The sequence below is a fragment of the Hakea prostrata genome, chromosome 10, assembly GCF_041222555.1.
Source record: "Hakea prostrata isolate BN-2017 chromosome 10, UWA_Hpros_2, whole genome shotgun sequence".
Lineage (NCBI taxonomy): Eukaryota > Viridiplantae > Streptophyta > Magnoliopsida > Proteales > Proteaceae > Hakea > Hakea prostrata.
Window position 1 is genome coordinate 11,448,061 of NC_142609.1, and position 72,089 is coordinate 11,520,149.

General features: G+C 36.3%; 3 protein-coding genes, 1 non-coding gene and 1 pseudogene across 4 annotated transcripts; 4 read left to right on the forward strand and 1 right to left on the reverse strand.

Annotated features, from left to right (window-relative positions):
- Positions 1-10,249: 10,249 nt before the first annotated feature.
- Positions 10,250-10,321, reverse strand: TRNAT-CGU (transfer RNA threonine (anticodon CGU)). The gene has a single exon. It is a non-coding gene; the product is annotated as a tRNA-Thr (tRNA).
- A 7,439-nt stretch (positions 10,322-17,760) lies between these two features.
- LOC149001903 (polyol transporter 5-like) lies at positions 17,761-19,743 on the forward strand. The gene is made up of 2 exons (XM_089136975.1): positions 17,761-17,985; positions 18,062-19,743. Exons 1-2 carry the CDS (start codon positions 17,853-17,855, stop codon positions 19,483-19,485), a joined length of 1,557 nt encoding a protein of 518 aa, XP_088993101.1. The 5' UTR covers positions 17,761-17,852; the 3' UTR covers positions 19,486-19,743.
- A 5,866-nt stretch (positions 19,744-25,609) lies between these two features.
- Positions 25,610-27,527, forward strand: LOC149001904 (protein STRICTOSIDINE SYNTHASE-LIKE 10-like; annotated as a pseudogene).
- A 23,581-nt stretch (positions 27,528-51,108) lies between these two features.
- LOC149001905 (protein STRICTOSIDINE SYNTHASE-LIKE 10-like) lies at positions 51,109-52,680 on the forward strand. The gene is made up of 3 exons (XM_089138293.1): positions 51,109-51,451; positions 51,627-51,890; positions 51,979-52,680. The coding sequence occupies exons 1-3, from the start codon at positions 51,171-51,173 to the stop codon at positions 52,547-52,549; spliced, it is 1,116 nt and encodes a 371-aa protein (XP_088994419.1). The 5' UTR covers positions 51,109-51,170; the 3' UTR covers positions 52,550-52,680.
- A 7,478-nt stretch (positions 52,681-60,158) lies between these two features.
- On the forward strand, positions 60,159-61,756 carry LOC149001906 (protein STRICTOSIDINE SYNTHASE-LIKE 10-like). The gene is made up of 3 exons (XM_089138292.1): positions 60,159-60,561; positions 60,737-61,000; positions 61,089-61,756. The coding sequence occupies exons 1-3, from the start codon at positions 60,281-60,283 to the stop codon at positions 61,657-61,659; spliced, it is 1,116 nt and encodes a 371-aa protein (XP_088994418.1). The 5' UTR covers positions 60,159-60,280; the 3' UTR covers positions 61,660-61,756.
- Positions 61,757-72,089: the final 10,333 nt, after the last annotated feature.

Consider the following 72,089-nt stretch of genomic DNA (forward strand, 5'->3'; position numbering starts at 1 on the left):
ATATAGCAGGCATAAGAGATGCTAGAAACCAAAACAAATTTCATTTGCCCGTGTAACTTTGAGATATATAAATCTCTAGTATGAAGCTGATCAGCTATACAGTCCATTCCTACACGAGATGCTCGCCATCTAGCTTGCTTCTTAACTTGCCTTCTAGCAAGCCTTGTAGCTTTCTTTCTACTTTGCCTTGACAATTACCAAAAGTTCCAAACCAATTAAGGAACTCAAAATACAAAACTGCCATAACAAAACAAGACTGGTTTTGCAAAAATCCGAGATGAAAATAGGTAAGTTTTTACTATAGATAAAACAATTTTGCAAAACCACATTGCCGATAAAACTTATAAATAGAGGCAGTCTGTAGGTATGCACATACACTTTCATAATTTTCAAGTTACTACTAATGGAGCATCAACATATTCTGTCCATGGATGGACTCCACAAATTTTAAGTGCACTAACCATCAAGAAACTATGCCTCACATCTCTCATGGTATAAACAACTTTAACTTGCACCTCTCAAACCCATCATAGTCAATAATGTATTATTAAGCAACTAATACATACGGATGGGTGTGGTCAAGTTGAGAATATCGTAGTGGTTTAAACCGGATGATCATCCATAAAATAAGTCCATAACAATTCAATGAACCAAATATTAACCACTAGAATGCCTTAAAAATAACCTCATATATACCCAACTCGGGAATATCTTCTTAGAAGTTCCATTGCCATTTGGCCTCTTTGCCACACATTTATCCAAGGCTACAAACTCAAATTCTATCATGAATTTGGTTACCACCTTCTAATTTGAAGGATTTTTACGAGATCCATTACTTTCAGTCATAAACTGATAAAGAAGTCATCTATCACATGACTGCCATGATCTCAAATCTTTTCATTTTTCCATGAAAATTCACATAAACCCCCCACAATTCGGGTTTAATATATATAAAGTTTTATAACCTTATATATTTGGTATGTGCTCCATATGTAAGTCATAAGCACCATGCACACAACACTAATGAATTAGATTGCATGAATTATGCTACATCATTCATCTCTTACGACCCTTTTCATGGCCAACTATGGATTTCCTTAATCCACATAGTCTAAATACACTTGATGAATTTGCAACATGCAACCTCATATGATTACAACAAAATGTAATCAACAAGAAAATTTTTCCAACACAACCCAAGGTTGTCATATATGCATAGTGCAACATACAAGTAAATACACTTGCACATATATCAATAGAGAATAAAATCATCTTTTTATTTTTGTGCTTCTAATATTTCTTGAAGTCTTTCTACAAAGATTGTAGCTTCTTAATTATTGCAACTACTTGGAAAGACTCACTCATGGTCATTCCCTCAGCATGAATTTCATGAATGATCGTTTGGAGTTCTTGAACTTGACTCATCACAGTCTTTGAGTCTATCATCTTGAAATTCAAGAACTGACCCACAAGAAACTTTTTAGCACCAGCATCCTCAGATCTATACTTATGGTCTAAGGAATCTCAAAGTTCCTTGGCAGAACCCTTAGGACTATACACACTATACAGTGCATCAGTCAAGCTGTTCAGAACATAGTTCAGGCAAAGGAAATCAGATTGTTTCCATGATTCAATCGTTTGAGCATTTGAACCATCCATCCCATCAATAGGAGGATCGTCTTTTAAGAATCTCGCAAGATTCAAAGTTGTTAAATAAAACAACATCTTTTGTTGCCAAGTTTTGAAGTTTAGTCCTCCAAACTTTTCAGGCTTCTCATGGTGATTTACTGGAATTGAGACCGATTGAGTCGTGGCCACAGGAGCCTTCACACTCGTGTTATCTCCCATATTTCAACCTAAACAAAATCTGAACCGCTAATGCAGTTGACTCAACCTCTCCAACTGTAGGAAGATTAGCTTTTAAGAATCATACTAAATATAGTTTTGTTAAACAAAACAACATCTTTTCTATCCAAGTTTAAGGTTCAACCCTTCAAACTTTTCCATCTATTTTCAATTACATGAAAGAGTACATAAATTAGATTCCAATAGATAGCAATTCTGATTTTTGTCAATATCCAATTTCAAGACCATACTCTTTTTGCTATTTTAAGCCAAGATACTCTGTGAGTATAGGAAATTACAATATGCATATGATTCTATAATCCCATACCAAAATATTGGAGTTACACATATTGATCACACTAGAATATTATCTAGCCCATATGTCTATGCAATTCATCCGTTCCATAATGCAATTATGGAGCCATAAACTCCAAAACATTCTCTTTGGAAATACCAATATAGTTTGATATAACAATCACGTGAACCAAGTAAACACATTTACTCATGAAAATTGTAAATCCAATGAACTACTGTAGTTCCAAAAGAATCATGCCTTTCACTTTGTTATGAAACAATAAACTCAAGGCTAACAACTTTGATCATTTAGAGTTTTTTGCATCCAACCCAACAAAAGCAAATCATATTAAATAAAACATGATAAAGTTGGGTAAATACCTTGAACAAAATATCTCACAGAAGAATAATATTCACAAGATGAATTTAAAATCTACTTTTCTTCCCAACTTCTTAACGGATTTTTAGCCGTCACAATTCAATACGTACTAGATGAACTAATTGAAATCATAATTTCAAAACACCTAGTATTTGAAACTAATAAGAACCAATGTAATGGTGTCTTGAGCTTGAGTAAGCAATACTTTGGAAAAACCTTTTACTTATCCATATTTAGCACAGGAATATGAAAAACCATATAAGCAGTACACATCATTATTTTCTCTTCCTTTCAACTTTATTTCTCCTTACATTAAATATATTGAGAAAGTAAAGTAAATAACATTTCAACCTATACTGATAGGTTAACATTCTAAACAACCAAATAAATAGATGAAAACACATGGTAGTAATCCTTGTAAATTCATTCTCAGAATTTAAGGAAGGTTTTCATACTAAAGCAACAACCATTATGTAATATCTCAATAACGATTTTCATTAGGATTATATATAACAAGCAAACATATAATAGTCTTGTATTGATGTTTCAAACATCAAAATTGGTGGAAATATCATATGGTCCCGTTTCATTAGGTCTTTAGGAAATGAGCATCAAGCAATTTAGATAGTAGTTCATGGAGTTTCTTAACAGCTAAAGAGTCTAAGAAACTCTCTGCCCTTACCATGATATCTAATAAATCAATTGAAGAGGATAACCTCTCAGCAATAAAATCAAGATGACTTTCACCATGCTTGCACCAATCACTAAGTATTTCAACCACAGCTACTGTCCACTCATTTACACCACCATCTACAGTAAGTAATTTATCTTTCCAGAAACTCAAAAGATTATCAAGAACTAGCCCATCAAAGGTTTCCATCTTCTCATCCAGAGATTTGACTTCTTCTATTCTTTGACGCTTGGAACAAGAACCCATGTCTTATACCTTAAATAATCTATTTTAAGATTGTTAGCCAAAATTGAAAATATAATAAGGGGAACAAAGAATTAAGAGAAGATCCGGAAAGACAAAACTTGAACCGAAAAAGAAGAGTAAAGGAAAACCGTCGAGGCGCGTTAGATGCTTTCCTTAAAACAGATTCGTCCCCTCCACAGTGTGCTTGAGGATTCAACGGACGTCTGTCTCCCAGGATACAACGACGAACAGCGATGTACTTTGCACAAAGTATATCGCAACTACGAACTTGACATGTGCCTTCCTTCTATCACCACACTATTCAAACACGAAACCAAACTCGAAGCCAAAATCAAAACAAAACTCACAAACGTTTTAAGAAGACTCTTAAATCACACTTAACATTCTTCTTTGAAAACACACCACAACTACCTATCTTCACCAAGGAGGGATCCCTATTTATAGAGGAATTCTATGTCTCTTTAACTAGCTTGAAAGATGAAAAGTCATAGTCATTATTCCCCAAACTTAATGAATTAAGTTATGGAAATGAGAAGCTTTATTAATAACCAAGCTAGAAACGAGAAGTTTCTTGGAAATCAAGAGTCCCCAAAACCCTCCATAATTATCTTAGGGAAATGAGAAGTTTGTTGTTAGGAAATAGAAGGTCCCATAACCTCCATTCATGAATTCTCCTTGGGAGATGAAACACCCAATAGTTCATAGGTATTCCCATAACCCTTCATTCATGACCTCTCTTAGTGCAATGAATCACCAAATAGTCTATTGGTATTCCATGCACATATTTCCACAAATTCATTTATTTCCACAAACTCTCCATATGAATGATTTTCATTCACATTCACTCATGCTCAAAGAGCATATTCCAACAAAAAGACCTATACAAACGAGAGGAATCCACAATAAACAACGGTGGTATACCCCACCAAGATCTATCTAAGGATAACCTGCAAGCACCCCTAGCAAGAAAATCGGCAAAGCCATTACCAATCCTAGGAATATAACTAAAAGAAACTCGTTTCAAAATATCTGCAACTAAACTGAGACACATCCAATCTAAAGATGACCAAAGACCTTGGAGAACACTAATAATAGATAAACAGTCCGAGTGAATATGCAAATCAACTGCTCCTAGAGATGAGCCCAAAATAATGCCATCTCTAATTGCTTCAAATTCAACTAAGGTTGCTGACGCACTATGTCCATATTTGCTTTGAGCCGCTACAAAGCCACCATTATAATCTCACATGATGCACCCTCTACCTCCTTGTGTGAAATATTATCCCATGATCCATCAACAAAAATTTGAAAAAGAGCAAGTTCCTCGGAAGAAAAATGACTAGGCCTTTGATAAGGCTCCCCATTAGCCCTTTGACATTCAGTAATATAAGATTGTATATCTGCACATAGATAAGAGAAAGTAGTCATTGTATGAATTATGGAGGCATCAATCCCTCTAAAGAGTGATGCATTCCTAGTATTCCATATACACCAAGCTAAGGCACTCCACATCTGATTCACTAGGGTTAAATTGTCATAACCATTGAACTTTATTTTGATAAATTCCATCCAATCAAATAATTGTCCCTAGAAAATCAGGTGTATTATTGCGGAGGGGAGATAGTCTCCAACACTCTTTTGCATGATGACAAAAACACAAAGCATGACATACATTCTCCGAACCATGACCACAAATTAGACAAAGTGGGGTAAGTGAAACATTCTTCAAAAAGAGGGAGCTCCCAATTGCCATGGCCTCATATGAGGATCTCCACAAAAATTGTTTAATCTTTGGGAGAGTAGGAATCTGCCAAATACTTTTCCAATACTTTGAAGAAGATGAAGAAGAAGCAATATTACCTTGGTCATCAGCCATAGGTAAACATTGATAATAAGTAGATTTCACAGAGAACTTACCATCCTTTGTTTTGTCCCCATATCCAAGAGTCTAGAGTATCAGGAGACAAAATAGGGATTGTTAAAATAGCTTGAACCTCACTTGGAGAAAATAGAGATTGAAGCAAAGATAATTTCCAATGGCAAGTGTCCCAATCAATAAGCTCCTACACCCAAGTTGACCTATGTCCCAAAGGGACACTACTAATGCCATGGAAAGGCAAAGAGGGAAGCCATAGGTCCTTAAAAATTTGTACATTCGCACCATTTCCCACTTGCCTAATAATGCCTTGTTTGAGAATATCTCTCCTAGACAGAATACTTCTCCAGCCCCATGAACAATTGTTTGGAACACGACATTCAAAAAATGGAATGTCTTTAATGTAGTTTGCATGCATCACCTGGGCCCATAATGAATTTGGGTTGGTTAAAAGTTTCTAACTTTGTTTGGCAAGGAGAGATTTGTTGAAACAATGTACATCCCTAAACCCCAAACCTCCATCTCTTTTGCCCTTGCATAGGGTTTTCCATTTTACCCAATGAATACCTCTTCCCTGATCATTTTTCCACCAAAATTGTCAGATCCTTTGGTTCATATTTCTGCATATTTCATTGGGTATGAAAAAAACACGACATAGCATAGACAGGAAGAGCAAAAGCTACTGCTTTGATTAATACCTCTTTCCCTGCAGGAGAAAGCAATTTCCCCTTCCACCCAAATAATTTAGAATCTAGACGCCTCAAAATAAAAGAGAAAGTCTGCACTTTATATTTTCCAATAGAGGAAGGGAGACCCAGATAAGTTCCATGAGAATTGACCTCTTTAATATCAATAGTAGATGCTATATCAGTCCGAAGGTCATGAGGGGTTTTGGTACTAAATAGAACAGCAGACTTTTTAGGATTGATGTGAAGGCCTGAGACTTGTTCATAATCTTGCAATAAAACATTTATCTGTGATGCATTAGATATAGATGCAGGGGAAAAGATCATGCTATCATCAGCAAAAAAGAGATGGTTAATTTCTGGAGCAAAACGAGAGAGCCTAAAACCCAGTAGTCGAGGGACACCTAAATTGGAACTAAGCCTTTGTGAAAAGGTCTCTTGGCAGAGGATAAAAATGTAAGGGCTTAATGGGCAGCTTTGTCTGATCCATCTTTGTGGAAAAATAGGTTTGGACAGAGCTCCATTAATTTTGATTTGATATTCAACAGTGGTGATGCACTGCATAACCCATTGAACCCATTTAGAATCAAACCCTAGATGTCTTAAAGTATGTTCAATGTATGACCACTCTAATTTGTCATAGGCCTTGCAAAGATCCAGCTTAAGAGCCATATACCCAGATTTGGACTTGGATTTGCACATAAAGTGTAAGTACTCATGAGCAAGATATATATTATCAGAAATGGCTCGACCTGAAACAAAGGCACCTTGAGTCTGGCTAATAATGAACCTCAAGATGGGTTTTAATCGATTAGCCAAACATTTAGCTATGACTTTATATGGAGTAGTGCATAGACTGATGGGTCTAAAATGAGAAACATCCTGAGGATGGGTTCTTTTGGGAATTAGGGAAATAATGGTTTTATTAAGACTGCGTAGCATATATTCCCCAATAAAAAAGTGTTGCACAGCAAGGATAAGATCATTGCCGATAATATCCCAGTGCCTTTGAAAGAATCTTGCAGGGAACCCATCATATCTAGGAGCCTTTGTGCCCTTTATTTGAAACAAAGTTCTTTTAATCTCATCAGGAGAAAAATGTGAGCAAAGAAGAGAGTTATCTGAAGCTGTAATGCATGCAGGAGTGCTACTGAGAAACTCCTGGGGAGGAATAGGGTGAGAAGTGGTGAAAAGGGAATTGAAATTGGACCATATTGCAGAATTGATTTGAGAGTCTTCAAACAACCAATTACCTAGATGGTCTTTAGTTTTTGTGATAGAATTTTCCTGTCTCCTTTGTGCACTGGAAGCATGGAAGATCTTTGTGTTTCTATCACCTTCTTGTAACCATTGGACTCTAGATCTTTGGCACCAAAATTTTTCTTCTGCTAATAGGTGTTTCTCAATATTTATTTTCAACTCAATTTCTTCTTTAGCAGAGTCCTCAGAAACAGGTTTGGTCTGACATGGTCTGACACTCTTCCAACAGTTGAGATAACCTACCAATTTCCTTTGAGGCATTATGAAAAGTATCCTTACTCCATGACCTTAAGGATCTTGTGCAGTTTTTTATCTTTTGATGCAATTTGTAAGCAGGGGAGCCAAAGTTGGGTGAGTTCCAACCAATGAAAATTTGAGAGGTAAAGTCAATGCGATCTTCCCATTTGGTCTCATAATGAAATCTCATAGGGCATTTGTTTGCAGGGTGAAGGGAAATTTCCAAGGGTGTATGGTCAGAATCCACCATGGCTAGTCTATGACCTTGAATACTCCCATAAAGATCAAGAAACTCAATATTAACAAAAGCCTTATCGAGGCATTCCTTTATCAAATCCCTCCCCTGACGCTTATTTGACCAAGAAAACTTAGGCCCAATGCACTTAACCTCAAAGAGGTGGCAACTATCAATGGTCATTCTAAATGCATCTAATTGTGATTGAGGTCGAGGGATCCCTCCCAATTTATCATCATTTGACAATAATTCATTAAAATCACCAAGAACAAGCTAAGGGGAACTTACAGAGGAACCCAACTGTGACAATTCATACCAGATCCGCTGTCGATGCTCCACCTGAGGGTGGCCATATACCAAATTGATTCGAAACACAGACCAGGAGGATGAAATGGTAATTTGCAGATCCACAATATTTGAAGAAGATGAAAGAATAGTGATTATAACATTATCATTCCATAAGACACCAATACCACCTGACAAACCAATGGGATTAATAGAGAAAAAATCATTAAACCTTAAGGTCCTTGCCACACTATGGATCACAGTATTGTCTTGTTTTGTCTCCATAAGAAAGACAATGCTGGGCCTTCCTTTCTTACAAACTTTCCGTAGGTACTGCTGAGTCAAGGGTGGGCCAAGCCCTTGGCAATTCCAGGATATAAACTTCATGACCCCCTTGGGGGCTGATTAAGGGCAGCCTGCCTCACCCAAAGCAAATATGTGATTCCATCAAACCATGGAATCCCCTCCCTGTCTAAATGTAAAGTGTTTTCATAGTTTCTGCATTTATGCCTAAACATTCCACAAAGATAGCATATAGCAGAGAGTTTTGGAGAATTGCAAATCAACCCAGGTCACACCGTGCTGCCGGAAAATCTAATGACCAAAGGTCAACCCAAAATGACCAAAGTTAAACCAAAAGGAAAAATTAACCAACCTGAAACAATGATGATGGTTAATATAGAGAAAATAGTGGAGGGATAGTACCGATTAAAGAGGACAATCTATAAAAAAAGCTGTAAGACTTAAAAAACGATTCAAAAGCAATAGTGATTACCATACAGAGCCATAATCAGTGAAAGTGAACAGGAGGAAAAAGAGCCAAATAATTTAAAAAAAAAAAAAAAAAAAAAAAAAAAAAAAAAAACTACGATTATAGTAACCTGTAATTTGAAACGTTTTTAAAAAAACTGAAACCAGAAAAAGCAGTTCAAACTTCAAAGGATTTCTAATAAAAAAGAAAATAATGGGTAAGGGAGAAATAGAAGTGAAGATGAAACATTCCTGCAGAATTTTATATCAGCAACCAAGAAAATAATAAGATGAAAAGCATAAGTAGCCATCAGATATGCCGTCTGTTGACAAGAGAAACCATTCGACCAACCTGAAAAGAGCGTAGAGATTGTAGAAGATTAACCTAAGATGGGAATATGGGGATGGGGGGCAAAAGATAGAAAAATCCCTTACAAGAGGGAGAAACCCGATGCCTCCGATAACTTCAAACGGAGGAGATGACTATCCAGCGCCACCGGAAAAACCCCAAAGCTGGAAGGAAAAAAACCCTATTGAAAGCAAAGTAGGCCCAATTTCTTGTGCTTGCTCAGTGTGCCCCTTCGCACGACGAGTGCCCCCACCCAGTTCAATGGGCTGTTGGCCTACCAAGCACTTGCCGTAGCTCTTGTTGCCCGCCAAGTGGACTCCGCAGTACTCGTTATTCTTACTAGTCTCTCTACTAGGGGCCCCTCCCATTACTCTAGCCATAAGCTACGGCAGCTTCAGCTCTTAACCATAGTGAAAATGTTTAATGATAACAATCCAAATCTCAAACAGTAGCAGAACACCTCTTAAAAAAATCACAATGCAACTAAACTTGAGTACATGAGTATATTCATATTTACATTGCATATTTACATTTCTTTACATTTCATAAACATCCATGAGTTAAATGCATGGTATGTGATATTTTTGACTTTACTAGGTTTATTAGAACTCATTCCATGTGAAATATTCTTTTCAGACTGTTACACATGTATTACGTGGTTATGGTTTGGCCGCTATCTTAGATCCTGTAGTTATGGATCACCTTCATGGATATTCGCTAAGTCTGATACCAATTGGGTGAGGTGTGACATCAAGAGTCTATAAAATGAGCTCCTTTAAACTGCATTGGTCAATGAGGATTGTGAAATTGCTGCTGAGAAGGCACTAGCAACGGCGGTTGATACCCTGCATAACGACGTACATCTCCCGAACATACGTAGAGGCGAGCTGCATTTTGGGAGAAAGTTTCCTACTGAAATAAGCTATATGATGTCAGTTCTGTTTAAAGGGCCCTTAACAAAAGCATGTTGCAGCTCTAGGAATGCGAAGGGGTGAGCAGCGACTCAGCGAGGCGAAGGGGTGAGCAGCGACTCAGCGAGGCGATGTGAGCATTCTGCCGTACAAAATACCCTTTAAACACCAAGGGAACCCTTAAAAATGAAAAACAAAAACAAGTAGCTCCCGGCGAGGATCGAACTCGCGACCTTTCGCTTACGAAGCGAACGCACTACCACTATGCTACGGAAGCCTTGGTATGTACATTGACGATAAATCATAAATTTTGAAGAGACCTCTAAAAGCAAAGCAAAGAGACATAAGAATTTATATTTCAATTCGAATTTGGACTAAATTGTTGGTAATATTAAGAAAAAATGGAAAAATTAAATATCTGTAGGTGCTACTGTCAATTGAGTGTGTTAATACATCCTATACTTAAGAAAACTTTTTCACAATGAAGTACTAATTCATTCTTTAGTTCACCAAGAAACAAGTGTACTAGGGCTAGTATTGTGAGAATGCTTGAACACTTTGTGAGGGAAGTATTGCTTGGAACTAGAGATCTTCGGTTACGATTTTCTATATATGGTCAAACCAAGTCTAGATCCAATATGTCTAAGATGGTTTAGAAATTTTATTTTCATAATAGATAAAATTTTATATTTATGTTTTTTATTATATATTTTATTTTCACAATTCATGTTTATGCAAGGGAGCTTTTTCATTTACGCCCATTATGGAATAGAGAATTGCACATTGTTTTAAGTGCAATAAATTCCATATTGCAATCTTTACCAAAAAGAAAAAAATATCAATATTGCAATTATCGACAACATAGGGAGTTTTGTAAAATTTGCTTGATAGATAATTATCCTAAAATATAAAATTTTTTTTTATCGAAGAAAAAAACTTAATATTAAAGGTTAAGTTTGAAAACACTTACAAGGACTACATATAGTGTTATTACAGTAATCCTCTTGGTTAGCTGCTAAATTAGTATAATATTCAAAACGTATCTGGAGCGCACTGTTTGGGAATATCTCAAATTTAACCATTTTTGTGGCATTAGCCAACTCAAAAAGATTGGTTAATTCTGCAAGAGGCCACGTGAATTTTGTGGGCGAAGGTAATAGATGAGCAATTTTTGGATTGTTTGTCCATATTTCATCTATCCTTAGCCCACATTGTGAAGCTGTTGACATTCCTATCTGAAGTCCACCAATCATTGTCTCCACAACACCTTTCGCCTTAATCTTTCCAAAATTGACATATTGTACATGTTTGTCTTTGTATATTCCCACACTCCATCCTACGAGCCCTAGTTGTTGATTAGGAACCCCTGCACACATCAAATTACATTTATTAGATATTAGTATATTGTTGCACAGATCATCTTCCAAATTATTATTTTTCCCATTTGAGCATAAATATCATAACTCCTACACCCCTCTTTTTTATTGGGGTGGGAAATAATTAACTTTTATTAAGAAGGAAGGCTATACATTTAGGACTTCATTGATAATCGAGAAAGTGTTTTTGCTTCGAGAAACACCAAAAACAATTTTGAGTATTTGTAGAAGTTGAAACACTTTTATAGGTTTTGATAAAATTTATAATTTTAAAAACAAAAATGGTATCAGCATGTACTTCATCACATTAAAAGGAGATAGAGAAGATGAGGAATATAAACTCCTTTAACAAAAATAAGGCTAAAGTTTGAATACAGGTAAAGAAGATGAAGAGAGACTTTGGTCAATGAAAATAAAAAAGATGAATAATTGAATTAACCCCATCATTAAGGTTGAAGAAATAATGAATAAAAGAACTTTATGGAGTCATAAAATTAACTATTTTGTTAGCCTGAATCTTTGGAATGAAGTCTATAGATTCATCTTAAAAAAACATTTATGGAGTCATGGTTCAAATGTTTAATATTTTTATAGTAAAGATGAAATCTTTGGATTTCACCTTATACTCATAAATCAACAAATTCACGATTTTAGCGTAAAAAAATGAATCTCTAGATTTCATGAATCCAAAGACTCACACAACAAAACAAGTATAAATCTCCCATTTGTGAATCTAAAGATTTGAAATCTCTAAATTCATGTAACCAATTTTTCTTAAATTTTCATTTTACGTTGTAAAAATATCCAAACGAAAGCCTCTTTTGAATCAAGAAACACTAGAAACTATTTTACCAGAATGATCAAACTGGTCCCTAAGCCCTGGTTATCTCACGTCAGAAAGGTCATAAACTAATGTGACAATTTGGTGCCTTCTGACCAAAGGCATATCTATGATAGAATCCTGTGGAAACTTCAAACTGAAACATATTCTAGTTGGACTCATAGCATGATTTCCCAATGGGAAGCTTCCAAGTAGAGATTTTTCACGTTTGCAGTTCTTATCCCTCAAATTCCTTCCCATATTTCCTCTAAAGAGTCGACACTTGTTCTACTGAAATCAAATGGTCTCAGCTAAATTCCATAAGAAATTTTGTCATCACTAACTCCTCTCTTTGACTCGTTAACTTGGATTTTGAAACTTCAACATTTGAATTATCCAGAAGACTATGAAATCACGTACCATCAAATAGTCAAAGATCTCAGTCTCTATGCATGAAACAAATGTCCCATTTGTTATTGGTAGGTTGACGAATAACACTTTTAAGTAAGAACACTGTTTGATTAATGACAATAATTGAAAGATGACAAGGAAAGCAACTATAAAAAAAAAAAAATCAGTAAACGACATAATAATACTTTTAATTAGAAAAAAATGATTATTAATTTGGAATAATTCAAGATCAAGCAGCCCACCTGCTTTGACCCAAGAAGTCACCTTTGAACTTAGGAGCATTAAAATAACTGCAACTCAAAGGAAAAAATGGGAAAATGAGTGCATTTCCACCATTGAAGCTTTTATAATATATGCTTTTCGAATAAATAAGACTTTATTAAAATAAAAAATGAAACAACGAGTTGGCTTTATAGATAATTAACTTAGATACTTATTCTGTTTTTCTAACCATTAGTTAGCTACAATGTTATCATTCCAAAGTAATGGAGGACAAGAAGTTGTGTTTGATTAGACTATTAGGTTATCTTCTAATATCAAAAACTTTTGGATTGATCCGTTTTAAATAAGTATTAGTGTTCTCATATCAAAGATGGAGAGTCAAGAGTTAAGATTCCATGAGTTTTTTAATTTACTTATTTGAATTTTAAATGTTAAAATTTATTCGAGCTGTGAAGAATAATATCTTTACAACAAAACACCAAAATCATTTTTCATATTTTCATTTTAGACGTAAAACTTTATTCTACCCGAGAAGAATAACATTCTTAACAACAAAATATCTCTATCATTTTCAATTTTACTTTGCATCAAAACATTTGCATTTATTCCTTGTAACCAAAGAAACTTTGAGAATAAAAATCTGCGTAGGAGAACTCCACGTACTCTCACCGATCAAGTTTATCTTCATCGAACTATGCTCGAGGAAGAGTATACCATCACTCACTATTACCATTATTACATGGATTAGAAAAGTCGGACATGAAAGTCACTTAATTATCAAAAGAGATGGTACTCCACAGAAAGAAGATTTCTTGAAATGGATTAGGAATTCTAATAAGGAGGATATATATGTGGACTTGTAAACTTTCAAGTTCAGATAAATTCTCAACAAAATTATTAGGCTCTAGTTTATGTTCTAGCATGTCAAGAGGATCTATCAACTCTAAAAATTTTTTATGCATTGTTAATAATATTCTTCTTCAAATGAAAATTTTTTAAATTAATTATACTTTTATAAAAATATTTAATATTTAATAATAATACATTTATGTAAAGATGGACAGAAATCATATGTTATATTGCAAAACAAATAAAGAAAAGAAAAAGGGAAATCCAAAGACAATCATATAGAATCTTTACTTCACTTGATTGTGTAACAAGACATTTGATATGGGTTATTAAATTTCATTCTTTTTCATTTCTTATTGGTAAAAATTTTATTTTATTATTATTTTTTTCACAAACGGCTAGATCATTATGATTTGAAATATAATTTTTAAGTATAAAATCAATAGTATCTTTTAAATACCAATTATGAGATATATAGGATAAGAATTATTTTGGACAACTAGATATGATAAGATTTTTAGAAAGATTACAAATGTGTTAGTTGGTAAAAGACCAACATCTCATCGTATAACGTCAAATGTTCAAATTTTCTTCAAGCTGAGGTTGAAGTCCGGTTATATTTAAATTATACATTATATATAAATAATTATCCTAAAAATATCATTGAAGTGTGCATAAGCTAGTCCTTATGAACCTTAGGAAAAATATTTTCTTATTCAATCCTGTCATGAGTGACTTCACATTTCTTATCTTTACTTTCAATTAGGATAGAAACATGGAGTCTCTAAGTAGTCTTTTTTATGTAATAATGTCGAGTCCCTTACAGGAGTAAGGATGATAATGTTGTAAGTGACCATCCCATGGACAAAGATTGCTTGTTCAATTTAAACAACATAGCTAGTCTAATACTTTATGAGCTTTTCTTGACCTCAATATATAATTTTCTATACATTTTTTTTCTTCTAATGATTTAATAGTAAGATGTCAACATAAGTAAATAGAATATAGATTCCAATCATGCAATTGAAAATTAATAAAATCATCTTAACGATGTAGTCAAGATGTTGTAAACTGATCCGAATAAACTTCAAATTCAAAAAAATTATAATATTAACAATAATGTTATGTTAAATTTTTTTTATGGATTACCCAATTTGAATAATATTTTCATGCTAATTATTAATTTTACGTAGACATGACGTTCCTTGTCAATAGAAGTTTCTTGTCGTGGCTTGATTTCACATATATATATTTATGGAAGGTAGAAATAGAAATAGAATCAGCTTTGTTCTACACTTCTAAAACGTTTATTGTCAAATATGCAATCGCTAATACGGCAGTGGATAAGGATGACACGACTGGATGAAGTGACATATTATACTTTCCCTCCTACCTTCACCTAAAAAGGAAAAAGATACTTTACATTTGGGGTGAAACAGGATAGAGGTTGGATCCTGCTTTTTGGGGTTCAAACCTAATTCTAAGATCCTTTTCAGTCAAGGCTTACCTTAATCTCAAGTGGAGTGTAAAAACAGATCGGATTCAGATTGAATAGTAGTAATATCATATCCACATCTTGTTATATTCGGAAGGATTCGGATAATATTCTATCGGTTTTCGAACGGATTCAATCGGATTCGGATTATAATCGTATAATTATTTTCTTGAGTAAATTCTTCTAAATGGACATCAATACAAATTGAATACAAGTTTTCAATTATCAATTTATATCTTTTACATTTCATTTGTGAGGATTATGTGTGAAATTTAAGAATTTAGCGACTTTGGTAGCTTTTTAGTAGAAAATCTAAAAAAAAAATCAAATATCACAAGTAAAAGTTTATAAAAATAAGAAAAATAAATCTAAATAAGTAACTTAATCAGACGGATAATAATTGGTAAGAAAAGGGTATTACACATATACGCATCCTATTAGTAATTGGACGGATTCAAATACCCATAAACGGATGCAGATACAATTTCAGAAGCGGAATACGATTATCCATTTACACCCCTAAGTATATATTGTTCTTTTGATACTTTTTTACCACAAAAATAAGTGAAATCTACATCGAATCTACTAGAAATTTACTTTTAAAATACTTTATTATTATTTAAATATGAGTCTCACACCAATTTTGTGGTATAAAAGCTTAGGGACAAGGAGAGGTGATTCGGATTCTCTTAACTTAGGTTGGAAAGTCACAACCTAAAACCTCCCCTAGTACATTCAGTCCAACTTAAGCCAGTCATAATTGACTTTGATCCCATTGGGCCAAGTTGGATTGACCCTCATTAACTCTATTGGTCTGATTGATTCAAATCCTCTCCATCCAAGTGCACGGTGACGGGTCAACCCACCCCTTACATCTATACACATTAAATTCAGTAATCAATTAGTCAAAGAAGTAAAGAAATATGCACAAGTATTCATAGTTGATGGGTAAAAGGAGAATACATTCAATCTCAATGAGTTACATGTAAATTAAAGCCTTAAAAAGTCTCCAAATGCCAATCCAACTTAGATCTAACCACGTGTCTCTCCTCTTTATGTTCTTTCACGTCTCTCTCTGTGGAACAACTTTTTGACTCTATGATTTCCCCCAAAATGTTCTCATTAAAGATGCTGGAGAAGCCTTGAGATTTGCTTGTTTTGTTTTGTTTTGTTTTATAGAAAGAATCTTACTATTTCAATCATATCATTTTCATTGATTGCTGTTGTCAATGTAGAGTTATACTCTCTTGTCATAAGTTTGTATATATTGTATTGGTGTTAGGTGGTTGATTTTAGAAACAATTATATTAGATACAATTGAATAGATTTATAATTAGGGGAAAAGAATCAATGGTAGCCATTTTAATGAAAATTTTGGCACATAGAGAAGATTGAGGAATCAATGGCTGCCATTCTATTTGAAACTTTGGTATAGAAAGAAGATCAATGGCCGCTATTCTATTTGCCATTGGTAGGATAGTTAAGCGGTTAAAATTCAACCTCCCCATTTGGGTTCACACCCATCCGGCGGCACATATATTTGTAATATTCCCCCCCCCCCCCTCTTATAATATCAACTTGCTAGCTTCAAAATAAAAGAAGATCAAGGAGGTGGCTCAGTTGATAAAAAATCACTATCTTCAAGTAGAAGGTCAAAAGTTTAGATTTCTTCGAAGACAAAAACTCATATCATGTAATATCCACATCCCTAATATATAAAAATTGCTTCTTACAAGAAAAAAAAAAGAAGATTGAGGAGAAATTTCATGAGAGATAGACTGGAAAAAATGCAGAGAAACATAGGTTTAGGTGAAGACCTTTTATGGTGCAATTGGTTATGTGATTCTAAAGATTTCAATTCTATTCAATCATAAATTTAAGATTTCACGATATTAAGGCTTTAGTTGATTTTTTGGAGAGTTATTAGGATCCAAAGGCTGGATTTCACCAAAGAGAGCCAGAGAATCGTGGAAGGTGAGAAAATAAGAAGATATACATGTCTTCAGGTGGAGATTTTTAGGTTTTCAATCTTGGATATTGACTAGGAAGATGTCACATTTATAGTGTGGAATTTGTAGTGAATTTGAAAATTTAAACTTTTGAAAGGATAAGATTTCGAGATTCTACAAAGTTCTTTCAAATGGTAAGTCCAGATCTTCTGCCATGACTATAAAATTTCCATAAGATTTTAAGATTTTGCAAAGTTTTTTTATTTGTAGTCCACCTTATTATTAGGAAGAAGTAGATTTGTTAAATATGTGGTGGACGAGTCTAAAGAGAACACAATCCTCTATCCGGACAAATGGATAATGTTATCTTATGCATTTAATTGAATTAAAGACCTCTTTCTACCAAAGAAGATTTTAGGATCTCTTATCAAAAATAAATAAATAAATAAAGAGCCAATTAATTAATTAAATGACAATCTCATACAAGTGTGAACGGGGTTATAGATTGAAGTATCGAATGATGTAAGCATCAGTCCCTCCATTACTCTATTTAAAGACTCTAGTTCTCCCAAGATTTTGAAAAAAAATTCAGATCAGATCAGATCAGACAGTTCACCTTTACGCCCCCTCTGCTACTTGGAGTTCATCCTTCTGAATCTGCTGCTTTTCTCTGAGAAGAAAAAAAAATGGCAGAACCCCAAGGCTTTTCTACTACTGGACCACCAGAGGTGTTTCAGCCACCCAAAAAACCCCCAAGAAACAAATATGCTCTTGGCTGTGCGACGTTAGCTTCCATGACATCAGTTCTTCTGGGTTATGGTGAGATTTATTTCTTTTCTTTACTGGGTTCTCTTTCTGGTGAATTTTTTCTTATTTTTCTTTCTGGGTTTCTCAGATATTGGAGTGATGAGTGGAGCATCGATTTTCATCAAAGAAGATCTACACGTAAACGATACAGAAATTGAAATTTTACTTGGAATCATTAACATCTACTCTCTTGTTGGATCTTTACTGGCTGGAAGAACTTCAGATTGGATCGGACGTCGTTACACTATCGTCTTCGCCGCTGTTCTCTTCTTCGTTGGTGCTATACTTATGGGTTTCGCCACCAACTATGCTTTCCTCATGGTCGGAAGATTCGTGGCCGGCGTTGGCATTGGCTACGCCATCATGATCGCCCCTTGTTATACAACCGAAGTTGCACCAGCTTCGGCTAGAGGTTTCTTAACTTCTTTCCCTGAAGTCTTCATTAACATTGGAATTTTGCTGGGTTATGTTGCAAATCTAGCGTTTGCTGGGCTTTCACTCAACCTGGGTTGGCGATTCATGCTTGGAGTTGGAGCTCTTCCATCGATATTCTTAGGGTTTGGTGTTCTCACCATGCCGGAGTCACCACGTTGGCTCGTCATGCAAGGTCGACTTGGAGATGCCAGACGAGTTCTTGAGAAAACATCCGATTGCAGTGAAGAAGTTCTATTGAGACTCGCAGACATCAAGGAAGCAGCAAAGATTCCACCAGAGTGTAACGACGATATCGTGGTAGTTACGAAACAAAAGCATGGTGAAGGTGTATGGAAAGAGATAGTCCTCCCTACGCCAGCAGTGCGGCGTATCTTACTCGTAGCCATCGGGATTCATTTTTTCCAGCAAGCTTCGGGGATTGATGCAGTGGTGTTATATAGTCCACGCATCTTCGAGAAAGCTGGGATCCACGACAAGAACAAGAAGCTTGGAGCAACTATAGCCGTTGGATTCGTGAAGACGGTTTTCATCTTGGTAGGTACCTTTATGGTCGACAGGGTCGGACGACGGGTACTGGTGTTGTGCAGCTTGGGAGGGATGGTCATATCAGTAGTGTTTCTCGGGTTTGGGTTGACGATGGTGGATACCCACCCAAATGAGAAGCTGATGTGGGCCATAGTGATATGTATAGTGATGGTGTTGGCTTACGTGGCATTTTTCTCGATAGGGATGGGCCCCGTTACTTGGGTCTATTGCGCTGAGATACTGCCGTTGAGGCTTAGAGCAACAGGTAGTAGCTTGGCTGCTGTAGTTAACCGTGTCACGAGTGGCGTGATATCTATGACCTTCTTGTCTCTGTCCAAAGCCATAACCATTGGTGGTAGTTTTTTTCTATTTGGAGGAATAGGGTTTGTGGCTTGGGTCTTCTTCTTCACATTCATGCCGGAGACACAAGGGAGGAATTTAGAAGACATGAATGCAGTGTTTCACAACTTTCGATGGAGAGAATCCTTTCACAAGAATGGTAACGATAGAAGCGAAAGAACCACCTCTAAAGGAGAAGTCCAGTTGGGTTGATATCCTTTTCTTTTTTTCTTGTCTTTTTTCTTCTTTCTCCTTGTTCTTGGGGGTGGGGGGTGGGGGTGGGGGGAGTTGAGAAAGCAGGTGTTGTGTCAAAGAGTCAGATTTAGAGAGTCGAGGATACACTCAGGACGGTTCTATCTTGTTGTTTTTCAAAGGTGGACCGTTCATCCTGAATGTAACAATTTGCTGTTGCTTAGCTTACTTTTGTATCATATCAATAATTATTATAAATAGAACCGAGTGATGAAACCATGGCCTAATCTTCTAACTCTGGCTATACTGTTACTGATCACCTAACTAGGATGGCCAAATTGATTTCTGGTTTGACGGACCAATTTCTACTCTTTGACTTATTGTGTTATTTTCTTGGAAGAAGTAGCTGATAATATTAATAAAAGAAGAGACTATACATGAGATTACAGACGATAATAAGTTCTACCAGAGGCATCACTAAAAATAATATTCTCGTGTGACTCAAATCTTTAAACTTGCTCTTTCATTTTTTTCTTTCCAACATTTCCCTTCATGTGAAGAATCTGATTACTTTGGCAAGATTGGCAATGAATCATTGGAGATCTTTTTTGTTTTATCTTAAATTCGACTTTAGTCATAATGGATTTTTAATTTTTTTTATTTTAAAAATATTTTTAAGTGTGAATATATTTAGTAATTTATTAATTTTTTTATTTGTAGAGTTTTTAAATAATAAAAACTTTGGTGGATCATCCAACCAAGTAAATGATTCTTATAGATATGGATAAAATTATATAAACAAATGGAATAGCGTCGAGAGAGCCTCTTCTCTTAAAATATTCAAGAAGAGTTTCTAACAAACACATTAGGTCTAAGTGAGTTTCTTTTGACATGATAATCAACCAAATGAAGAAATCAAACTCATTGATTAGTCTTCTTCATATGATGTTGAAGTAAATAAACTCAAAAGCAAACTCGTAAGTCTCAAAATAAGAATGAAATGCTGGTCTTTGCCAACTATACTACCCCAAAGGGTATAAAATAATAAACCATTAAGAAAAATGCATAAGCTATAAGTTTTTAAAATAAAAATAATTTGCTTATTGCCATTAAGAATCAATCCGTAGTTGTGATGTCCACTTCCCATGTAATGATTATTTGATGGAACTGATTTCTTGACTTTAAAATGATTTTGATTGGAAATGAATGGAATTAATAATTAAAGTCGATATCATTGATGCATACTCCATGATAATTGAATAATGACTCGTATTGGAAGAGCCACTTCTCTTAACATACCCAAACCGACAAGCACATTAGGTCTAAGTGAATCTCTTATGGCATTAGAACCAACCAAACAAAGAAATCTACACATTGATTAGTCTTCTTCATATGATGTTGAAGTAAATAGATTCAGAAGCCAACTCGTAAATCTCAGTGATACAGATGAGTTCTACTGAACCAGATAAATGAGGACCTACCAAGTTCAACATGGTATGACCAAGTCTTGGTCGGATCATTGACGAACCAAGACTTGTAAAACTTGCGTGTTAAGCAAAGAATCTAAGAGGAGCTCAACTAACTCCTCAAGTCTTCGGGATAGATTGATAGTTGAATACGTAATGTCTAGACCCAACGATCAGGTAACTAAGGGCTCCAACAAATTAGAGAACCCATATCAAGGAGTCCTGCTTGAACTCAACAACCTCAACACAAGTATCGGATGTAGCAGGATAAGACTCCTTTGGGAGATAAAGAACAATGATGGAGTTCAAGTGGAACTCCATCACCATACAACCAAGGTAACTTATCTCGAATACTATATAAACTCACGTTCGTGTTATTATTAGATACAAATTCTTGAGTCACTCCCTCTGGCATTGAGATCTACAACTTGGTCTCTTATTCTAAAGTTGTGTGCTTCACTAACTTGATCGTTGGAGGAGTCACTCGGCCAACCAGATCAAGCACATTTTTGCAGGTTAGTTCACTTGCACTGTCGAACAGGATTTTTGAGCAATAATTTGGCGTCGGAATCTGATAAAAAAAGCCATCATGTGCACTAGATCAGAATTGCTAGTTGGGGATGACTCGAATGAGAAGGATGGACAGGAGGTCAATAAAGAAGATTCACCACAAGGAAGGGAAAAAACCCTAGTTGACGCCCTGACAGGTTCATCCAACTAGTTTGCAACCATCAATTAGTTTAATGAATTACAAAGACAATTGCTGGAGATGAACGAGTTAATTCGGGCTAGCATCCGTCGGCAAGTAATTCCACCAGGAGCCGACTAACAAGGAAATCCTATAAATCTCGATGGAAAGCAGGCTAATAGAGCATCAAAACAACAAGATGAATGAGCACATCTATCCAATTGATCTCTATGACCCTCTCAGGGAGATCGTGAAAAAGGGAAAGGGAAGGTCGGTGAGAAATCCCGACCATCACTTGGGGCAGTGTTTGAGGACCCTCCTCCAGGAGATGAAGATTTCAAAGATCAATAAAGTAGTTCTTCCCCGGTTGACCACCGCGAACAAGGGAATAACAATGAAGTTCCAGCCAAAAAGGCAAATTATGTTGATAGGTAGTTCGAGGAACTTGATGAAAAGTTAAAAAAGCTGAAAGATTTAGGTAAGGATCCCTTATATTTCATACTAAAAGGATATCCTTTTGTTCGAACTATTTTGGAAGCAGATATGCCAAAAAACTTCAACTGTCTGACTTTCGCTATATTCAATGGGACCAAGTGCCCAAGACACCATATTATGCACTATAAGTCAATAATGTCCTTATATAGGCACAACCAATCATCCATGTGCCGAATCTTCCTAGCTTCACTAACTGGAGTAGCATCCGGATGGTTTCTCAGACTGAAGGGTCATTTTCAAATTTCGACCATTTTGGTTGAGTTTTCTTGTCTTGCTTCCTAAGCGGTGTAATAACAAAGAAGAGAGAAGACATGTTGTTCTCAATCAAACAAGGTCATTTGGAATCAATTAGAGACTTCTTTTAGAGATTTAACAATCTAACCATTCAAATTGAAAAATTTAGATGGAAAGTTAGCCTTTCATGCTCTTTATTATATTGTAAGAACTATTTTCACTAAATGCATTTTCTTTTTTATTATATAAAAAAAAAAAGAGAGAGAGAAAAAAAAAAGAAACAACACATCAAACAAAAACAAAAAACAATAAAAAATCATTGTCCAAAGTCAAATTAATTTTGGCAAAAATAATTTGAATTTTGAATTAATGAGTAAATTATTAAGAAAACTCAGAACTACTGTTAAAATTCCAAATTCAAATGATTTTTACCAAAATTAATTTGAATTTTGATGATTTAAATATATAATGAATAACAAAATTATCAAACTCAAATTAATCTTGGCAAAAACCTTTTTTAAACAACATTATAATATGAATCTTTTTAACTAGAATATATCAAGAAAATTTCCCAAAGTATAGTAAGGGGTTGAGGGCAACATTGTAAAGTCACAAGACATTGAGAGCAACTTAGGAATTATGAAATTATCTAACCATAACTTAACGAAATGTGTACCACTGAGAAATTTTAAGAGACACTTTGGGTATCTTTGCAAATTTAATCTATTCATAGGATGTTTATGCTTTTCGATATTCATTTTGTGGTGTCTCTAAAATTTCCCTAATTCACAAGGTTTTATGATTTCAAGTTAGTGTCATTTAGGTAATTGGTTAAACCATTGGGCTGGTTTTTTGGTGGTTAGACCCTTGAATTGTTACAAATTAGCAAACATCAATCTAGATTTAGCCATGGTTCTACAGTAGGTTGTTCTACACTTCTACTATATAGTTTGGATTAGGGAAAGGGTACTTTAGGTATGCATCAAAAAATTTAAAACGATGAGAATGATTTGTTTGGAGAAAAACAAAACCAAACGGTTAGTCAACCCGCACCCAAATTGCACAAAACGAAAATCAGATCGAAACTGTAATTTTGCTAATGGTTCATGTTTGGGCTTGGACCTTTCAGTTCAAAACTGCCCTAGACTGAACGGTTGACACCCCTACTCTCCTGCTTCGCTCCATTGCTCGAAAAGACGAAAACTAAAACTTTCAAACTATAAGTCCCATAAGAAATATTTCTATAAAAATTCATCAAATGCCCATTCTTAAACAAATAAGTGAATAACAATAATCTCCTAATACAGAAATATCAAACAATTGGGTTCTAGACAAGAACTAATCTTTGTGAAGGTGGGTTAGTCCACTTTAAGCTATGAATTTAGTTTGTAGGTGTAAAGTTTGATTCTTTTTTCTTTTTATGTTTTTCTGGTTAGGAGTTTTATTCACCACTATTTTTAATTAGAAAATGACTATTACCTTCTTTCTTACCTAAAAATCATTGTGATTGTATTGGATATGCTAAAATTTGCTATTATACCATCTTAAAAGACAAATATTCCCCTTTATTAACCCCCTAGAAAGACAATAATGCCCTCACTTCGGTCTTCATATATAGAAGTGGATGAAAGAATATCCCCTTTGCCTATGTAATTTTTTCCAAACAAAAACCTCCCATCACCCCTCCCTCTAATCTCTACCTTAATATATAAGTTTCCATTAAAAATCGAATCATATCAGAATTTTATAAATATCCATCCACCAGTCCACCAGAATTTTATACGTATCTATTCATCAATCTAGATCTTATACTTGTACAATAAAGTACAAGACACTCTAAGAGCCAATGAGTTGGGATTCTCTATTTTTCAAGTTAGAGGTTTGTGCTTTTCTCATACTTTTATACTACATATTAGGAGGGATATCTGTCTCTGAATTCTGATAAAATGAATTAGAGATGAGATCTCTTGTGAACACCTTTTAATATGTTATAAAAATATGTAAAGTGATCATAAATCTCTACCTTAACGGGTAGTCAAAATAAAATATTTGGACTCAAAAGTCAACCTGTAGAATTCAATATTTCGGGAATAAAATCGTAGATTTCATGATTGATTTTATGTGGCTGACTCTTAGAATATTTTATCCTTTATTGTTCAAATGCAGGATCACCTTCAAAGAATAGCCAAGATGTGCATTAATCTTTAAAAAAAAACAGAAGCTATCTATTCTATTCGAAAAATGACTATTACCTTCCTTCTTACCTAAAAATCATCGTGATTGTACTGGATGTGCTAAACTTTTCTATGATACCTTCTTAAAAAACAAAAATACCCCTCTATTAACCCCCTAAAAAAACAATAATGTCCTCATCTATAAACTCATCCTTTATCCATCTTCTTTTTCCCACAAAAACACCTTCCATCACCACTCCCTCTGATCTCTACCTTACTACGTTAAGTTTCCTGTGGGTGGAGTCATACCATAATCTTACACATACCCTTCCATCAGTCCAGATCCTGTGCTTGTGCAACAACATATAAAACACTCAAAGCCAAGTCGTGATTTTCTATCCGACAATCTAGAGCTTTGTGCTCTTCTCACACCTCTCTACCATGTATTAAGAGAGGATCCATTACTAAATTCTAATAAAATGAATCAGAGATGCAATCCTGTGAACCCCCTTCTAATGTGCGACAAAAAAGTATAAAATAAGTCAAAACTTCTACGCTGACGAGTGAAGAATTTGGGTTCACATCAACATGTAGAAATGAATATTTTGGGAATGAAATCGTCGATCCCATTATTGATTCTAATTGTCTAGAATCTCTTGTCCCTCATTGTACAAACGCGGGATCACCTTCAAAGACTATGTGCACTAATATTTAAAAAAAGGTTTTTTTTTTTTCTTCTTTTCCCATTCAATTCATAGTAACTATCGATTGTAGTATTCCAAAGCTATCTATTCTAGAATTCTTATCGTCTCTATACTGCTCCAACGAGTTTCACGCCTTCCAGAGTCGTTGGTCGCTGGTGGGTATCATCGCTGGTCTTTGTGGTATCTACTGTTACTCCACTCGATGAGCTTCTCTTCCTATCCAATATACTAGTCTCCTCCATTACCTTCCCACATTTAATTATCATGTCTCATCCGCATGATGATGATTTCTATAAATTTGATCTCTGAGGCTTATAACTAACCCCATTGTTCTGTCTTGCCGTTTGGCACTGCTATTAGATTCTTTCACTTCACCTTGAAGACATGAAACCCATCTTCCTCTTAACTGCATCAACCATTGTAGTCCTCTCTATCTATTTCTATATGAAACCAATCCGGTTTTCCCCTCCGCTTCTTCCAGGAGCCCATGACAAGCTTAAAGATGCAGAAGTGATTCCATTTGGTAATGTAGGAGGTTTTGGTGGGGAGAGTATCACTTTTGATCCTAATGGTGAAGGTCCTTATACTGGGGTTGCTGATGGTCGGATTCTCAAATGGGAAGGTGAAAATAAAGGTTGGAGCGTATTTGCTTTCACTTCTCCAAATAGGTAACAGATTAATTTACTTTTGTCGTGTTATGCTTTTTTATACTTTTTATTGTGTTTTTAAGGTTGGTTTCCTAATGTTAGCATAGCCCACTATGGCACAAAATGACATCTACAGAAACTAGGCTCTGATAGTAGGTCAGATTAAAAAAATGTAAAATTGTGTAGATTGAAGTTTTCCAGTAGCGAGATGTGTGCTATGTTGATCCCAAATCAGTTAACCTCCACTTTTGATGTGGTACATAAGGTACATGTAACATATTTATAGAATGTAAAAGGGTAGAGAGGTTGGGTTGTACTGGTCAATTCAAGTCTTCTACTTTCGTCATAGTCTCATATACACTATTGTAAAGTAGCTCGGTTCATAAGACCAACACTTCTTAGTGAAGAGGTTGTGAGTTTGAATATGTCTGATTGTATATTATGTAATACTCTGGTCCCATCCATAATATATAAAAATCACCTCTCTTCCAAGAAAATGTTTACTTTGGTAAGAATTTTTCATTATTAGATAAAGTTTTAGCATTTGATTACTGAAGGAACCCATGATTTTTCATTGGAGCAGAGATGAGTGTTTCAAACCATTTGCACCCGAGCTTGAGCATGTGTGTGGAAGGCCACTAGGACTGAAATTTCATAATAAGACTGGAGATCTCTATATTACTGATTGTTACCTTGGGTTACATAAGATAGGACCCAATGGAGGTTTATCAAGTCTCCACTGATCACTAAAGCAGAAGGCAAGTCCTTCAAATTTGCCAACAATTTGGACATCGATGAAGAGGAAGGAGTTATCTATTTTACTGATTCAAGCACAAATTTCCATAGAAGGTAATACTGTTGATTTTGCAGAATCGGGGTTTTAGATAACACTATTCTCATGCTCCTCCATCATACATTAAAGAAGGGATCCACTTATGAACACTGATAAGGTGGATTCCCTAAATTGATGGTGATTGAGTGTTAGGTAGTGTTATCCTTTAACCTTGAATTGGACTCAATTTTGCATTAAAGCTCAAGTTATTAAATTTTTTTTTTTTTAATATCATTGTACCTGTTTTTGCAGGGACTTCTGGAAAATTGTTTTGCAGAGAGATATGACTGGAAGGTTGATGAAGTACAATATAACGAGCAAAGAAGTGACAGTATTGATGAAAGGTCTCTTATTACCTAATGGAGTTGCACTGAGCAAAGATTGCTCTTTTGTGCTAGTTGCTGAAACTATTAATGGCAGGATTCTCAGGCTTTGGCTTAAAGGTCCCAAAGCAGGAACCCATGATGTGTTCTCAGAGTTACCTGCGTTTCCAGAAAATATTAGGAGGAACCCGAAGGGAGAGTTCTGGGTTGGATTTTTTGCAAAGAGAAGCAAGTTGGACATCTTCTGTCTTTCCAAACCTTCAATTACGTTTATGATATCAAAGATCTATAACGTTTTTGTGAAGATACATTCATGGGTAGCTGCTTTGAAGGCTCATGCAGTTTGTTTGAAGCTTGACGAAGAAGGACAAATTCTGGAGGTGTTAGAAGATAAGGAAGGAAAAACTTTGAGAACAATTACTGAAGTTGTGGAATACAATGGAGACTTGTGGATTGCAGCACCATTTTTGCCCTTCATGGGTCGTTATAAGTTGCATTAATTAGGACAATGGGATTAAATAACCACCTTTTTGGATTCCTTATTATTGCAAGTTTCAGTCTCTCACATGTCAAAAGATACCCATCTTGCCACTTATTGGATGTTGAAAAGATGCTCTTGGTGTTAAAGGAATCTTTGGTGTTCTCTCTAGATCCAAAATATAATATGGAATATAGTATATTTTGTCTATATTTCTACTAATACTATCTTCATTCATAAAAACTATAATGAATACCAGTTTTACCTTTACCAAAAAAAAATATACCAGTTTTACCCAAGGAACGATTTTTCATTCGTTTCGCCCGGTTCGCCGGGCGGTGAACTGGGCAAAATGACAAAATATTGCCGAATCGTTTATTTACTAAAAACACTCTTTCTTTTCTTTTTAGTTTATTTAGGTTTTCTCTTGTTTTCCCTGATTACTTTTGTGAGATTTTAATTTCTAGATTGAATGTTTAGGTTTAATTTTTCTGTGTAATGTAATTTCAAGTTCAAGTTCAATTTTAAGTTTCAAGTTTGAGGATTCGTTTTTCTCTAGGTCTAACAATTGCAAATCTAGATCTGGTTGTTAGGGTTGGTTGATATTCGAATCGTTTGTTCAATTCTTTTTTTTTTATTTATTATTATTTGAAGTTCAAAGAAGCAAGTAAGTAATATTCTTCAATAATCTTCTCTCCCCCCTCCATTCCTGCTTCTATCTACCACTTCATATTCTTAGTTTAAGATTTACTTTCAGCATTTATTTATTGTTTTCCCTTCCCCTGGGTCCTTGATCAAAGATGCCTACAATCGTGCCTCTCTTTGGTTAAGGTTTCATTTTTCCTTTTATTGTTCTGTTATTTACTTTCAGCAATTTACTTCCATCATTTATTTATTGTTCTCCCTTCTCCTGGGTCCTTGATCAAAGATGCCTACAGTTGTGCCTCTCTTTGGTTAAAGTTTTCCTTTTCCTTTTATTGCTTTGATTATTTTCTGTCAGCATTTTTTTTTTTTCCTAATATCCGTTCCCTTGATTATTGGATTGTAAGCTAGGGCAAAGGGTCTACGGTCAAAGTCATTATAATTATACTTCCCTTCCCTAGATCTGGAGCTGACACTTGGATCACTTCCCTTTTATTTTTATTTATTTATTGTTCGCATTTTTTTGTCTTTTATTAATTATGCGTTGGTTATGTTTGCTTTAATTTTCGTCTCAATTCGATTGCATTAGATGTATGAATTAGGACCGCTCATTTAGTTTAATTAATAAGCTAACAAATTTGAATCATTGCACTCTCGCATTATCATTAAAAGGTTAAATTCTAAAGTGGCATATCTCCTTGAGATCAACCCGTTAGCTACACGATACCGTGCACTTGCGGTTATTTTTAATTTTACAAACACCGAGTATGGAACCCAATTGGATTACTTTTGTTGATGGGGGAGTTAATTAAATTTTTGACAGTTTTCTAACTAAAATAACTACCAAATAATCTAGTTTAGCAGAGAAGAAAACAAGCAAACAAGAAGGAAAGGGTACAAGAAAAAGGAAACAAACAACAACAACTAAAATAAATCAAACATAGGAAGCCCTCCGTTATTCCATGGCCTCTAGATTCCATTGATACTTTTGGTACAAAATCAATCCTAATCTGTCCATCCTCACAAGAAAAACCATCACAGATTATTGTCCACAAACAAAAGTTAGCGAGCAACAAGTCGATTGATTTGATCTAGACTGTCAATTGTGAAAAATCCACTGCTCAATTTGGATAGAAAAGTAAACATGTATTTGAGTAAAAGATTAATCCTGATTTGCCCAACTTCTAACAAGAAAAACCATCACAGGTTTGCAAATACAAAACATACACTTAAAACCCAAAAAAAGCAACATAGAGAGAGAGAGAGAGAGAGAGAGAGAGAGAGAGAGAGAGAGAGAGAGAGAGAGAGAGAGAGAGAGAGAGAGTGGTGAGTGAGTGAGTGCAAGAAAAGAAACATGGGGGGAATTCTTTGTTTATTAAAAGTACTCAGCAAGTTGTTCAGCCCATTGACAGCAACACAAAGCTATTCATCTAACAAGTTCCTCCCCACCACCCCTTCTATCACAAGATTAAACTCTAAAGAGAGAAAGAAAACAGACTTGAAAACCACATTCATTCACGTTACAAAATCGTCTCCTAAGTATGATGCATAATCTCAAAACTCATTGGGGAAGTGAAGAGTAAAATACATTGCGAGATCAGCTTATAACAAGATTGCAGGAAGAAGAAAAACCAAATTTAAAAGAAAACTAATGCAAGATTAGAAGTTGATGTGGCCAAAATCAAGTTGAAAGGTAGATTTTGGAATATAAGGTACTATAATGTCTGATCAAAATCCCATGGTTAGTTTTGTTGGAATCAAAGTTGTTTTTTCTGTTAACTATTTGTTTACTTGACCGAGTATTTAGGCTTGGAGGCCAAGTAGTTGAGTCCAAGATTAAGTCTTAAGTAGTTGCTATTTTTTAGGATCAGCAAACTAATTCTATTTTCATTCGGTTACTTAGTAATCGTGGGTTATTAGTAGTGGGTATTGTGGTTGTTATTTTGTTTATTTAAACCTGATCGTATTCAGTAAAGGAAGCAGCTTTTGAAGTTCTTCAATACTCTGTTTTCTGCTTCTTATACCCGGTTCATTTTGTTTGCTATTGTGCTTAGTTAGCTCTTAACAGGCTTTCTTAATAGTGGTATCAGAGCCAATCCCAGCGGTTAAAAGAAGCTGTAAATTTTTGGCTTTTTTAATCCTCTCAGCAATAACATATGCCGGGTGGAAAGGGGTTGATATTAGAACATGGAGATCATGAATGGGTTTTTCAAGCTCACAGTTGTGCCCTTCTTTGTCGTCGGTAACAATGTATTCATGGCCTTGTGATTCCAACTAGTCTCTAATGCCTAAAGCTCTCTCCACAGAGCCCACAAAGTTGGGATTCATTGTGGCATACTCGTTAGCCTTGTAGAACACTCCAACTATTTTCTTGCTTCCAGGAGACGCCTGCTTCTTCTGATTCTCAAGATCCAGCTGAATTTGCTTATCCTTCTCATTCTGCAGATCCTGCTGATTGAGATAATCATCATAAAACCCCTCGTTCTCAAAGTACCCAGCTTCGTAAGACTCAGTGTTATGAGTCAGAATCCCCTCATCATATGCCTCATGCGATGCCGTCTCGTTATCCTTCTCATTCTACGATGCACTCAGCTGCTGATCCCGACGTCCCTCTGGAGGGACTAGATGGTCTTCCGGATGCACATCTGCTTCTTCTCGACATTCCTCTTCATGCTGACTTCCCTCTTCATGCCAATGCCGTCATCCCTCTTGAGGGTCTTTCGGAGGGTCATCTGCTCCTTCCCGACGTCCCTCTTCATGTGAACGTCCCTCTTATGCCGATGCCGTACCGCTGCTCCTTCCGACGTCCCTTTGGAAGGACTGGAGGGTCTTTTGGATGCACATCTGCTCCTTCTCGACGTCCCTCTTCATGCCGACGTCCCGCTGCTCCTTTCCGGCGTCCCTCTGGAGGGACTCGAGGGTCTTTCAGAGGGACTCGAGGGTTTTTGGTTCTACGTTCTCTAGTGATCTCCTGGGCTTGAACTTCTAACTTCTTGGAATGAAGAACTTCTACGATTTCCCGAAGTCGATCAGCGAAAGTCTCTGCATTATTGAGACTCTCCAACCTTTGAAGAACCGAATTTAGTTGAATACTATCTTCCTCATCAAGCTTCGACCAGTAAGGCCGAAGATTCTCAATCTCGCTTATTCTCCGGCCTATCAATGGATAGACCTTGAAAACAACCTGTCTTTTTTTTGTTTCCATGGCAATGCGAAGAGTGTTACAGTCTTCGCATTACGGTTAAGGGATGAAGAGTGTTACAGTGAATGCGAAGAGTGTTAGGGTTAGGGATGAAGAGTGTTAGGTATCAGAGCCAGTTATTTGAGAAGAAAGTGCAGCAACAAATTCGGTTCTTCAAAGGTTGGAGAGTCTCAATAATGTAGAGACTTCCACTGATAGACTTCCGGAAATCGTAGAAGTTCTTCATTCCAAGAAGTTAGAAATTGAATACTATCTTCCTCATCAAGCTTCAACCAAGATGGGCCGAAGATTCTCAATCTCGCTTATTCTCCGGCCTATCAATGGATAGACCTTGAAAACAACCTGTCTTTTTTTTGTTTCCATGGCAATGCGAAGAGTGTTACAGTCTTCGCATTACGGTTAGGGATGAAGAGTGTTACAGTGAATGCAAAGAGTGTTAGGGTTAGGGATGAAGAGTGTTAGGTATCAGAGCCAGTTATTTGAGAAGAAAGTGCAGCAACAAATTCGGTTCTTCAAAGGTTGGAGAGTCTCAATAATGTAGAGACTTCCGCTGATAGACTTCGGGAAATCGTAGAAGTTCTTCATTCCAAGAAGTTAGAAGTTGAATACTATCTTCCTCATCAAGCTTCGACCAGTAAGGCCAAAGATTCTCAATCTCGCTTATTCTCCGGCCTATCAGTGGATAGACCTTCAAAACGACCTGTCTTTTTTTTGTTTCCATGGCAGTGCGAAGAGTGTTACAGTCTTCGCATTACGGTTAAGGATGAAGAGTGTTACAGTGAATGCGAAGAGTGTTAGGGTTAGGGATGAAGAGTGTTAGGTATCAGAGCCAGTTATTTGAGAAGAAAGTGCAGCAAGAAATTCGGTTCTTCAAAGGTTGGAGAGTCTCAATAATGCAGAGACTTCCGCTGATAGACTTCGGGAAATCGTAGAAGTTCTTCATTCCAAGAAGTTAGAAGTTGAATACTATCTTCCTCATCAAGCTTCGACCAGTAAGGCCGAAGATTCTCAATCTTGCTTATTCTCCGGCCTATCAATGGATAGACCTTCAAAACGACCTGTCTTTTTTTTGTTTCCATGGCAGTGCGAAGAGTGTTACAGTCTTCGCATTACGGTTAGGGATGAAGAGTGTTACAGTGAATGCGAAGAGTGTTAGGGTTAGGGATGAAGAGTGTTAGGTATCAGAGCCAATTATTTGAGAAGAAAGTGCAGCAGCAAATTCTCTGATGGCCACCGATAATTTCGTTCAACCATCTATTCCTCGCTTTGATGGTCACTATGACCATTGGAGCATGTTGATGGAGAATTTTCTTCAATCCAAAGAATATTGGGATGTTGTCGTTAATGGTATTTCTAAACCAGAAGATGCAACTCAATTGTCAGCAGCACAAAAATCAATTTTTGAGGCATCAAAGTTGAAGGATCTCAAAGCAAATAATTACCTGTTTCAAGCAATAGACAGGTCAATCTTCAAGACAATTCTATGAAAGGATTCCTCCAAATCTATATGGGATTCCATGAAATAGAAGTACCAAGGCTCAACGAAGGCAAAGCGCCAGCAGCTACAACAACTTCGTGGAGAGTTCGAGTTACTACGAATAAAGACAGGAGAAAAAATTACAGAATATTTCTCCAGGACAATGGCAATTGTCAACAAGATGCATATCCATGGAGATAAGACTGATGATGTCAACATCATTGAAAAAATTCTTCGCTCTTTGACAACATAGTTTAACTATGTTGTTTGCTCGATTCAGGAAGCCAATGATCTTTAAGATCTTTCGATTGATGGACTGCAAGGGTCATTGTTAGTTCATGAACAACAACTTTTGCAACAAGAACTAGAGGAGAAGGCCTTGAAGACCTCTATTGATTCTCGTTATTCTTTAGCAATAAGAATGAATGTTGGTAGAGGAAGAGAGAGAGGATTCCACCAGCGCAGCAGTAGCTCCAATCCAAGAACTGAAGATTTATCTTCAGATGATGGACGAAGCAGAGGATGAGGATGGTATTCCACTGGTTTCAAACCAAGGCAACTGACAAATCTAGAGTTGAATGCTTTAGATGCCACAGGTATGGACATTACAAGTCTGAATGTAGAACCAACCTCAGTCGGCATCCAGAAGTAACAAATTTTGTAGTAGAAAAAGAAGAAGGAGAGACACTCTTAATGGCATATCAGGAGAAAGAGATGTCTTCACAAGATTTATGGTATCTTGACACAGGGTGCAGCAATCATATGTGTGGCAATAAAGAGGCGTTTTCTTCAATCAATGATTCACACAAATCTAAAGTGACATTTGGAGATGACTCTACTGTTTCAATCATGGGAAAAGATACTGTTCAAATCTCTTCAAAAGGGAATGTTCAAATTATTAATGATGTTTTTTATGTTCTTGATTTGAAAACAAATCTCTTGAGTGCTGGCCAATCACTTGAGAAGGGGTATGAAATTGTTATTTAAAGGAGGAGTTTGTAAGATTTATGATCAGCTACAGAAATTGCTTGTTTAAGTTGATATGACATCAAACAGAATGTTCCCTCTTCATCTTCATAATTATACTCATGCTTGCTACACGGCAAAATGGCAAAATTAAAGGAAGAAGCATGGTTGTGGCATTTCAAATATGGGCATCTTAATTTTGGTGGTTTGTGAACATCACACCAAAAGAAAATGGTGGAAGGACTCCCTCCAATCACAATCCCATTAGGAGTTTGTGAGGACTGTGTTGTTAGCAAACAACACAGTCCTCAATTTCCACAAGGAAAGGCATGGAGGGCTAAGAAGAAGCTTGAGCTAGTTCATTCAGATCTTTGCGGACCAATCTCACCTAGGTCCAATGGAGGTAAACGATATCTAATGACATTCATTGATGATTTTAGAAGAAAGGTGTGGGTGTATTCTTTGCAGGATAAATCTGAAGCTTTTGAAGTTTTCAAAAGTTTCAAGAGTCTTATTGAAAAGGAAAGTGGGAATCAAATCAAAGTTCTTCATACGGATCGTGGAGGTGAGTACAAGTCTCTTGAATTTGATGATTTTTGCATGAAGCATGGAATTCGAAGGCAACTAATTGCAGCTTATACACCACAACAAAATGGTGTATGTGAGAGGAAGAATCGTACCATCCTCAACATGGTGCGAAGTTTATTGCAAAGAAGTAAATTCCAAAAGAGTTCTGGCCTGAAGCAGTAAATTAGAGTGTCCATCTCTTGAATAGAAGCCCCACACTTGCTATCCTCAATATGACTCTTGAAGAAGCATGGAGTGAAAGAAGGCCAACAATAGATTACTTCAAAATTTTTGGGTGTATAGCATATGCCCAAGTCCCAGATCAGACGAGAAAGAAGCTTGATGACAAAGGAGTGAAGTGTGTCTTTCTTGGTATAAGTGATCAAACAAAAGGCAATAGACTTTATGATCCAGTTGCAAAGAAGATCATAATTAGTCGTGATGTGGTGTTTGATGAAGAAAGGTTTTGGCCATGGTTTGATCAAGCTGAAAATGCAGCTGCAATTGTAGAAGTTTTTGAAGAAGTTGATGAGGTGGACCAACAACCAAGTGCAGCCCCAAATTTTGTTGTAGCTGGTACAAATTCAGATGTTTTTGTCGAAGAGCAGCAACCCAGATCTGGTCCAAAAGGTGTTAATACAAAAGTTGTTGCAATACATGCTGAACGTCCTCAACGTCATCGACAAAGACTAGCATGGATGAGAGACTATGAAGGGATTGGAGATGGTCAAAGTGAAGATCCACTGATGAATTTTGCTTTGTTTTCAGATTGTGATCCAACTACTTTTGAAGAAGCAATCAAAGAAGAAAAATGGCAAAAGGCAATGGACGATGAAATTGCAGCCATAGAAAAGAACAAAACTTGGGAGTTAACTGATCCTCCAAAAGGGCACAAAACAATTGGTGTAAATGGGTCTTCAAGACAAAGTTAAAGGAGAATGGAGAAGTTGACAAGTATAAGGTGCGATTGGTAGCACAAGGATACAAGCAAAAGCATGGTATTGATTACACAGAAGTGTTTGCTCCAGTTGCAAGACATGATACAATCAGGCTGGTTATTGCATTGGCAGCCCAGAAAGCATGGCCTATCTACCAACTAGATATGAAGTCAGCATTTTTACATGGTGAGCTTCAAGAATAGGTAGTTATTGATCAACCTCCTGGATATGTAAAGCCTAATGATGAGCACAAAGTCTATAAATTAAAAAAGGCTTTATATGGATTAAAGCAAGCTCCCAAAGCTTGGTCAGTAGGATTGAAGCTTATTTCTTAAAGGAGGATTTTCTAAATGTCCTTATGAGCATACTTTGTTTATTAATGTTGGTCATGGTGTAATGTTATTGTTGGTGTGTTTGAATGTAGATGATCTCATTTACAGAGGGACTGATAGAGTCATGATGGACTCATTTAAACAATCGATGATGCATGAGTTCGAAATGATAGATCTTGGGGTAATGCATTACTTCTTGGGCATTGAAGTTAATCAGTCTACTGCTGGCACCTTTATTTGTCAAAATAAATATGTACAAGAGATTTTGGAGAAGTTTCAATTGAAGGATTGCAATCCAATTAGTACACCAACAGAGGTTGGATGAAAGCTTTATAAAGGTTGTAATGGAAGAAAAGTGAACAGCACCATGTACAAGCAAATTGTAGGCATCCTTATGTACTTCACAGTAATAAGGCCATATATTATATATGGTGTTAGTCTCATAATTAGATTTATGGAGTATCCCACTGAAACACACCTTCAAGTTGCTAAGCGTATCTTACACTATTTGAAAGGGACAACAACTTTTGGGTTGTTCTATAAGAGAGGAAGAAATTCAGATCTTATTGGCTTTACTAACAGTGATTTTGCAGGTGATGTGGATGATCGGAAAAGCACTTCAGGTTATGTATTTATGCTTGGTTCAACTGTTGTCTCATGGTCTACAAAGAAACAACCTATAGTTATTCTTTCAACAACAGAAGCTGAATTTGTAGTTGCAACAACATGTGCATGTCAAGCTATTTGGCTGAGGAGAGTTCTTGAAAAAATCGTGGGTTCTTAGTAGTGGGTATTGTGGTTGTTATTTTGTTTATTTAAACTTGATCGTATTCAGTAAAGGAAGCAGCTTTTGAAGTTCTTCAATACTTTTTTTTTCGCTTCCTATACCCTGTTCATTTTGTTTGTTGTTGTGCTTACTTAGCTCTTAACAGGTTTTTTAAGAGTAGTTTCACACTCATGAAATAATCCTACTAGGTGAAGGGTAACTCAGCAACTATAGAATAAACGAATAGAAAGGCGGTTCAAACTAGTGCTCAATCAAGGGTCAATAAGCAAACGTCGTGAGATCCTACATTGTACGCGCTTCTCTTGTTCTTCGAGGTCGGATAAGTCCACAGCAAAAAACCAAGAAACAAAAACGGCGCAGGAGCTTAAACAATATTAGAAATTGTTAGAAGGCAAGAAAATAGGTGAACCCAAATCAGGCAAATGCACTTTTGTGATAGTCTACCCAGATCATTTTATATATACTCCATTTTATTTGGGAACAAAATGCTACCCTTCTTAGCTACCTGAATCTCGTTGGGAGAGTTTCTAGAAATGAAGACTTTGAGTAGTGCATCGTTCTCGGGCAAGGTTGTAGTTTGAAAATTCAGATGGAGGAAGCTTGGAGCTGTGCAGAGTCGTTTCAGACGTTTTTAGCAACTCAGAAAGAACTCTTTCACAGCTAGGTCGATCAACTTTAGAAGATTTTTGTGGAAACTCACTAGTGTAAATCCTCTGGCTCAAGATGTCTCTTCCTTTCTCGTTGTTGTCGTTAGAATAAGGGAGAGAAGTAGCAGTAGTGAACAAAGTGAGAAGCCTTGAGATATGGAGGTTTGAGAAGCCGCCGTTCGAAGATGAGAAGAATTTTTGCAGGAATGGAGACTTGCGTTAGAGTTTGAGTGAGTTTGAAAGGGATTTTTATAAAATAGTGTGTATTTCCTATTGTATCCCCATCTTAATTTTAAAGTATAACCCCGCATAAATGAGGAGAAATAATTCTCACCCATAATCCATAATGGACAAAAAATCCATTGTGGATTTTGGAGGTTTTTCTATTATTTTAAATAAAATAAAAATGATAATAGATGCCAAATAATTTAAAATAATGAAAAAAATCTTATAATAAAGAATGAGAATTGATACCAAAAAGAGCCTACAACCAGCTATTCAAATTGAATTCATTATGCTACGGATCCCACAATGGATTTCATGATTTGAATTATCATGGAAAATAACATGATATATTCTTTACAAGGCAAAATTTGGAGACGCCTAGTGAGGCTAAAACTTAACAAATAGATCAAATTATATACACCTTATGAAAAATTTTCTATTATGTTTACATCCCTTATTTTTGAAGTTCTAGATCAACTGTATCCTTATCGCCAGCATTATTGGATCAAGTGATGAATCAATATCCACTATATTTTCAAGTTCCCTTATTGCTTTTCTTTAGCCTAAACCACATTTATTTTGATTTTTGTAAAAGAAAATAAAAACCTGAGAGGAAAAAACTATTCCTTCTTCCATTCTATGATTGATTTTAAAATAAAATTTCAAAAAAAATAATAATAATAAATAACTTATAAAAAATTATTTTTTTTTGTGACATGTGTCATCATTAATCAATCATAGCAACTGGGGGCATAAGCCTAGTCGATAGGGGAAAATATGTGATAGGGGGCAAAAGTTTAAACCCCAAGACCTCCTTAGACTTACTTAGTGCCTTTATATAGGAGGCTACCACCACGAAGCACCCCCATTATAGAAAGATTCAATAAGTATTGAGCAATGGAGATATTTGTAACAGAAACAATTTTAAAGGTTGTAACTATAATGGTATACAAACCGAGGGGCGTCATTGTACTTTAGTTTAACAAATAAGATAGGCAACTAAACCAACAAAATTTGGGCCCGTTTCTTAAGGAAGGTACATTGAGGATTACTTATATTTCTTATGCCCAAAAAAGAAAAACTTGCTTTCTAGAATTTGGATTATATATTGTACAACGACACGTAATAATGACCAACCATTCACATTGAGAACCCACAGGTTTTCTTTTTTATTCTTTTTTTTTTTCTTTGGGTGGGGGGAAGGTGTGCTACATGTAGACATTTGAACTCATAACCTCGTTGGACTTACTTATTGCCTTTATATGGGAGGATGCCACTCCTAGAAGTATATCCATTATAAAAGATTCAATAAGTGTTATGCAATAGAATATTTTTAATAGGGATAATTATTATTGCCTCCCTGTAGTTTGATTTTATTATTAATAAAACCCTGTTCGTTACGAAATTACTGTTGCCCCCTTCCTTATAACGGTGTTAAGTAGCCGTTAAGTTTGAATATGTAATGTCTAATTTGCCCTTCATTAAAATTAAGAAATCAAAAGACGATACTACCCCATTTATAAAAAATAGATTAAATGTCAATTTTACCCTAAACTTCATTTATTTTGAATTAATGAAATGGCAAAATCCAAATCTGATTTGGCTTCCCACCTTCACTAAGCTTCATTTATTTTGAATTAAAGAAATAGGCAAAATCCAAATCCAAAATAAATTAAAGAAATGGGCAAACTTCATTTATTTTGAATTAAAGAAATGAACAAAATCCAAATCCAATTTGGTTTCCAATGTTCACTAAACTTCATTTATTTTGAAATTGTTTGAGGTGATATTCAACTTCTAATTTGAGTTGAATTCGATTTTCCTTCCTCTTCGGTTTCTATTTGAGTTTTATTCAATCATTCCTTTCTTTATTTGGTGGTTTTTTTTTAGAATAAGACGGATTATAGCTACTTTTTTCTCCACAGTTAATTAAGGGTACCACTGTAATTTGACAAAAAGGTATAAGTAAAAGGATAAGTATAAATGTATTTTGGGGTTTTGAGAAAATATAAAGATATCACACATGGAACGAACATTCGTTCGTTTCGCTCGGTTCACCTTTCGGCGAACTGGGCGAAAGGGCTAAATATCGCCGAAATCTCGGCGATATTTCGCCCCAAGTTGCTGCTCAAATTTTAAAAAAATGTGAAGTTTGAAGTTTAAACCACCCAGCTGTCAACAACTTTAAATAAATTAATGCAAAATATCACACTCAGTCATCTAAATCAATACATCACACTCAGTTAAATAAATTAATATAAAATTTAAAAATATCCTGCAAAACATCACACCAGTCAGTATTCACTTTTATCTATATTTATTATTAATCCCATGGTCCTTGAACCACGTGTGTGGCTGATATGAAGAGGTGATTTCTTAAATTTTAAAACTTCATCTTCTTCTCTTCATTTTTTCGGTGATTTCTTGCAGGTGCAGGTTGATGCTTTTCCGCCAACTCACCGGAGTAGGACGTGCTGACCACCGGCAGTTCTTCTTACTACTCGTTTCTCTCTTCTGTTTCTTTCTCTTTCTCTCTTTCTTTCTTCGTCTTCTCCTTCAACTCAGATTTTCACTGATTCGCCTCGATTTTCCAACGATTTTCGCTGATTCACCGGTCGATTTTCCGGCGATTTTTAAACCATATCGTTTTGCCCCTTGGTTTCGTTTCGCCAGGGGGCGAAACTGGCGAATTTCGCTGATATTTCGGCAAAATTTGCCGAAATAACTTTCCATTATATCACATTAATAGTAAACTAACGGAACTTAACAGTAGGAGGGCAATAGTAATTATAGGCAAAGTTAAAGGTTGGATTAGTAATTTTGAAAAGTATGGGGATACAATAGTAATAAAATCAAAGTATAGGGGGCCAATAGTATTTATCCCTTTTCAATAAAAACAATTTTAGGAGTTGTAAATATTATTGTGTACAAATCGAGGGGGCGTCAATGTAATTTTCTGTAATAGATAAGATAGCTAAACCCACAGAATTTGGGCCCATCTTTTATCGAGACTCTGTTACAAAGTTGGGCCGGTCGGGCAAAATTAGTCTCCACTCAGACAGGAAGAAAACGTAGGCTTCATGCATGGATTTCTTCTCCAGCTTCTCCTCCTTTGTTCGGTTCATTTTCACCGATTTACCTCTGTTGTCTAGCTTTAATGGTTTCTTTGGGTTACTGAATTCTCCAAACACCTTCGATTAGTTGATTAGATCGGAAATGGCGCTAGTTTCTCCCACTCTCTGAAGTTATATATTCTTTTTTGCAAACAGTCAACTCATGGTGGTAGGAATAGTTTATTTTATTTGTTATTTTCTTTTATTCACCTTGCTTTGTCCTTATTGTGTGTGTTTTTTCTACAATGGTTATATTTTTTTACAGTTTAGATTCTATTCATGGAAACTTCATATGCATTCACCGGGATGAATCTCTTCATTTATTTTTTAATCTTTATATATTATTGTTGTGGTGAAAATGTGCTCGGCACTCCTCAATTCGCTCATGATCCAGATCTGGTTCCTGAAACCAAAACAGTGATGAGAGTGGGCCACTTCCGAAGACGGGAAGCTACCTCTGATGATTAAGTCAGTTCAGGTTGGAAAACCAGAGACTCTCCTTGAGGAATAAATGCTAAAGGGAACGAAGAAGAGAATGTTCTTGGGGAGTTAATGCTGGAGAATAATGGCTGAAGTTTTCCCATCTTACCGTTACTCATGCTTAGTGAGATTATATATGCAACTGATCCATACCTCTGGTGGATAAGGACACCTCATAACCCTTTGATCCTCTAATCTTAAATGGAGGGTGGAGATGATTTCTTTGAAAGGCTTGTACAATAAGTGAAACTGTGCGATCTTTACTTTGGTGGAAGATCTTGTTGATAAATCAATGGTTAGCCTTAGATTGATACTGATGTGATACTAGCCCACAATTGAGGGAACAAAAGGGTGCAGGCACAGTGCTCAAGCAATCTTGGGATGAATGAGAATCTTCCTTATCAGCAATGAACATTTAATGACTCTCAATGCCTTTTGTGTGGAATTAAATGTTGTAATTAACGTCTGGATAAAGGATATGCCACATTCGTTGGGAAGTCACATGGGGACAGCTGTGTCACCAAAAGATCTTCGCTGTACAGCTTCTCGGCTGAAATCTCTTCCGAGAAACACCGACTCTAAAAAGTGCCTGATGGATCAGCTTGGATCAGATTTTGAAACCCCCGCCTGGTCCAAATGGTCTGGTTCAGCCCACTGGTTGAAACCACAACCACCATAACAATTCTTTAATATTTGAACAACAATTGCTGTTCTTTTTTTCTGCTACTTTCTTGCTCGCATCTTCCAAATTTTCTATGCTTTTTTTCCTTTTTCACTCTAGTGCTAACAGATCTGGCTCAAATAGTCTACAATTTTCACAATCTGGATAATCCTCATTTCTGCTTAGTTTTTTTTTATCTATTCTGTTTCTCTTGGCTTTTTATCTGTTGTGCTTCTAGTTGCTGTCTCTATTTCTCAAGCATATATATTCCAGAAGCACTTCAAGATAGAAATCGATAAAAGGCATTAAATCAATTGTTCACCATTGTTCTCAATCCTTTTCTGGATGCTGCTGCTGTGTTATTTATTTATTTATTTTAATTTTTTTGTTACTTCTGTTTGTGATTATTGCAATCGGGATTAGAGCTTTGCATTTCATTTTTTATTTTTTTTCATAGCTATCTCGATTTGTAATTTAGTTGGTCTACTTTCAGATGGAACCATAAATAAATTGTTTTTCAGCTTCTTCTAGTTTAATTTCATCATATCTCTAGTTTTGATTTTAAATAAATTATCGTTGTGTGAGAGGCAGATGAGATGTTTGTTTAATTGCCAAACTGGTTGGTGTGGTCTCTACTCTCTAGTGAATACTATATTCAGATGCAATATAGGAATAGAGCTGCATCTCTTGAGCAGGTGACCTTTATGCTTAAACGACTTGGGTTACAAGATTCAGAAGAGCATCATACACATAGGGGTGCCCGTGAACAGGGCATTAATACTATGGCCTGTTTGGTTGGGGAGAGATCTGCGAGCAGGTTCTGGGCTATCATGATAGCTAGGGAATACCTTTCAATCATTGCTGCAAATGCAAGGCAAGTTGCCCATAATCAGCATCCCAGTTCATCGTGAATTCTTTGTTAGAATTGTCAAGGGCTTGGCCCCACCTTGACTCAAAGTTACCTACAAAAGATTTGTTAGAAAGGTAGGCCTAGCATTGTCATGTTGTATAGAGTGTCAAGAAAGTTGCATCTGAATAATATATTTTCTGTTAATCCCATGGGTTTGTCGGGTGATATTGGTCTATTTTGGAATGGTACTATTTCTGTCACTGTCATTTCTTCTTCGTCTGACATTGTAGATTTGCTCATTAAAGTCTTGATTTCTGATACAGTCTTTAGGATTACATTGGTCTATGGGCACCCCAATGCGGAGGAACGAGAGTGAATATGGTATGAATTCTCACACATAAGATCAGCTATAAGTTCTCCTTGGCTTGTTCTTGATGATTTTAATGATTAATTTTGTAATGAGAAAAAAGTAGGGGGGTTCAAAAACCCCAGGCACAAATGGACAGATATAGAATGGTCATTGAGGGTTGCAATCTTTTGGAGGATAAATGCATTGGACCTAAGATTTCTTGGTCAAACAAGAGATAGAGTAGGGATCTAGTCAAAGAGTGTCTTGATCTAGCCTTTTTCAATTTGGAATTGTTTGACTTATATGGTAGTGTCCAAGGTCACAGGAATGCTATGGTGGGTTTGGATCATACCCCTTTGGAGATTTCTTTATACCCAGCAAACAAACGACCTATGATATTTCATTAGAGACCAAATGGTAAGATCACCATGGTCTTACCACTCAAATTTCCTTGGGTTAGAACTCACCCAGTCTTGGCTCCCCTGCCTATAAACTTCATTAGAAGATCAAGAATTGCATAAAATCTTTAAGGTTATGGAGTAAAGATACCTTCCATAATGCCTCAAATGAAATTTCTTGGTTATCTCAACTGTTGGAGAAGTGTTAAACCAAACTTTTATTTGAGGATTCTACTAAGGTAGAAATTGAGCTGAAAAGAGAACTTAAGAAACACCTTTTAGCTGAAGATAAATTTGTATTGCCAAAGATCTAGAGTCCAATGGCTGCAAGAGGGTAATAGAAACACAAAGTTTTCCCGTGCTTCCATTACACAAAGGAGGCAGGAACCCCTCAAATTCATTATGAAATATGGTCTCATTCAACTTTCTCTTCACATCCTCTCACCCTATCCCTCCCTAGGAGTTTCTCACAAGCACTCCTTTTTCCATTTCAGCTTCAGATAATTCTCTTCTTTGTTCCCCTTTGTCTCTTGATGAGATTAAAGAACCTTGTTCTAAATGAAGGGCACCAAGGCTCCTAGATATGATGGGCTCCCTACTCAATTTTTCAAAGGAATCGGGACATCATTGGTAATGATCTAACCCTTGCGGTCCAACACTTCTTTCATAGGGGCGCAACCTTAATAAAATCATAATCTCCCCTATTCCCAAATGAACCCATCATCATGATGTCTCCCCTTTTAGACCCATCAGTCTATGCACTACTACACATAAAGTCAAGGCTAAATGTCTGATTAATTGATTAAAAACCATATTGTGGTCCATTACTATTCAGACTCAAAGTGCCTTTGTTCTAGGTCATGCCATTTCAGATAATATCTATCTTGCTCATGAGTATTTACACTTTATGCATAAATCTAAATCCAAACATGGATATATAACTCTTAAACTAGATCTTTGCTAGGCCTATGACAAACTAGAGTGGTCATACATTGATAACACTTTAAGACACTTGGGGTTTGATTCTAAATAGGTCTAATAGATTATGCAGTACATCATTCCTATTGAATACCAAATCAAAATTAATGGTGTTCTGTTTAAGAATATTGTGCCACAAAGAGGAATCAGACAATGTTGCCCATTAAGTCCCTATATCTTTATCCTCTACCAAGAAACATTCTCCCAAAGATTTAGTTCCAATTTAGGGATCCCTAGGTTACCGAGTTTCAGGCTCTCCCATTTTACTCCTGAAATAAATCACTTATTTTTTTTTTCAAATGACATCATGATTTTCTCCCCTGCATCTATTTCAAATGATTCATAGATAAATCTTGTTGCATGATTATGAACAAGTCTCTGGCCTCCACATCAATACAGAAAAGTCTATTGTTTTGTTTTGTTCCAAAACTTCTCATGATCTTTGGAATGACATAGTATCTACTATTGATATTAAAGAAGTCAATTATCATGGAACTTATTTAGGTCTCCCTTATTCTATTGAGAAATTGGAAGTACAAACTTTTTCTTTCATTTTGGAGCATCTATATTCTAAATTATCTGGTTGGAAGAGGAAATTGCTATCCTAGGATGGGATGAAGATCTTAATTGAAGTAGTAGCATCTTCTCTCATGACTGGACATCTCTCCTAGAATTTAAGAGGAGAGAGAATGTCACTCACGAAGGGATTAAAAGGTGATTTTGGCACGTCTGAAAATCGATGATGGAGAATCCAAATGATGAAGTAAATATGCCCAAACATAGATATTTGAAAGAATTTTCATTCAAGCCGAGAATCATCAGAATTAGACCTTGTTTGAGGGGACAACCAAGGTTCAGTCGATCGGACCGGTTGACCAGTCTAGGTCGACCGCCCATCCCCACTTTCGTCGCAATTTCGGGAATTTGGGTTTAAAACCCTATTTTATGATTCCACTCACCCCAATACACATTTTCTAATGCTAGATTGGGGCTAAGACTTGGAGAGGAGGAGAAACCAAGAAGAATCTCAGATTCCATCCACACGGAGACACGTCGAACTCAGATCATCGTGGAATCGTTGAGAAATGTGAGTGTTCTTCAACCTCTCTTCTCTAAACCTAGGTTTATGATGTTTCTTCATAATAAATAATATATTTTGGTAGTTGGGGTATAATGAATGCATTGAATGGTTGCAATTAGTTCTATTAATGTTTCCCTTTAGTTTGGAAGTTGTTTGTGCAATTTGTTGCGAACAATTTCGCATTTTACCTCTCAAAGATGCTCAAGGGCACTCGTGAGAGACAAATTGGGGTTTTTTTTTATTGATACCAAATTGGGATGAATTGCTAATACTTTTAGAACCCTATTACTATTAATTAGAAGTTCCCAAAGTCTCGTTTCGAATTCGACGCAGAGGCGAATTAATGATTTTTGCCGAAACTATGTTGAGAATGAAGGGTTTGTGACTAATTAACATATTAGGTTCGGGAAGCATGATTATGGACCTCTTTTAAAACCCAATTGGTTTCCAAATTAATATCCACTATTTCTCTTATGTGATTCGGAATATTTTGAGTATAATCACTGACACTTGAGTGTGAAAATTGGACTTTGGATAATGAAATCCAAATTGAAAGGTGAGGAATAAACTAACCATGTCTTGTATGTTTTAATATCGTTATTTCAATTTCATTGATGATATCTTGCTTTATTTTGATATCTATTATTATGTGATTGTGTGTGACTTTGCACAAACGAAAGGTAATAATATGTGAATGATTATTGTTCATTCTTTTTGAATCTTATATTGGTGATATGAGAATGAATGATATTGGTTGAGATTAATTCTCTTATTCTATTTTACCAACTAGGGTTGTGGGTTCGCCCATTACCCTTGTGACCTTATATGGATGCATCTAGACCTAGGTACATGAATACTAGGTGTCTAGAAGTGTTGGGCTAGATACACTTATGAGTGCTACTACCCTTCCGGTAGAGGTATTGAAGCCGATTAGCCCATGATGTCAATGGTTGGATCCTATGTGTCAAGCAGGCCCACCATCATCATAGAGTGGTAGGGTTCTATATAATAGATAAAGGCTTCTGAGCGCTCAAGACCAGTAACCAACCCATGAGAGGACATGGAGAGCATCCTATCCATTATATATGGTTGACCATTGGGTCAATGATGGGTCCAACAGATGCCTCCCATTGAGGATACCATTCATAGGTGGAAAGGTATCTAACCAAAAGGGTACTAGGCATGAGGGAGATATCCGGACCATATGTAGTACTAGACTGAATGACCTTGCTTTGGACCTAGAGTTATCCTTGACACGTGCCAAATCTCATGCCAAACGGTGATGTGAGAGAGTGGTGACTTATACTCCCAACCATGGCTTTACAGGACTTTACCCAACAACCACAGAGAACCCAATAGACGTCTCTAGTTGAGGTAGAGTGAATGAGACCACCCAAATGAGATTGGTGTTTTACTTAGTGTGTGTTTGCCATAGAGACTTCATAATAGAGTTAAGAGAATAACATCATAATCATGCATTTATTATATTAATGTCATTACTTACATTATCACCTTATGAATATGATGTGGAAATTGTGATCGAATGCATGGCATGAATGTTTAGTTGACCTCGTTGAGTTTTGTGGAACTCGTTCCCTTATATGTGTATGTTTCTTTAGACTTTGCTACAGGTTATGAAGACCCCACTCCAATGGAGGACCTGTTATTGGTAGATTATCATGAGGGTACAATTGGAGAAGAAGTGGATGCACATGACCCTACATGCTTGTGTCAGGATTGCTCTTATAGAGTTGGCTACCAGTAGAGAATTCCTTAGATTAATTATGCTGCAAACAAACTACTCTTTCCTTTCAAACTCTGATGTTTATTTTGGTCAATATTAGTTAACTTTTAACTTTAGTTAATGGATGGTTGTAAACTTAATATTTCAGATTTTATGATTTAATATTTAAACTTGATTTACTCTTGTACTTGGATTTATGCTATATCATATATTTGTATCGAATTGTCACTAAACATTGGTCCTGTAGTGTATCACCCCCCACGAGTATTCGGGTATGACCGGATCCTGTTGGGTAGGGTGTGACACTCTTGACTAATCCAAATTCATTATGGGCCTATATAATGCATGTAAAATACATTAAGGACATTCCTTCTTTGAATGTCATGTCCCTAATAATTGTTCATGGGGTTGGAGAAGTCTTATATCAGGGAGGGATGTGCTTGGAGAATGTATTGTCAGGTAAGTGGGAAATGATGCCAATGTAAATATCTTTAAAGATCCTTGGATCCCCTCTCTGCCTTTCCATTGCATTAACAGTGGCCCCTTGGGACATAGCCTGACTTAGGTTCGGGAGCTTATTGATTGGGATACTCACAGTTGGAAACTTTCTTTACTTCAATCTATATTTTCTTTGAATGATGTTCATGCAATTTTAACTATCCCTATATTGTCTACTGATACTTTAAACTCTTGGATTTGGGACAAAGCAAAATATGGTAAGTTCACTGTGAAGTATGCACCACTGTGAAGTATGCATATCATCAATGTTTAGCCATGGTTGACGCTCAAGGTAATGTAGATCGCCACAAAGTGGGGGTAAGTAAATCCTCAAGAAAAGAGAGCTCCCAATTGCAATAGCCTCATATGAAGATCGCCACAAAAAATGTTTAATCTTAGCGAGAGTAGGAATCTGCCAGATTTGTTTCCAATCCCTTGATGATGAGGAAGAAAGATCTTATTTGTGGCCATGGTTCAGAGAATGTAAGTCATGCTTTGCTTTTTTTATCGTCATGTAAAACAATATTGGAGATTATCCCCCTTTGTATTAATATGTTTGGCTTCCTAGGATCTAATTTATATGATTGGATGGAATTTATCAAAACAACATTCAATGGTTGTGACAACCTTACTTTGATGAATCATATGTAAAATTCCCTAGTTTGGTGTATATGGAATATTAAAAATGCAACTCTTTTTCGAGGGGTGGATGCTTTCATAATATAAACAATGATTACTTTTTCTTATCTATGTGGAGACATACAACTTCCCATCATGGAGTCTCAAAGAACTTGTGGGGACTTTCATCCAAGGCCTAGCCATGTCATCTCCAAAGAACTTGCTCTCTTTCAAATTTTTGTAGATGGCTTTTGGAAAAGCACTCCACACAAAGGAGGTAAAGGTTGCATAATGTGGGATAATGGCAGTTTTGTGGCAGTTCAAAGCAAATTTGGACATAATTCTTCAGCATCTTTAGTTGAACTTGAAGCCATTAGAGATGACATTCTTTTTAGCTCTTTTCTAGGAGCTGTTGACTTACATATCCATTTGGATTGTTTACATATTATCAATGCTCTCCATGGTATCCAATCACCCTTTAGATTGGATGTACCGTAGTTTAGTTTTAGAAATTTTGAATCTTTGTTCACTCTTTGGTTATATTCCTAGGATTGACAATGGTTTTGCTAATTTTCTAGCTAGGGCTACTTGGAGGTTTTCTTTAAACAGGTCTTGATGGGCTATTCCACCTTTGTTATGGATATTTCTCCTTTTTTTTTTTTTTTTTTTTTTTTTTTTTGAGGTAAGAAAACAAACTTCTATAAAAGTTAGGCAAAACAGTTTCAGGATAGATGCATATCACAGTTTGTATATGCTAAAGTAGCTATCAAGGAAAATGCTTTTGAAGGGTTGGGGATTTAAACATGATAACATGGGTCTTTATACAATTTTTAAGATCCATCAACAAGGGTATAAGATTTAAGGACCATCTAGCCTTCTTCATTCCAATGTTTAGGTTGATCAAGTCCTTATCATTGCACCAAATTTCATGAAATGTAATTCGCCACAAATCTGCGAATTGGATGCCTTATTGGAGTCCCTGGATTATAGCTTGTTCTCTTGTCCCGTTGTTGACGATGCCTTTATTTAAGTATTGTATTTTCCCATTCCATAATCCATATGACTCCAATGCTCCACGCTGCTCTGTCTAGCCCTGGTTTATGATCCCCTGTACACAGCAATACAGGTAAATGGATCTCAGTTAAGCTGTCACAAATACAGATGTTAGTATTTTCACAAGGTAATTCATGTCATTTCAGTGTTATCAGGCTCAAGAAGCCCAGCCGGTTTTAGTTGAAGCTCCCCCCACCCATCTAGCTATGGTCTGGAGTACTATTTATAGATTTGGTGCTTTTTCTACTAAAGGGCCATGTTTCTTTCCTTCCAGACAAAGTAGCAAGTAATGCTAAAGGTTGATAATGTCCACTATTTAGTTGCATTATCCATTCCCCATTCTCGAACCATTGTCTCACATAGATCAAGGATAGAATTTGACTGAGCTGTAATGTTTTTAGTCCTGAATCCCAAGATACCAGCTGCCCAAATTCGCTTGGTCCATTCGCATGAAAGAAACAGATGCTAATATGTTTCATTGGCCAAGTGACAGAACCTGCATAGTGGTGGTGAATTGATCCAAGGAATTAAGGTGGTAGCAAGAGGTAATCCTTTATTCATCAATCTCCAAAAGAAGGATTTGAACTTGGGACGGATGGACAGTTTCCAGAGAAATTTCCACCACCTTGCACTTCCCAACATATTTGTGGTTGGGTTCATTTTCCGTATTGCTTTTCATGTCTGTTATGTTGTGAAGATTCCATTTGATGAAACCAACGAGACCCAAGTATCCTGTTCAGTTGTCAGTAATATATTGTAAGGTAAAGCAAGGTGAGCGGGGTACTCCCTGTGTCTGTATGGCATTGAGTTGACGACCTCCTCTACTGTGTAGTTGAGTGGCCATGGTCCCAGTGTTGGGTCCCCCACCAAGTGATTTGTGGTTGTTGTGATCCGTCAATCGTACCAAAAATAGGTGTCTTTTCCATTTCACACTTGTTTCCTCACCATCTGTTGAAGATTTGGCAAAATTGCACAGATACTATTCCATGTCCATGAGCCCCTTTTTTTTTTTTGTGGTTGGGACAAAGAGAGATGTTTTTGGGAAGTATTTAGCTTTTAAGACCTGGGTCCACAAAGATTCCTTTTCAACCAATAGCCTCCATCCTTGTTTAAGCAGGAATGCTTCATTGATGTTGGTTATTATTTGGAACCCAAGTCCTCCCTCTTCCTTTGGTTTGCAGCACCGGTCCCATGAGATTAGTGTCAGATTCTTTCTTTTTGTTGTATTCCCTAGCCAGAATCATTGGCAAATAGAATCAATCTGAGAGCAAATAGTCTGTAGGAATTTGAGCATTGCATGTAGTAGATAGATTGTGGCTGAAGGACATATTTGATCAAAACTTCCCTTCCTGCAAAAGAAAGGTTAGATGCTTTCCAGACAGATAATTTCCTTGTCATTCTATCAAGAATGAAATGGAGATTTTTTATTTTGAATCTTCCATGGAATAAGTTTGTGCCAAAGATACATTGCATCTTTTTCATTTCATTTATTCCAATAATTGCAATAAGCGCTCTTTTCTTTTCCATCGACACGTTTATGTTAAAATGGACACTACTCTTTTGTAAGTTAATTTCTTGCCCTGTGATATCGGAAAAAAGTTTTATTGCAGCCTTGATTTCAAGCAGATCTTCCTTTTCTGCTCGACAGAATAGAAAAGTATTATCTGCAAAAAAATAAAAGGTGAGAGATTTCCGGTGCTCTTCTGACCACTTTTATTCTTTTCTTTTTTCTTTTTTTTTTGTAGAAAGACCACTTTTATTCCCTGGAACAAATTTAAATGTCGGTATTCTGTTAGTAACCTTGAGAAAACCTCATTTGTAAAGGTCTTTACACTTTAACTCTTTCATTTAATATGTTGTTGATTGGCCAAAAAAAAGAAAAAAGAGGGGAGAGAAAACAGTAGTAGACAATTAAGCGCTCTTTTGGTCATTTTACATCCAGCCCACGTCTTAAAATAATGTCATAATCCAGCAGTAGAAAACAGAGAAAGGCTGACACAACAAGGATAGCCTCTCGTCTTTCATTTTTGTTTCCTTCTTTCTCTTCCTCTCTGAGGCTATGAAATCCATCTTCTTTTTCGTTGCAGCATTTCTTGCACTTCTTTCCATCTTCTTATGCACCAGACCACTTCCTTCTTTGAAGCCTCCCCCTTTTCCTGGATCCCATGACAAGCTCAAAGATGCAGAGGTGATACATCTCGCTGAAGGAGCTGTTGGCCCAGAAAGTATTGCTTTTGATCTTAATGGAGACGGTCCATACACAGGTGTTGCTGACGGCAGAATTCTCAGATGGCAAGGAAATCAAGGCTGGTCTGTGTTTGCAGTCACCTCTCCACAAAGGTAAAAGTCATTAAATTTCTTATATTTCCTTAAATGGCCTGACAGAGTACCCTGGAAGAGCAGTTATTATTCTTCTCTCTCTCCTGTTTCCTCTCACCATTAGTACTACTTCCCTTCTTTACTTTTCAATGTTTCATCAGCTGATAAGAAAGCTATAACTTTTATTGGAGATCAGGGATGAATGCAAAAGCCCATCTTCACCAAAAATGGAACATATATGTGGAAGACCATTAGGATTAAGGTTTCATCCCAACACTGGGGATCTCTATGTTGCTAATGCCTACCTTGGGCTTCAAAAGGTAGATCCAAATGGAGGTTTGGTGACTGAATCCATCACTGAAGCTGAAGGCCAAGCTTTTCGCTTCACCAATGGCTTGGATATTGACAGTGATGAAAATGTAATCTATTTCACTGATTCCAGCACAAATTTCCAGAGAAGGTAATCTCAGTGATAGAATATTTAAGAAAGTTCTGTTTATTTAAAGCAAATATCTCTAAGTTTCTAAACTAGATATCTTAATTTGCAGAGAGTTTATATCAACAGTTCTGAGCCTTGACAAGACTGGTAGATTGATGAAATATGATATATCAACTAAAGAGATGACAGTTTTGCTGAGAGGATTACAATTTCCAAATGGTGTGGCTTTGAGCAAAGACTGCAACTTCTTGTTAATATCTGAGACAACTACTTCAAGGATTCTAAGGTTTTGGCTTAAAGGTCCTAAAACTGGAAATCTTGAAGTCTTTGCTGAGTTACCAGGATTTCCAGACAATATTAGAAGGAACTCAAAGGGGGAGTTTTGGGTTGCTCTGTACTGCAAGACGGGCAAAATGGAGAACTGGGCTCTTTCAAATCCTTGGTTTGGGAAGATTTTTTTGAAGCTTCCTGATAGAGTAAAGAGATTGCAGGCAATGATTGGAGAGATGAAGTCTCATGCAATTGCTGTGAAGCTGAATGACGAAGGACAAGTTGTGGAAGTTCTTGAAGATAGTGAAGGACAGACTCTAAAGTTTCTCAGTGAGGTAGAAGAACATAATGGAAAGTTGTGGTTTGGTTCAGTTTTGATGCCTTTCATGGGCCATTATAACTTGAACTAATGTAAAGCATCTTTCAGTTGGAGATTTAGTTTTTTGTATGAGAACAGAAATTTCCAATTCTGTAAAGCAGAACAAGAAGAAGGAATCATGGATTTAATGATATAATTTGGAAAGATGCAAGCTTTCTTTGACTGATACTCAACTACTCATCATAAAAGATGTCATCCGATATTTATGAACTTGATTCAAATAAGCTAGAATCTCTCAAGACTCCTACAAGAATATCTTAACCAACACCTAGTCTCTTGTTTCACCATCACATTGCTGCTTATTTTCTCCAAACAATTATGAAAACGTATGTGTGGCTAATGAAATAAAACCGGTTAAATAAAAATTATTTGGTAAGCAAATTAAATATACAGCTTAGGGTTTGTAAACAATTATGCTTATATAATACTTTTTTTTTTTTCAAATGTTTACATAATATTACACTCTCCATAACTTAATTATAGGGTAAATATCACTTACCTCCCCTCTTAGCTGGACAAATTGCACTTACACCCCCTCTTAGTTGGATAATATCACTTATCCCCTCTCTTACCTAGCAAATATATCAAACACCTCCTCTCTGTTAACTTTCTCGGGTTAATTTGAATTTTTACTGTTAAATATTTTTCTAAAATCTCAAACTACCATTGACTAAATTTTTTTTTTTAAATTTTAAACCCTAAATTACCATAATCACCCTAATAATTAAACTATTAAATTATCCTCAATTAAAATAATTATTAAAAACCAAAACACCATAGTTAAAACCTAAATTATCTTTAATTTTTAAAAGCCCAACGATACCCTTTTTTAAAAAAAAAAATCAAACAATTAAAAAAACACGTACTACTATCAAGTAAAATTAAAAATTCAATTAAAAAAGAAAAGGGTATGTTGATAAAATTAAACACACACTACTATTTTGGGTTATTTTAATTGTTTGATAATTTAAACAAAAAAAAATGGTATGTTGGGCTTTTAATAATAAAAGATAATTTGGATTTTAATTATGGTATTTTAGTTTTTAACAATTATAAATTGAGGGTAATTTAGTATTTTAACTGTTAGGGTGATTACGGTAATTTAGGTTTTAAAATAAAAAATATTTTTAGCCAAGTGTAGTTTGGTGTTTTTAAAAAAATTAATAGTAAAAATTAAATTTAACCGAGAAAGTAAACAGAGAGGAGGTGTTTGATATATTTGTTAGATAAGAGGGGAGGTAAGTGATATTATCCAACTAAGAGCGGGTGTAAGTGCTATGGGGGAGGTAAGTGATATTTACTCTTTATTATATTATGCTTATATTCCTTGTGTTTCGGATTATATAAAAGTGCACACCTAATCTCATAATTCCTAAATTAAGGGTAATTTAAAATTTAGGAATTATGATATTATCTAATCATAAATTAATGGAATTTACTAACGGAGTGTACCATTGTGAAAATATATTCTTGATTGTCCGTGTTTTTTGCTATTGATTTTAGGGTGTCTCTGAAATTTTCCCTACATAATAATAATTTGGTTCCTACTACTCATATTAATTGACATTGCCTAAATACAGCTTATATTTTTTAGAGTTGGGTGGTTTCCATCTTTGCAGCTTTTAATTGACTAATCAAACAACAAACGAAAAGTAATTGATATCTCATAAGCTACCAACAAGTTGAATTCAATTAATAAAGGTGATGGGCAGGAGGAAGAGAAGCAGGTTTGATAAATTTTGTCTATCCAGACCTTCATGGTATCAAAGTTCTATAATATTTTTGAGAAGATACATGTGTGGGTAGCTGCATTAAAGGCTCATGCAATTTTTTTAAAGCTTGATGAAGAAGGACAAGTTGTGGAGGTGTTAGAAGATAGAGAAGGAAGATCTTTCAGAACAATAACTGAAGTTGTGAAATATAATGGAGACTTATGGATTGCAGCACCACTTTTGTCCTTCATATGTCGTTATAAGTTGCAATAGGGCAACTAGATGAAATAAAAACCTTCCTAGATTCCTTATTGTAGTTTTGATTTCTCATTTTTCTAGAAATCAATGTTGTTATTGGTTGGATGTTGAAAATGCCTTTGTGCTGAACGAATCTTTGATGTTATTTTGAATTTACCTATAGGTCTAGTGGTGATTTTGAAAGTGGAGTCTCTATATTGTTATTGAGTAGTTTGTCTTCTTTTCAGCCAAAAAAGATTGAGCAAATTGCATTGGCACCCCAAAATAAAGGTTTTAAAGCACTGACACCCCCACTTTATGTTTAAAAAATCACAGACACCCCAACTGTATTTAAACCACTTAAGTGGGCAGTCAGGAATTATAAGCCCATTTTAATAGACACTTTGCAAAAAAATTATAAAAAAAAAAATCTTCCATTTAGGTTTTTAAATTCAAGGTCTCATATTCTATGAGGGCAGTTGTTTTTGCTCTTCCAGTAATTTTTGTGCAGGATTTTAGGATAGTGACCATTACTTCCTTCTTAGTCGTCTAATTTGGAAGGGAGACTAAAGATCATCAATCGTTGATGGTTGAAAAATAGCAAAGGGAGAAACTCCGCCGTCTCCCCGAAATCCTCCGCCGCCCTCCGGTCGAGCGGCTTCCACCGCTCCTCCCGTCTCCGTTTTTTTTTTTGGCTTCTCTCTCCTCTCCTCCGGCTCTCTCCCGTCTTTTCTTTCGTTTTTTCTTTCTCTCACCTCCTCCGCTCTCTCTTTCCCTTCGTCCTCTCTCCCGTTTCTCTCTCCGGCTCCTCTTTCCCCATTCTCTCTCCCGCCCTCTCTCTCTCTCCCGTTTCCGTTTCTCTCCGTCCCCGCCCTCTCGTTTCTCTCTCCCGTTTTCCGTTTCTTCTCGTTTCTCTCTCCCGGCATCTCCCGCTCCTCTTCCCGTCTCTCCCTCTTTCCCGCCTCCATTTCGCTTTCTCCGTTTCCGATCTGGGTTTCCCCTTGCTCGTGGTTGCGTGCTTTGTTTTTGTTTTTGTTTTATTTTATTTTTTTCTTTTTTCTCCTCCTTTGGTTATGCGTTTCGGTGCCCCGCCAACTCCGGCTTTGGGTCAAGTTCTTCCGTCGGCTTGCCGGTCCCTCTGGCTCGCCGGTGGGAGGTCTCGAACCTTATCCACACTTTCGCCGCTCCTCGCTTGTGGGTTTTCCGCCCTTGAGGCGTGTATTTGTCCCCCTTGTGGGTGTGTGTCCGCCCTGGGCGTGTGTTGTCCCCTTGGGGTGTTGGTGTTGTTTGGTGTTCTTGTTCTGGGTTTTGTGGCGTGATCCACTTTGGGCTTGCCCAACCCTTACCCCGGTGCCCCGTCTTTGCTGTGGGCTTGGTCTTTCTGTTCCTTGGTTCGATTTGCCTTGTGTTCTCGCGGGTGTGTTTGTCTTTGTTTAATTATGTGAATGAAGTGCTGTTTGCCAAAAAAAAAAAAAATTTGGAAGGAAATATTTAACAGAAAATGAATCACTTATTGAACTGGGTAATTTTCAGTTTTTTCATTTAAGAAAAAGGGTTCGGGTAAAAAAAATTCAGAAAAAAAATGGGTGTAAATACATTGTGAGGAGGTCTAAGTGTCATTTGATCAACTAAGAATAGAATTAACTATTGTTCATTCCCTTTTTAATGAGTTCGAATTAATCCACATAAAGAAAAAATAATGTGTTTTCCTAACGTTTTTATAGGGGTGTCAATTTATAGTTTGAATCGTTAAAAAGAACCGCACCGGCCCGTTATGGCCTGAACAGGCCCGAACCGAACTTTAATGGGTCGTAATTGAGCTGAGGGTTGTGGAGCCCGCACCAACCCGAAACCGAACCCGCAACCCGTTATAACCCGTTTTATAATTTTACATTAAATAGTATTTGAATCATTATATTATCATTAGATAGTTGGTATAGACAATTAAAAAAATTAAGCATGAATTCAAAGATCAAATAGTTATTTTACTACTTAATATCTAGGTTCTTGATTTTTATAGAATTGGTGAGTTTTTTTTAATGAAAATTGACCAATAGCAACTTCACTTTCTATATAATTTTCGTTTTTCTCGTATGATATTCAATTGTTACTTCTTGTTCTTTTTCTTACACACCATAAACCGTTAATCAACCTGAATCTAAACCGTTAGTCCAAACCGTTAGTTAGCCCGAATTCAAACCGCACCAAACCAAAACTGATCCGAAACCGTTATTTTGCTAATAGACCATGTTTGAATTAGGTGTTTTTCAGCCCGAAACCATTAGACCCAACCCGAAATAGCCCCAAACCGCACGGTTGACACCCCTACATTTTTTAAATTACACACAGAAAGGGTGGCCCACATGATATTTAACAATTGTTATCTCTGATGTTTTTTAATATTTATATTTGGATTCTACCACCATTATGTGATAAGAAATCATTATCCAAGGTTGACCTTGGCGCATTAACCAAAAAGTACCATTGCTTTGGTCCCTCTTTGGCTGCCACAAACGAATGGGGGGCATTGGTTACTCCGTTCACAATATTTAATTGAGATTCCCGACCTCTAAGATTTCAACGTTTAGACAACGTGCTGGAAATATTGCAACTTTCAAGGGGACCCAAAGCGTGGCATCTGATTTTTGTAACAAACGATGCTCACGTTTGAACAATTAAATAAATCTGCTGATATTTGATGACATCTATGATGAATTTTTTTATTTGTGGCAGCAGCAGGCTGCTGTGATATCGGGACATCACTAAAATTTAAATGAATGGATGAGATACAAATAAAAAAAATTATTTGTAAATATTAATTTTTTCTTTTACATTTTAAAGATTAAATTTTCTTAATTTACAAACCAAGTCCATCATTCACCGATTACCCAAAACCCTCTTTCTCTCATTTTGTCTTCTCACGAAAAATTAGGGCACTCTAGTGACATAACCCCGTCATCGAAATGCCGGAGCTTCGAAGGTGGGCGATGACGGTGAGAAACGCTCCTATATTTACCCTAACTAAAACAGAGCGTCACCATTAAAACCATCAGTAAATGCAAGGTTGCAAAGGAGGTTTAGTCCCTCACATCAAACACGAGATCTCTGTCATGTGTCGTATGCGTCATCCTAGAATCGTTAAGCTCTACAAAGTTCTTGCCACCAAAATTAAGATCTATTTTGTATTTGAATTCATCAAAGGTGGTGAACTCTTTTCCAATATCACCAAAGGCCATCTCGATGAGGATCTCAGCTGCCGCCACTTCCAGCAACTGATCTCCGCCATCGGTTACTGTCATTCTCATGGTGTTTTCCACAGAGATCTCAAACTCAAAAATCCCCTCCTTGATGAAAACGACGATCTCAAGGTCTCTAGTTTTGGTCTCAGTGCCATTGACGATCTCAAATTTTGGTCTCAGTGCCATTGCCGATCAGATCCGCAACGACAACCTTCTACACACCCTGTGCGGAACGCCGGCCTATGTGGCTCTGGAGATTCTCGCCAAGAAAGGTTACGATGGTTCCAAGGTTGATATCTGGTCTTGTGGTATCATTTTCTATGTGTTGAATGCTAGTTATCTCCCCTTCAATGATCCAAATCTCATGAAAATGTACAAGAAGATCTACAGAGGACAACAACTTTACATGGGTTCGGTATTAGTTAGGGTAAATACAGGAGCGTTTCTCACCGTCATCACCCACCTTCGAAGCTCCGTTTTTCCGGTGACGGGGTTATGTCACCGGAGTGCCCTGGTTTCTCGTGAGAAGACAAAATGAGAGAGAGGGTTTTGAGTAATCGGTGAATGAGGGACTTGGTTTGTAAATTAAGAAAATTTAATCCTTAAAATGTAAAAGAAAAAATTAAATATTTACACATAAATCTTCCTTGTTTTAATCTCAACCATTCATTTAAATAGCGCTGACTTGATGAAATCACAGCCGTGGACAGAAAACTCTGGGGAGGGACAGAAACTTCATTTCATTGAATCCCTCTGCAAAGTCGAGGGATTCAAAGAAATGAAGTTTATACATTGTTTATTGTTTTTGAGTTAGGAAATGAAGTATTAGTGACGATGAAAGTAGTGGTGAAATGTCTAATTTAACCTGGCCCTATAGTATTGCTGATAACTACTGACACCAAATCAATATTGTATCGGATACTGTGTCAATGATATCTATTCCGATACAATGCACTGAAACGATAACTTGGCATTAGGGTTTTAAGTTTGCTATCGGAATCAAGATCTTGGTAGATATCAATATTATACATAAAGTTCGGTGCATGGTATTGGAACATTATCAATAGCTTTGTCTTTGATTACCCTTAAAATGGAATCTTTTTGGAACTATTAATCTTCTCATAAAGTCATTAAGGTACAAAACTAACCCATATGACCAGACATTGGTAATATGATACCAATATTTAGAACCATGATTCAATGATTTTTCAATTAAAATTTCAATTGATGACTGTTTTACTAGTTTGAAATGATGGAAATTTCAAGTTCTTCTTATGGGGTTCGATGGTCATTCGGTGGATTCTATCCTCTATATTTGGCACAACGGCTGCATGTGATTAGGTAGCTTTCATTTTCCGATAAGAAAGGAACACTCAGGATATTTATTATGCCTAACCAACTGTAAAATGAAGACATACTTATTTTCTAGAATTTCGATCATATGTTATATAACGTTGTGTTACCAAAACCCACCATTCAAATTGAATCCATTATGCTGTGGATTCCACAATGCATTTCATGATTTGAACTGTCATGGAAAGTGACATGATACACTCTTGACATGGCAAATTTGGAGACACCTAGTAGGGTTAAGTCTTAATAAATAAATCAAATTATATACATTTTTGTGAAAAAATTTCTATTATGTTTACATCCCTTATATGTTTGAAGTTATAGATCAACTGTATCTTTGTCGCCGAATTATTGGATCAAGCAATGACTCAACATCTACTTAATTTTTCAAGTTCTCTTATTACCCTTTCATTCTACGACTGATTTTTGATGAATTTTTTTCCTAATTTATAAGAAGATTTGTTTTTTTTGGCAACATCAATCCGTCGGTAGCAATTGAGAGCCCACAGGTTTGGGGGGAGTGGGGAAGGTGTGCTAGGGGCAGATGTCTGAACTCATGACCTCATGAACTTACTTATTGCCTTTATATATGAGGTTGCTACGGCTAAAAACATATCTGTTATAATAAGATTAAGTGACCCCAGTGGACATCTGTAATGGAAACAATTTCAAAGATTTTGCCAATGCAGAGTTGGTAGAATGGTAGAGATCCATGCTTCTCAGTGGAGAGGTCAAGGGTTCAACCCATACGACATCGTCTCTCCCCTAGGATGTAATCAAGGTGCGCACAACCTGGCCTGGATAAACCTCTGCTTCCAAAAAAAAAAAAAACAATTTCAAGGATTTTAAATGTGACAGTGTACAAACCGAGGGGCTTCAATGTAATAAATGAGATAGACAGCAAAATCCACAGAATTTGGGCCCGTCTCTTATCAAGAATCTGTTACAAAGTTGGGCCGGTCAAGCAAAATTAGCCTTCACTCAGAAAGGAAGAGAGTGTAGGTTACACGCATGGATGGAGAAACCAAGATAGACAATTAAACACTCTTTTGGTCATTTCACATCCACCCCATTAATTAAGTAGTTTAAATCTGTCTTAAAATAATGTGATAATGAATCATTTTAGCAGCAGAAAACAGAGAGAGGCTGACACAAGAAGGAGAGCCTCTCATCTCTTTCATTTCTGTTTTCTTCTTTCTCTGCCTCTTCCTCTGTGAGGCTATGAAATCCATCTTCTTTTTCGTTGCAGTTTTTCTTGCACTTCTTTCCATCTTCTTATACACCAGACCACTTCCTTCTTTGAAGCCGCCCCCTTTTCCTGGATCCCATGACAAGCTCAAAGATGCAGAGCTGATTCATCTCGTTGAAGGAGCTGTTGGCCCAGAAAGTATTGCTTTTGATCTTAATGGAGAGGGTCCATACACAGGTATTGCTGATGGCCGAATTCTCAAGTGGCAAGAAAATCAAGGCTGGTCTGTGTTTGCAGTCACCTCTCCACAAAGGTAAAACCCATTAAATTTCTTATGTTTCCTTAAATGGCCTGACAGAGTACTCTGGAAGGGCAGTTATTATTCTTCTCTCTGCCCTGTTTCCTCTCACCATAAATACTATTTGCCTTCTTTAATTTTTAAGGTTTCATCAGCTGATAAGAAAGTTATAACTTTTATTGGAGATCAGGGATGAATGCAAAAGCCCATCTTCACCAAAGATGGAACATATATGTGGAAGACCTTTAGGATTAATGTTTCATCCCAAGACAGGGGATCTCTATGTTGCTAATGCCTACCTTGGGCTTCAAAAGGTAGATCCAAATGAAGGTTTGGTGACTGAATCGATCACTGAAGCTGAGGGCCAAGCTTTTCGCTTCACCAATGGCTTGGATATTGACGGGGATGAAAATGTAATCTATTTCACTGATTCAAGCACAAATTTCCAGAGAAGGTAATTTCAATGATCGAACATTTAAGAAAGCTCTGTTTATTTAAAGCAAATATCTCTAAGTTTCTAAACTAGAAATCTTAATTTGCAGAGAGTTTATGTCAACAGTTCTGAGCCTTGACAAGACTGGTAGATTGATGAAATATGATATATCAACTAAACAATTGACAGTGTTGCTGAGAGGATTACAATTTCCAAATGGTGTGGCTTTGAGCAAAGACAGCAACTTCTTGTTAATGTCTGAGACAACTACTTCAAGGATTCTAAGGTTTTGGCTTAAAGGTCCTAAAACTGGAAATCTTGAAGTCTTTGCTGAGTTACCAGGATTTCCAGACAATATTAGAAGGAACTCAAAGGGGGAGTTTTGGGTTGCTCTGTACTGCAAGACAGGCAAAATGGAGAACTGGGCTCTTTCAAATCCTTGGTTTGGGAAGATTTTCTTGAAGCTTCCTGATAGAGTAAAGAGATTGCAAGCAGTGATTGGTGAGATGAAGTCCCATGCAATTGCTCTGAAGCTGAATGAGGAAGGACAAGTTGTGGAAGTTTTTGAAGATAGTGAAGGACAGACCCTAAAGTTTCTTAGTGAGGTAGAAGAACATAATGGAAAGTTGTGGTTTGGTTCAGTTTTGATGCCATTCATGGGCCATTATAACTTGAACTAATGTAAAGCATCTTTCAGTTGGAGATTTAGTTTTTTGTATGAGAACAGAAATTTCCAATTCTGTAAAGCAGAATAAGAAGAAGGAATACTGGATTCAATGATATAGTTTGGAAAAGCTACTGATACTCAACTGCTCATCATAAAAGATGTCATCCAAATCTTTATGAATTTGATTCCAATAAGCTAGAATCTCTCAAACCCCTTAAAGAATATCTCAACCAACTCCTGGTCTGTTGTTTCACCATCACATTTGCAGCTTATTTTCTCCAAATAATTATGAATCCCTATGTGTGGACCATGAAACTAGTGAAAAAAAACTGGGTACACAAAAATTATTACTCTGCAAGAAAATTAAATATGCAGCCTCTGGGTTTGTAAACAAATATTTTTTTTTTTGGTAGATTGCACTCTCTAGAATTTATTCTATTAGATTTATATTTTCTGTGTTTGGGATTATATCTCAGCACATACCTAATCTCATCATTCGGTAATTTAGAATTTAGGAACTATGATATTATCTAACCGTAAATATTTATGTTTGGTTATAGGAATCCAAAGATTTCAAATCTTTGGATTCATGAATCTGAGAATTATACCCGTTTAGTTGTAGAAATCTCTAGATTTACACTAAAAATATGAATTTGTAGATTTATGGATAATGGGTGAAATCTAGAGATTTCAAAAAAAGCTATACATTTGCACATTCACAAAAATCAAGTCGATCAAATAATTTTTAGAATCCACAGATTTCATTCCACAACCAAACATCTAATTTTATAAATTAGACTCATGTAAGCAAACAGGCCCTAAAGGAGTGTATCATTGTAAAAATTTCAGAAATATTTTAAGATGTCTCTACCAATTGATATATTCTTGGAGTGTACTTTTTAATTATTGATTTTGACATGTTTCTGAAATTTTTTTTTTCTAAAATATTAATAGTTTGATTCTTACTTGCTCATATTAAGTAGCATTGAGTAAATATAGCTTATATTTTTTAGAATTGGATGATTTTCATCTTCGCAGCTCTTAATTGACTAATCAAACAACAACCAAAATGTAATTCGATAACTCCTAAGCTACCAACAAGTTGAAAATGGGTTACAAAAAACAAGGAAGTCGAAATTCAATCAAGAAAGGTCATCGGCTGGAGAAAGCACATTTGAAAATAATGAGATATTCAATCCATTTTAGTGGGGAAGAATAGAAAATGTGGGTGCTATGGGCCACCGCCAATAAGGACTTTGTCATTTGAATTGTTGAAGTCAAAATAAATAATTCAAAAGAAAGTGGTGGCTGATGGCGTGAGAACACATTGTAGGACGTTGATTGGTTTATCATTTTGTTAGAAAAAAATGAATAGAAAAGTAGATCTATTACTAAAATTAGTCCATTAAATCTAAATTTTCAAGGGCTTGTTTGGTTACGTGAATACAAAGATTTCAAATCTGAAATCTTTGTATCTACAAACGGGAGATTTATATCCATTTAGTTGTGTGAATCCGTAGATTCATAAAATCTTGGAATTCACCTTTTTACACTAAAAATGTGAATCTGTAGATTTATGGGTATAAGATGAAATCTAGAAATTTCACCCTTATTATAAAAGTGTTAAACATTTGAACCATGATTCCATAGATTTTTTTTAAGGTAAATATCACTTATCTCCCCTCTTAGCTGGACAAATAGCACTTACACCCCCTCTTAGCTGGATAATATCACTTACCTCCCCTCTTACCTAGCAAATATATCAAACACCTCCCCTCTGTCAATTTTTTCGGTTAAAGTTAACTTTTACCGTTAAATATTGTTCTAAAACCCCAAACTACCCTTGGCTTTTTTTTTTAACTTTAAATTATCGTAATCACCCTAGCAGTTAAAATACTAAATTACCCTCAATTATAATAATTGTTAAAAACCAATACATTATAGTTAAAATCCAAATTATTAAAAATCCCAACATACCCTTTTTAAAAAAAAAATTATCAAACAATTAAAAAAACTCAAAATAGTAGTACGAGTTTAATTTTACTAACATACCCTCTTTTTTTTAATTGCATTTTTAATTTTACTTGATTGGAGTACTTTTTTTTAATTGTTGGATAAATTTTTTTTTTAAATGGGTATGTTGGGCTTTTAATAATTAAAGATAATTTAGGTTTTAATTATGGTGTTTTGGTATTTAATAATTATTTTAATTGAGGGTAATTTAGTAATTTAACTGTTAGAGTAGTTACAGTAATTTATGGTTTAAAATAAAAAAATGTAGCCAAGGGTAGTTTGGGGTTTTAGAAAAATATTTAACGGTAAAAGTTAACTTTAACCGAGAAAGTTAACAGAGGGGAGGTATTTGATATATTTGCTAGGTAAGAGGGGAGGTAAGTGATATTATCCAACTAAGAGGGGGTGTAAGTGCTATTTGTCCAGCTAAGAGGGGAGGTAAGTGATATTTACCCTTTTTTTTTATGATGAATTTACAAATTTCATTCCAAAGATTCAGGCTAATCAAATAGTTAATTTTATGAACCATGACTCCATAAATTTGAAATTTATAGATTTGAAATTTCTAGACTCAAGTAACCATCAGAGGATATTGAATGCTGTCAAGTGTTTGTAGACGGTGCATGAGATAACCATACAAACAAGGGAGGCAGGAGCTGTATTTTGTGGGATCATCGATGTTCATTTATAGCTGCTCAGTGTAAGGACTGTTTGGGCTGGTCTGCTACCAATGAAACTTCTTGCCATCGAGATGGTTTACTTTTAGGAAGGTCTTTGGGGGTGGAGCAAATCCAAGTCAACTTTGACTGTATGCCAACAATTCTCTCCTTGCAGGGCCTTCCTTCTTATTTGGACTGGATAAGTCTTAGTTTAGTTTCAGATATTTTGAGAATTTCTTCTACTTTTAGTTGGGTGTTTTTTAATTATATTTCTAGATCTTCTAATGTTTTTGTGGATTTTCTTGTTAAGGGAGCTCGTCGTCTCTCTTTATCTAGGTCTTGGTGGACTATTCCATCAATGTTTATGATTGATCCGTCTGTATTGTCCAGGTTTCCTGGCTTTAACTCTTTTTTATAATTAAGTTTTCAGTTTCTTGACAAAAAAAAAAAAAAAAAAAAAGTAACCAAATAGGCCATTAGGCATTGGGAGAAAGTTTTTTGTTACGCCTAAAGTCCGATGGACTGTGGTTCGATTCTTCGTTCCCTCCACATTCCCTCCCCTATCCCATCTCCAAAGGCCCTATAGGCCCCAACCATGATTGGTATTCTTGGTCCAAAATAAAAATAAAAATCTTTTTTTACGACATTTTCTTCATAATTAAAATAATAAAAGAATAATTGTTCGGTCTTGTGTGATACATGTTATTAAAATGTTTCGTCATCAGTGGTACACATTATTTACATTCTGACCTAAACAAGGATGTAACGGGTATATAAAGTAGGGTGCAGAATCCACATTCATATCCATTTAGAAAAATGCCAAACTATTTGAAAATTAATATGGCTTTGGTTAATCAAATTAAATTCTATATTGTTCAGTTGAACTGTCTTAGTTTAGACCCTTTCCCTGCTTGCCCCTAAGACGTCCTGATCATATTTTTTTATGTTCTATCTAAGGTTTTTCTTCTGTTTTTGTTAATTTGGACTGTTGACTCCTTCTATGCATTATGTTAATGTGTGGGTTACCTTGGCATTACAACGAGGTGCTTTAACCTCATTAATCAAGAGACCTTATGTAACTAGCTTTTTCGACTAATGGAGGTTTTTATTTCATAAAAATAATAAAAACTTCATATTCAAGTTTTTAAATTGAAGTTCTCATATCTCATGGGAGCAGTTTTTTTCCTGCTGTGCCAATCTTTTGAGCAAGAATTGGAGAGGCGGTGCCAATATATTTTATTTTATTTTATTATTATTATTATTATTATTTTTTGAAAAAATGCGCAAATGATAGGTACTTCACCCATGGTACCGTGTGTCAGCCATAACTTCGACGTGTTGCTGGGGGGCGACACGAAACCCCCCAGCAACACGATTTTAGCATTAAATTGGCGATATATTGCCATCAGTCGAAAAGTCGACTAGAGAACCAGGAATTTTGGAAAAATGAGAGGGAAATCAGGATTGTTTGGATCGTCTCTTTGTTGTGTTTCTTGCCAGAGGTAGTTGGTGATAGACACGAAGGTAGCGACGGAAGGAGAGAAGACGATTCGAGGGATGTTGAGCCGGGAGCTTGGGACGTGAGTTCGTGAGTCCAGCCGAGGAACATGTCAGAAATAATGGCGGAGGGCAGCAAAGGTTGGGAACGAACTAGTTGAGGAGAGGATCGTCAAGCGGACATCATAGCTTTGAAGGCGGAATTGCGAAGTTCTTTAGCATTCTCAATGCCGGGCGGTATAGAAGGGTGAGATGGGAAGCAGATAATTGAGATCTAGGAGGTTTTTAGGGTTTACAACTTACAAGCATGGTGATGCCGTGATGGTTAATCCTCGAAGGACAAGCTGGTGGGTGGAGTCGAGTAAGGGTAACATGTGACCTTGCGCTAGGTACTAGAAAACAAGTCTGTGAGCAGAATCGCTGGCGATTCCCATGATCAGTGTTGTAGAAGAACACTGAAGTTCATTTAACAGCTCCTGAAAAGTCGGGCGACATGTTGCCCGTGTCGCTTGTGTCGCCAGGCACCGACATGGCAACATGTCGGACCATGACTTCACCTCTTTGTTGACAAAAAAACATTTATTCTAAGCGTGGTTTTAAAAGACTATTTAATAGAAAATGTAACTTAATCGAGAAAATTAACAAAATGTAGGATTTCTCACACTGACAATGTAAGAGAAAAGAAAGAGGGTGCTTTGGGGGAGGGGTATAACTATCATATGCAATTTAGAGGGAGTCAAATTGTCATTTGACAATCAACTAAGAATTGTTTAACCTTTATTTAATGGCATCAAGGACAAGGGTAGAAGAGGAAGAGGAATTTTTTTAATATCATGAAATTGCAATCTTAGCCTAAAGAAATCAAATATGACATCCCTATCCTACGTACATTCACCTTGGCACATTACCCAAGAAGACTTCTACATGACTATAAATGCTTTTGGTCCCTTATTAGGCTTATGGTCGCAGCATTAATCGGTTAAACCGGCTGCCACAAATGAAGGGCCTCAAAATTTTTTTTTTCAGATTCTCAATCAAAAAGTATATAATAATAAATAAATAAAAAAGGCAGCACAGACAAGGTGGTGGGAATGTTGAAGGGGGCGAAAGCGTGGCTTCTGCTTCTCTAACAAACAAAGCTGCAATTTTTTTTTTGGGTGAGGTTTGTTAAGGAAGTGTTTTTATTAAGAGAGGGAGGATAGAAGGAAAGTGATCCTGAGCCTGAGATAGAGCAGCAAGCTTGGCAATAGAATTGACCACAAAACTTGCTTCCAGGTGAGCATGAAGGAACTGCACTTCTGTGAATGTAATATTAGCCACACTTCTAATGTCTAAAACTATATAAGAGTTAAGTTTCCGTGGAACCTGAGAGGAGGAAACCAGCATGGTAATAATTGATTTGATAATCAGTTTCAACCCACAATTTCTTGACTCCCATATTGGCATTCCAGTGCAAGGATTCCTGAAAACCACAGCCCTCCACCAACTACGAAAAGTTCATGGCCCTGAACATCCTGAGCTATTCCTCCAAAACCTGATAGCTTCTTTTTCTTTGAAAGAGAAATCATCGACATTGACTTTAACTCAATCTTGACGACATGGAGGTATCATCCACTGTATGTGAAAGAATATTCTGAGAAATAAGGCTTGTATATAACTTCCATATCTGCCAGAAAGTTAAGAGCATTACCTTCAAAGTGTGCAGCTTCAACTGAGGCTGCTGCTGAATGTGTGTGAGGAGAGATGGTATGTGTTCTGCATAATCTACTCCCAAGTCTAGGGGAGCAAGCGACAGTGTTCACCAAAGTCCTTGTATGTATGAGCAATGAAAAAAAATATGATGAGCTGAAATTGATACCATACCACAGAACAAGCACGAGTTGGGTACCTGACATCCTCTGCTCGGTAGTAAATCTGCAGTAGGAAGCTTTTGGTGGATAGACTTCCATATAAAGTGTAGCACTCGTGGAGGTAGGGGCCGGAAGTTTCCATAAGTGGCCTATTGAAAGCTTGAATTTTGTGATGTCAACTTGTTATATTGTAACAGGCGATACGACTGACTTGGCAGTTAATTCTCCTGATGAAGTGAACGTCTAAAAATATTTATCCTCCATTGCAGTATGGGACAAAGGGATATGGATAAATTATATTGGCTATCTTGGGTGGCCACCATTGTTGAATTAACACTCCATTCCAAGAGTGAGTGGATTGGTTGATATATAGTCAGATACTCTTGATGATGCATTGGAAACGAAGGGGTAGCAACCACAATCCGTTGCACAATTTGGAATCCAAGGATCAGTCTAGGAGTTCACAGAATGACCAGTCCTAAGATGAATAAGCATTCCTTGCTTTATAATATCTCTAGCTTTGAGCATTGATTTCAAACTCCATGACGTCTGTGGTGGGTTCAGTAGCCTCCATGAAGGATGGAAGTTCAAAATATTTGCCTTTCATGAGTCAAACATCAAAGATAAGTTCTAGGGTTGAGTAATTTCCATGCCTTTCGAGATAGAAGGGCGAGGTTAAAGGACTGAAGATCTTTTATTTTGAGACCTTCTTTGCGTGGAGTACATATTAGATTTTTGTCAACTGTATGAACCTACTGATGAGATCCCGAAGACCAAAAGAAAGATCTAGCAGTTTCATCAATGTCCTACAAAACTGAACGAGGCAACTTAAAACATGGCATGAAGTAGGTAGGCATGGCAGTGATGGTGGAATTGAACGAAAATTGTTTTACCTGCTTCGCTAGTAGCTGGGATCTCCATCCTTATAATCTTGAATTTGCTCATTGTAATAGAGTAGCACAATGTTTCTTTTTCATTTTTCCTGAAAATAAAAGAATGCCTAGATAAACGTCCATATCCAAAGAGGGTATTATATTGAAGTGAGTACATAATTTTTTTTGGAGGGAAGCTGAAGTGCTGGGACTGTAATAAGCCCTTGTCTTGGTAAGATTAAGCTGTTGTCTGGAGTAACTGCAATATTGTTGAATAAATAAAATGAAATTGATTGGCTTCCTTTTTAGTTGCTTGCTTGAAGAGAATGAGATCATTTGCAAAGGCCAAATGAGAGAGTCTCTCTCCACCTCTGGAAAGTAGTATACCTTTCAAGTGACTTGCAATTAGTGCTTTCTCAAGATGGATACTAAGTACCTTAGCACACACAACAAAAATGTAAGATGACAATGGGTCACCTTGCCTCAAATCTCTAGATGGCTTAAAGTAAGGCAATGGAGAGCCACTTAGAAGAATGGAATAATGTGTAGTGGAGATATAAAACATGATCCAGTCAATCCATTATTGAGGAAAACCATACACCACCAGATTTGTCTTTATAAAAGACCATTCCAACCTAGCCATGCTCCTATCCACTTTAGCTACCATCAAACCCTTCTTTCTTCTTTTGTGTAAGTAAATCTGGTGCATAATTTCATGGGCATTCAGAACATTATCTTGAATATGTCGGCCTTTCACAAAGCCATCTACAGGAAATATACTATATTGGGTGAGATGAGCTTCAGTTTGTTGACTAAAAGCTTAGAAAGGATTTTATAGCTCGTATTGCACAAAAGTGATAGGTCTAAAGTCCCCAACTGAAGATGAATTATCTACTTTTGGAATGAGATTAAGGCTCTTTTTTGTATCAATTCTCATTGTCTATTATGACTATTTAAAAGAAATAAGTATAAGAATCAATTATTGGTCAAGAATGACAAATGGTTTGGTGACATTTGTTGACAATAAATTATGGAATGAAAAATAAGTTTGGTACGTCAAAATGAAAATTTTATAGAATTAATAATGAAAATTAATATATAAAAAAATCCTTCAGGATAGTTTCAAATATAGCAACTAGAGTTATTTGAAATTAGAAACTTTAGGATATAACAAGCCAGAGATCATGTTAGACCAAAACTGAAGTAAAAAACTCCTAAGGACAGTGATTGATTACCCAAAACATCACTTAATTTAGCGTGAATAAAAATTCTGAATGATATCACTTGCTTTTCTCACTTGCATTCTCACTAATATTAAGCTGGAAAGAAAATAAGAGAAGAGTTAATATGAAATGCACCTAACACAGTAAGGAACTTGCTTCAGATAGTAACAAATTTTAGTTATGGATTACTCTTGACTTTATGGAGGGAAGAATACTCTTCACCAAGGTGTACTTTCTCGTCTTCCTCTAATTTAGAAACCATTGCAACTACTCTATCTGTTAGGTTTTATCTAAGTCAGCTCAAAAGGCAGAGTTACCTTAGATAAAGATCAACTTATAAAAACTTTACTGGCAAGAAAAAGAGATTGGAGAATGTACTGCAAAACCGAGCAGCAACCTTTAAGTAATCAAAGAGAATATTGAGTAACACAAGGAGCTGCATGTCGGCCATGTCTTCACCAATAGAGAAAACCCAACAAGCTCTGCAATACTCTCTATCAAGACCATGAACAGTCTCTCCAATCGCCCACACCTACCCCACATTCACTCACGTTTAATTCCACACAGCTTTACATCTAAGTAATGCCACAAATAATTTCCATAAACCTATCATCAGGAACACGAGTAACAACTAGACCTAAAACAAAAACAGCAGTTAAGAGCATTCAAGAATATAGAAAACCCAGTAGAATTACCACATCTGGAACAGCTTTAACTATCCCCAAGAGCCAAATATGTTTCACAGGCTCAAGGGAGGCAGCAAGCAAGCAAGCTAGCTAGTCTTGGAAGTTGAAACAAGTAATAGATAGACGACCCACCCAGAATTGTCTGTCATGGACTCTGGGGAAAGAAAAAGGGGTAGAAGAAAACAAGAAATAGAAAGAGAAAAAGGATTGAGATTTCCAACGGCTAGGGTTTCACCCTCAGGGGTGAGATTAACCAACTCTCTTCCTTTTCCAATCCAACTCAAGGCCCCAGTTAGATAACAAGCTTTTCTGCAACTCTACCATTTCCCACAAGAAACTTAGCCCAGCGGGATACAATCCCACCAAAATCCATGTGATGGTCAATAACGATGGGTGCCTACCAAAATTATCATTCAGGAAGATGGTCAGCTGGTTGAGCAAATAAAGAACTTCAGCTAAGTTAGTCAGCCATGGGTAGCATTAAAGGAATCTCTACTGATCATTATTGGTCCTCAAGCAAATGTTTGCAGTAGCGAGAAGCCTTGAAGGAGAGCGAGTTTGAGCAGCCGCAGTTTGCGAGAGCGAGTTCGAGCAGCCTCCGTTCAAACTTCAGAGTTGAGAAGAAGTGAGAGCTCCCGTTAGGGTTTGAGAGGGTTTGGGAGGGGCTATTATAAAATAATGCGTTTTTACCGTTATAACCCCATCTTGATTTTAAAATTTCAAGTTTGCCACCGCATAAATGAAGAGAATGAATTGTACCCCGTAATCTACAATGGACTTTCAGTTCATTATGAATTTTTGAGATTTTTCTATTATTTTAAATAAAAATCAAAATGATAATAGATGCCAAATCATTTAAAACAATGAAAAAATCTCATAATAGACAATGAGAATTGATACCAAAAAGAGCCTAATAAAGGTGTGACTAAGGGAGGAGGTGAAAGCACCTGAAGTGACAAAGGTATTAACCATATTGATCACATCCTGCTTTACTTCATTCCAGGAAGATTGATTAAAAAAAGCCAGCGAAGCCCTCTGGACCTGGTGATTCCAAGCCATTTGCATTAAAGATTGACCAATAAATCTCATCATCTGTGAATGGACTAAGGAGTTGGTGTTTATCTCGTTTAGTCAATCTATTTTGCATCACTGAGAAGTAGGAGTCATGCTGAATGGGATTTGCTGTCTGATAAATGTTTTGGAAGTGCTCTTGAAATGCTGCAGCAATTCTCCCTGTTTCAGATAAATATGAACCATGATGGTGGATGGACTTGATATAATTCCTAGCCCTTCTCTTAACATTTGATAAGTGGAAGAAGTGTGTATTCCTATCCGTAGACTCAAGACACTGAACACGAGATTTGTTGCCACTTTGCCTAGAGTTGATTCAAAGTCTTTTTGAGTGTAGCCATTAATCTGTTTTGTTCCATGTATCATTCCTCTGGGCATGAGCTGAGTTGACATTGGGCATAAGAGGCAAGAGTTTTACTTGTGGATCTCTCTATATTCTCTAGCTGTCTTACCTCAGTTCTATTCCAGTGTTTGAGAGTTTCTCTCAGAGTACTAATTTTAGACTTCAGTTGAAAAGAAGGAGATCCTGCAAAGAGTTGATTCCAGACTCGTGTAACAATGGACTGATAAGA

Coding starts and splice junctions, on each gene's coding strand:
- LOC149001903 (XM_089136975.1), top strand. CDS start 17,853: ATGGCAGAACCCCAAGGCTTTTCTACTACTGGACCACCAGAGGTGTTT. Junction 17,986..18,061: donor ATCAGTTCTTCTGGGTTATG/GTGAGATTTATT, acceptor TGGGTTTCTCAG/ATATTGGAGTGATGAGTGGA.
- LOC149001905 (XM_089138293.1), top strand. CDS start 51,171: ATGAAATCCATCTTCTTTTTCGTTGCAGCATTTCTTGCACTTCTTTCC. Junction 51,452..51,626: donor GCAGTCACCTCTCCACAAAG/GTAAAAGTCATT, acceptor ATTGGAGATCAG/GGATGAATGCAAAAGCCCAT. Junction 51,891..51,978: donor AGCACAAATTTCCAGAGAAG/GTAATCTCAGTG, acceptor CTTAATTTGCAG/AGAGTTTATATCAACAGTTC.
- LOC149001906 (XM_089138292.1), top strand. CDS start 60,281: ATGAAATCCATCTTCTTTTTCGTTGCAGTTTTTCTTGCACTTCTTTCC. Junction 60,562..60,736: donor GCAGTCACCTCTCCACAAAG/GTAAAACCCATT, acceptor ATTGGAGATCAG/GGATGAATGCAAAAGCCCAT. Junction 61,001..61,088: donor AGCACAAATTTCCAGAGAAG/GTAATTTCAATG, acceptor CTTAATTTGCAG/AGAGTTTATGTCAACAGTTC.